We start from the raw sequence: 72089 nt of genomic DNA, 5'->3' as shown, positions 1-72089 counted from the left end.
TATTTTTTTCCCTTTATTCTGACCTGCCTTCAATTTGCCAATTTTTCTTCACTTATTTAATATGGTGGCAAATCTACACTTTGAGTTTTTAATTTTGATAATTGTATTTTTCAATTGTAGAATTTGTATTTTTTTCAGATCTGCCATACAGTATTTATCATTTCCTGTTCCAACTTGAAATATTCAGTCTTGTCTTTTATCTCCTCTAACACTTTAATCTTAGTTATTTAAAAATATAAACCTGGAAATTTCTATATATAGTCCTTTTGCTTTTTACTGTCTGTATATCTTCTTGTTCCCATGCACATATACACACAAACACGCATGCATACACACATATCACACATTAACAAAACCCAAAATAATTATGTGAAAAACCTTTCTTTCAATACTTTGAGAGCATATATATGGATAAACAAAATAAGCTAGTTATATTTAACTAGAAGAAACAGAAAGCTATCTTCAGAGATTCAGAATTTAATATACAACTTTTCAACAAGTATCAGTGTTTAATTTTAATAAAATATTAAGCAAAGGTTATGGTAGATGAAACAAACAAGATTAACTATTTCATGGTGAACTTGGAAAAGGACTTATAATTAAAGAGAGGCATAATTTGTTGAAGAATCCTGTTTTTTTCTTAAACTTTCCCTCCTAATATGTTTCTATCTCTTCATGGGACCCTGAAGTGAAATTTTTTTCTGTGATATAAAGACAGTGACCCTGAAAGTAAAACTACTCTGCTTTACGGTAGTTGTTATGTTGCCAGGTGTCAAGGTGGCCAACTGGGACAATGAGCCAAATTGAAAGTAATAATCAAAGTATTGTACAGGTTTTCCTTGACTTATGATGCGGTTACACCTTACCCATCATAATGTGAAAATATCATAAGTCAGTAACGCATTTAATATATCTAACCTACCAAACATCACAAATTAACCTAACCTACCTTAAACATGCTCAGAACACTTGCATTGGCCTATAGTTATACATAGTCCTCTAACATAAAACATCTTTTATAATAAACAATTGAATTACTCATGTAATATGCTGGATACTGCACTTAAAGAGAAAAACAGAGCGGTTATATGTGTATCACTTATTTACCCTTGTGATCATGTGGCTAAGTGGGAGCTGCCGCTGCCCAGCATCAGGAGAGAGGATCATATCACATTATTAGTAGTCCGGGATAGGAGCAAAATTAAAAATTCCAGTTATTCCTACTGAATGTTATCACTTTTGTACCATTGTAAAATTAAAAACTCATAAGTTGAACCAATGTAAGTCGGGGACTATCTGTACTGCAATAGTGCAGGTAAGAAGCAAAGAACAAGAAAAGTGGTAGCTCTCTAATTTCCATGTTTTCCCCACGGAATGATACCAGGCCAGGGTCAGTGAGATGACATGCAATGCAGATGGGAAAAACTGAGAACTGAGGAGAACTGAACAAAAGGTGCCTGTCCAAGATTATTTTCAAGCCTTGAAATCTAATTGAATTTTCCCTGCTCGTTTTCAGACTTGCCTGGGACTTGAGACCCCTTTTCCTTCTGTGTCTATCTTTTTGGAATGGCAATGTCTATCCTATAACTATCGCAACAGTGTATTTTATAAGTATATAACCTGATTTCTAATTTCACAAGTACATAGATAACAGTGAATTTTGTCCTTGGATGGACCACAGCTAGATTCTCACCCATAACTGATTTAGATGAGTTTGAGTTGATTATATTTAGATAAGGTTTGGGACTCTGAGTTGACACTGAAATGGATTAATAATCCTTTTAATGGTGTTGGGATGAGGAGACTTTATTTTGCACGAGGGAAAAACATTAATTGGAGGAGAACAGAGGGTGCACTGTTATGAGTTGAAATGTGTCCCCCCAAAAGAAATATTGAAGTCCTAAGATTAAAATACACTCATGTTTGAGCAGAAAGCCTTGCATAATAACTGTACAAAATGATTTTTGTTCTAAATTCAATATACCTGACTATCAGATACAATTAATGACAATAAGTTTGGTTTTTTTAAAGATTTTTTTTTTTTATTTATTTGAGACAGAGAGAATGAGAGAGAGAGAGAGAGCACATGAGAGGGGGGAGGGTCAGAGGGAGAAGCAGACTCTCTGCCGAGCAGGGAGCCTGATGTGGGACTCGATCCAGGGACTCCTGGATCATGACCTGAGCCGAAGGCAGTCGCTTAACCAACTGAGCCACCCAGGCGCCCAACAATAAGTTTGGTTTTTAATGTAAATCAAATTGCTATAGGTGCTTGTTCATTTCTATTCTGTTTATAAAATAGTCTCACTTCCAGAATAACCATTGATTATAATAATTTATTAAGATAATTAAATAACATAATTTATTAACATAGCTAATCAGTTTGATCACAAAAACAAAGATAAATTGGCTGAAATCTTAAAATCAGTATAACTAGGGTCATTTCACTCAAAACTTCTTAGGATGATTTTGGCACATGTCCCATCTGCCAAATTTATAATCCAGGCAAAAGGTAGGCATAAGAAAGAGCAAAAGCTTCAATGTCTATTTGATATTTACAAATACACTTTATGCAATAACTTCCTTCAAGTGGATATGGATGTATGTTTACTATTGTCTCTATATATTTTTAGATGGCCATTATGTTTTCTCAGCCAAATGGCAACTGCATTAACAACTAGAAAACAACAAGGTGAAATAAAACAACAACAATCAGCCTCCAATACAATCAGCTGTATTTACAACCTGGTGTATTTATTACTAAGCTTTTTATCTAGAGATAGAAGTGCCTATTTTATGAGAACTGTAATTAAATAGCTATAGATGGTACTGTTTATCATCCAGAAATTCCATCATCTTTATCATCCTGTATCAGTAGTGAAAAATAAAAGAACAAATAAAGCTTGGACAATTTTTTGAAGGATTACCTGCCATGACCTAAGGAATCCTTAACTTTCTCAGCTGTTAAAAAATTCACTGACTGGAGGGTGCCTGGGTGGCTCAGATGGTTAAGCGTCTGCCTTCGGCTCAGGTCATGATCCCAGGGTCCTGGGATCGAGTCCAGCATCGGGCTCCCTGATCCTTGGGAGCCTTCTTCTCCCTCTGCTTCTCTCTCTGTCTCTCTCCCTCTCTCTCCCTCTGTCTCTCATGAATAAATAAATAAAATCTTTAAAAAAAAATTCACTGACTGGAAATCAAAGGTTATCATCCTCTTAACTCTCACCTGGTAAGACTAGCAATTATACATCCAAGAACTTGCTGCCACATTTTAAAGGTTTATTGCTATATTCAAAAGTTTATAATGAACAGGTCTAAGCAGATTTACCAAAGGAAAACCTCAAAAACAGAATAAGGATGGTCTTACACATTGGAAAAAGGCCATATCAGGTTCTACTAACCCAGGTATTTATTTTTGAAAGTACAGATTCTTGAATTTACATTTTCAAACCCTCAATGCATCACAATCCCATGACCTGGATGTCTTTGATGCTTATAAATGTAAAACTGAGTGTCTTTGGGGATTATCTAGAAGCAGACAGCATCATAAATAATTCAACTTTTCCAAAAAGTTTCAACCAAATAACCAACTTTCATACTTCTGACTAAGATTCCCAGACACAGACTCTAAATACAAAAAGCCACTAATTTTTCCCTGTTTCTTCTCTCTTTTTTTTTTAAATTATAACTATCTTTAAGCCATTTGTTGTAGTTTAAAATTATACATTTTTAATTATCAGGGATGAAAAATTTAAGATTTTACCATTTATTTCTAATACTTTTTTAAAAAATAGCTAATCCCTGGTATTTGAACTAACTAAATAGATAACTAACTAACTAAATAACTAAACAGAAAGATATGAAAACTTGGAAACCTGGCCATTATAACTCTTGCCAAATTTGGAAATTCAGATGTAGGATTTTTTTTTTTTCTGACTAGGATTGAGAAGAGTCAGTGTTGCTAAAGGAAGCACTTTAAGTGCCCACTATTAATGATTCTTGTGTTCCTTAACATCATAATTCTATATTGTATCTTGTCCAGATCCCTAGGTACTTTTTTATAGCCACTATCTGATGAATGAATTCATAAGAAAGAACAATCACGTAGAAAACTGGTGATCTACTTGAAACTAAACATTTCCTGTGCTATGGGACTTCACCTGTTCTTCAAACTTGGAAATCTGGATAGAGGTTACAGTCTGGAATCTGATCCAGCATAAGAAAGTTTTCCTGAGTGAAATGCTGATAAAGAGGAATGACTATAAAAATCCCTAAAAGATTAAAAATGTTTTACTATCACCCTTGAAAAACATGCGTCCAACTATTCCTCCCCACTAAAATTGTCCTAAACTCAAGTTGGTCACCCAGTGGCTGATAAAATGCAACCACCATTACCATCCTGTTCTATAACTAATGTCACATGTTTCCACAAATACTGAGAATTTCTGTAGTGTACACTCTTGGAATAAAACTAAATTTTGACTGATCTTGTTCCATTTGTCATATAATATACCTAAGCACCTTGTTTCATTCCCTAACATTCATGTCAAATTTGGACTCCTTTAGCAACTTTTTAAAAATATTTTATTATTTATTTATTTATTTATTTATTTAGGTGGGGAAGAGGGCAGGGAGAGGGAAGGGGAAAGACTCTCAAGCAGATTCTGTACTGAGTGTGGAGCCTGAGGGGGGTCTCGATCTCACAACCCTGTGATCATGACCTGAGCCAAAATCAAGTCATTTAACCAACTAAGCCACCTAGGCACCCCTAGCAACATTTTAATATAAAGCTTGAAATAATGACTTAGCCTGTTTTTTCTCTTTCCACAATAGGTAATGAGCATTTGGATTGGTCACCAGAAAAAGAAAACAAAACAAAAAACAGAAACAGAAAAATGAACCAGAAACAAAAATGTGATTTGTATGGCAAGGCAAATGTTCCATTAAAAATTTTCCAAAGTAGATGTCCTAAAGATAAGCAAATCCAAATGATGCACTCTGTTATTTTTTCAATTTTAGGAAGAAAACCAATCATAAATCAAGAAAACATTGTGTGATTTGGGGTTTATCATAATAGGCCAGGGAATTGGGTTTGCTTTGTGTAGGGTTGCAAAACATGTATTAATTATTTATAGATCAAAACAAGGAAATAATGTAATGGTGGATGAAATTCTTATTGTGGATATGCTTAGGGCTAAATCTTAGGGAAAAAATACACCTGATCTTAGCCAAAAGGCTGAGAAGTGATTAAATCATAGAAAAAAAATAATAGTGATGTTAAATACTATAAATTTTTTCTTGGAAGCAATTGAAAACACTAAGCTTTTCTAAAGAGATAAAGCTTAATTAGTTATACAGATAAGTTTTGGGAAAAGTCAATAATGGATTAGAAATATTTTAGAAGAAGGGGGCGCCTGGGTGGCTCAGTTGGTTAAGCGTCTGCCTTCAGCTCAGGTCATGATCCCAGGGTCCTGGGATCGAGTCCCACATCAGGCTCCCTGCTACTTGGGAGCCTGCTTCTCCCTGTGCCTCTCTCTCTCTCTCTCCCTCTCGCTCATGAATAAATAAATAAAATCTTTAAAAAATTTAAAAAAAGAAAAAAAAAGAAATATTTTAGAAGAAGATAGTTTAGGGAAAGATGATCTATATATGCTCAGGATACTGTTTCATTGAACCGGCAGTTTCCTATACTCTAAATTTGAGACTGGAAAGATCACAAACAAAATATCCCACAATCATTGTTGAGAATGTTTCCTTCCTTTTGCAAAGGGGCTTACCCCTGTTGTTAAGGAACAATCATGATGCCTTTTATTTCTTTTTGTTGTCTGATTGCTGTGGCTAGGACTTCTAATACTATGTTGAATAGCAGTGGTGATAGTGGACATCCCTGCAGTGTTCCTTCTTTTTTTTTAAAGATTTAATTTATTTATTTGACAGAGAGAGACACAGCGAGAGCAGGAACACAAGCAGGGAGAGTGGGAGAGGGAGAAGCAGGCTTCCCGCTGAGCAGGGAGCCCGATGTGTGACTCGATCCCAGGACCATGGGATTATGACCTGAGCCGAAGGCAGATGCTTAATGATGGAGCCACCCAGGCACCCCCCTTCCATGTTCCTGACCTTAGTGGGGAAAGCTCTCAGTATTTGCCCATTGAGAATGATATTTGCTGTGGGATTTTCACAGATGGCTTTTATGATATTTAGGTATGTACCCTCTATCGGTATACTCTGAAGAGTTTTGATCAAGAAAAGATGCTGTACTTTGTCAAATGCTTTTTCCGCATCAATTGAGAGGATCATATGGCTCTTGTTCTTTCTTTTATTAATGTATTGTATCACATTGATAGATTTGCGGATGTTGAACCAAACTTGCAGCCCAGGAATAAATCCAAATTGGTCATGGTGAATAATCCTTTTAATGTACCGTTGAATCCTATTGGCTAGTATCTTGGTAAGAAGTTTTGCATCCATGTTCATCAAGGTTATTGGTCTGTAATTCTCCTTTTTGATAGGGTCTTTGGTTTTGGGATCAAAGTAATGGTGGCCTCATAAAACAAGTTTGAAGTTTTCCTTCCATTTCTATTTTTTGGAACAGTTTCAGAAGAATAGGTATTAATTCTTCTTTAAATGTTTGGTAGAATTCCCCTGGGAAGCCATCTAGCCTTGGGCTTTTGTTTGTTGGGAGATTTTTGATTACTGCTTCAATTTCCTTAGTGCTTATAGGTCTGTTCAGGTTTTCTATCTCTTCCTGGTTCAGTTTTGGTAGTTGATACATCTCTAGGAATGCATCCATTTCTTCCAGATTATCTAATTTGCTGGCATATAGTTGCTCATATTATGTTCATATCATTGAGATACCCGAATCGGCAAAGAAGAAATCAAACTCTCACTCTTTGAAGATGATATGATACTTTAGGTGGAAAACCCAAAAGACTCCACCCCAAAAATGCTAGAACTCATACAGGAATTCAGCAAAGTGGCAGGATATAAAATCAATGCACAGAAATCAGTGGCATTCCTATACACCAACAACAAGACAGAAGAAAGAGAAATTAAGGAGTCGATCCCATTTACAATTGCACCCAAAACCATAAGATACCTAGGAATAAATCTAACCAAAGAGGCAAAGAATCTGTACTCAGAAAACTGTAAAATATTCATGAAAGAAATTGAGGAAGACACAAAGAAATGGAAAAACGTTCCATGCTCAGGGATTGAAAGAACAAATATTGTGAAGCTGACAATGTTACCTAGAGCAATCTACACATTCAATGCAATCCCCATCAAAATAACATCAACTTTTTTCAAAGAAATGGAACAAATAATCCTAAAATTTGTATGGAACCAGGAAATACCCCAAATAGCCAGAGGAATGTTGAAAAAGAAAAGCAAAGCTAGCGGCAGCACAATTCCAGACTTCCAGCTCTATTACAAAGCTGTCATCATCAAGACAGTATGGTACTGGCACAAAAACAGACACATAGACCAATGGAACAGAATAGAGAGCCCAGAAACGCTCCCTCAACTCTATGGTCAACTACTCTTCAACAAAGCAGGAAAGAATGTCCAATGGAAAAAAAACAGTCTCTTCAACAAATGGTGTTGGGAAAATTGGACAGCCACATGCAGAAGAATGAAACTGGACCATTTCCTTACACCACACACAAAAATAGACTCAAAATGGTTGAAAGACCTAAATGTGAGACAGGAGTCCATCAAAATCCTAAAGGAGAACACAGGAAGCAACCTCTTTGACCTCAGCCACAGCAACTTCTTCCTAGAAATGTCTCCAAAGGCAAGGGAAGCAAGGGCAAAAATGAACTATTGGGATTTCATCAAGATAAAAAGCTTTTGCATAGCAAAACAAACAGTCAACAAAACCAAAAGATAACCGACAGAATGGGAGAAGATATTTGCAAATGACATATCAGATAAAGGGCTAGTATCCAAAATCTATAAAGAACTTATTAAACTCAACACCCAAAGAACAAATGATGGAATCAAGAAATGGGCGGAAGACATGAACAGACATTTTTCCAAAGAAGACATCCAAATGGCCAACAGACACATGAAAAAGTGCTCAACATCGCTCAGCATTTAATTTGGAAATCCAAATCAAAACCTCAATGAGATACCACCTCACACCAGTCAGAATGGCTAAAATTAACATGTCAGGAAACGACAGATATTGGCGGGGATGCGGAGGAAGGGGAACCCTCCTACACTGTTGGTGGGAATGCAAGCTAGTGCAACCACTCTGGAAAACAGTATGGAGGTTCCTCAAAAAGTTCAAAATAGAGCTACCCTATGACCCAGCAATTACACTATTGGGTATTTACCCCAAAGATACAAATGTAGGGATCTGAAGGGGTATGTGCACCCCAAAGTTTGTAGCAGCAGTGTCCACAATAGCCAAACTATGGAAAGAGCCAAGATGTCCATCGACAGATGAATGGATAAAGATGTGAGATATATACATATATATATATAAAACGGAATATAATGCAGCCATCAAAAAGAATGAAATCTTGCCATTTGCAATGACATGGATGGAACCGGAGGGAATTATGCTGACCGAAATAAGTCATTCAGAGAAAGACATGTATCATATGATCTCACTGATATGAGGCATTCTTAATCTCAGGAAACAAACTGAGGGTTGCTGGAGTGGTGGGGGGGTAGGAGGGATGGGGTGGCTGGGTGAGAGACATTGGGGAGGGTATGTGCTATGATGATCGCTGGGAATTGTGCAAGACTGTTGAATCACAGACCTGTACCTCAGAAACTAATAATACATTGTATGTTAAAAAAAAAAAAAAGGAAGATAGTAGGAAGGGAAAAGTGAAGGGGGGCATATCAGAGGGGGGAGATGAACCACGAGGGACTATGGAGTCTAAGAAACAAACTGAAGGTTCTAGAGGGGAGGGGGATGGGGGATGGGTTAGTCTGGTGATGGGTATTAAAGAGGGCACATACTGAATAGAGCACTGGCTGTTATACGCAAACAATGAATCATGGAACACTACATCAAAAACTAATGATGTATGGTGATTAACATAACATAATTACCAAAAAAAAAAGGAACAATGATGAAATCAAAGCCAATAGTTCGCATATTTCAGACAAGTATTTGTTGGAATTCTGGAGTATGGGGCAAATCCAGCCCCCATTCTCACACCTTACTGAGTTATAAAAAGAGTTGTTCAGAACAGATCAAGGAATCAAGTTTCATTTTGTGTGTGTGTGTGTGTGTGAAATTCTCCGCCACACATCCATTGTAATGTTGGAAAATCTATTCCCATTCCTCTCATTTCTGTTGCCACTTCTTCCCCTGAGAAAGTCACCTTGTTTAGTTGGCTTGTTTAAGTTGTCAGGACCTTGTACTCTCTGCTTCATTTATTCAGGTTTAATAACCTCAGTAGATGCCAATTTGGCCAGTATCTGTTACTTAGAGCTCTTTCATCTCCTCTTCCCTTTAAAACAGATCCTACTTGCTAATTCATTTTCCACCTATCATATATGATTTAAGATACTACATGGTTTACCTTGAAAAATAATCTGTTTTTTTTGTTAATGTACTAGCTTTTATGAAATACTTGGGCCTAAATTAAGCAATGCCTCTCAATCACATGTAAGTTACACAACTATCAACCTTAAATTTTATTTTTTGATTTTACTTACTAGCTTTGAGATCACAATCAGTGATAGGACAATTTATTTGAATTGGTTTCATCATTTATAAAGTGGGAATAACTTGATAACTTGATATGTATGTATGCCATATATATGTGTATATAGTTTAGGAAAAATGTGTAGTAGTGGATACTAAAGTAATGTTTGAATGGTTTACTATGTCTTTTTTTGTTTTTTTGTTTTTTGTTTTTTGCATATACAGTTGACCTTTGAACAACATAGGGGTTAGGGACACTGACCCCTGTACAGTCAAAAATCCATATATAACTTTTGACACCCCAAAAACTTAACGATAGCCTACTGTTGACCAGAAGCCTTAACAATAATATAAACATTCAATTAATACCTATTTTGTATCTCATATGTATTATATATTGTATTCCTACCAGTAAGTAAGCTAGAGAAAAGAAAATGTAATTAAGAAAAATGTAAGAGAAAATATATTTATAGTAGTCTATTGAAAAAATCCTCATATAAGTGGACATCCACTGTTCAAGCCCATTTTTGAGGGGTCAATTGTACCTATTATTCTCATTGTAATAAGCTTTTGCAAAAATATAGAAAAACACTGTGGTCTCGAAACAGAAAAATCCATGCGTTCAGTTTTAAGTTGGATCCATTATATCTTATATCTGGAATTATACAAATTAGCCATATTGAGAAAAATAATAACTGTATGAATATCCCCTCAAATTACTCTTTAAATATAAATGTAAACTTTCATTTGGGTTTTAAGGGATTTTTGTTAATTATGATTTGGCCTATCTTTATACACACATTTTTCATAGTATCACTTTTACACATACGTATTCACCATCTGTATTTTTCTTAGTTCCTAAAATATTTCTGACATATGTTTTCAAAGTCACTATCTTCATGACTACTTGGGGATTTAGGTGATGCTGCCTCTTTCTGCCTTTGAGTGCCCTTTTACACACAAAACTCCCACTGAAAATTTTAGTCTCAGTGCTCCATAAAAGTCCTATATAAATTTCATGCTAAAGTTGTTATTGTTATAGTTAAAGTTATAGCTAAAACACATGATGAAGACACTGCAAGTAATGAGATATTTATTTATACAATAAGTATCAGTACTTAAAAATAATAGTAAGGATAATAAAAATAAAATATTAACCTAGATCACATTTTAATAATGTTTCATACAGATAACAAAAGAACAAAATATATTGTTTAATGAATAATCATAATGTGAATACCTGTGTAAACACCACTCTAGTCAAGAAATAATAAAATATCACCAGCAACTCATAGTCCTCTCCCCTCATCTCATGATTTTTTTCAGTCACAAATTTAGATATTTCCCAGAAGTCACCACTATATTGACTTTTGTGATATTTATTATTTCACCTGTCTCTATGGTTTTCTCAACTATGTACACATCCGAAAAAACAAATAAGACATTATACGTTAAATAATAAAGATAGTAGGAAGGGAAAATGAAGGGGGGGAATCGGAGGGGGAGACAAACCATGAGAGTCTATGGACTCTGAGAAACAAACTGAGGGTTCTAGAGGGGAGGGGGGTGGGGGGATGGGTTAGCCTGGTGATGGGTATTAAAGAGGGCATGTACTGCATGGAGCACTGGGTGTTACGCACAAACAATGAATCATGGAACACTACATCAAAAACTAAGGATGCAATGTATGGTGATTAACATAACAATAAAATAAAATTTTAAAAAATAGTATAGTTTAATATTGTCTGTGATTAAACACTTTACATGTAGAATTCATGCTATAAGCAGTGTTTTTCTTTGTTCTTTTACATAACAACATGTTTTTTAACCTCTTCAAACTGTTTTATGTAACTGTAGGATCATTTTCATTAAAATATAGTCCTTGAATTTAATGATCTTGACATTTAGAATCAATCAATTCATTTATTCATTTTATTGACCATTTTTTCCCTCTACTATTGAGAATCCTGAGGTAATCATTCCTGTGCATGCATTATGCTACTTTTGAGTCTAAGTTTATTCTGAGGAGTGGAATAACTTTGTCTTAGGAAACACATATGTCCATCTTTCCTAAATAAAATCAAACTGTTCTGTATACATTTCCATCAATAGCGCATATATTTTAAACTATTTCCATTTCCTACTACTCTTGGATTAGTCAGTTTTTATTTATTTTTTAAAGATGTTATTTCGTTTTATTTATTTATTTGTTTGTTTGTTTATTTGTTTAATTTAATTTATTTATGAGAGAAAGCAGGAGGAGGAGTGGCGGGAAAGGGACAAGCAGGCTCCTTGCTCAGTTGGAGCCCAGTGCAGGGCTCCATCTCATGACCCTAATTTCATCCTGTCATGGTTGGAGAAGATACTTTGTATGAATCGTAACTTTGTAAATCTATTGAGTCCTATCTGTGGCCCAACAGATGATCTATCCTGGAAAATGTTCCTTGTGCACTTGAGAACAGTGTACATTCTGTTGTTTTGGGTAAACTGTCTTGTATATATCTTTTAGATGTACTTGTTCATTGTGTTATTCAATACTCTATTTTCTTACTTTCCTTCTGTCTGGTTGTTCTTTCCATTATAGAAGATGGAGTATTGAAACCTTCAACTTTTTTGTAGAACTGTCTATTGTTCCCTCTGATTCTGTCAATTTTTACTTCATATATTTTAATAATCTGTTATTAGGTATGTAAATATTTATAATTATATCTTCCTGCTATTGAACTTTTATTAATATATACTGTCCATCTCTGTGTCTTGTAACATTTTTTATTTAAAGGCTTTTATGCCTGATATCAGTATAAATACCCTTAGTGTCTTTTGATTATTTGCCCAGAATATATTTTTCTGCCCTTTCACTTTCAACCAGTTTATATCTTTGGATCTAAAGTGAGTCTCTTATAAATAGCATATAGTTGGATTTCTTTTTCCTTCATTCTGCCAACTCTGTCTTTTCATCGGAGAGTTTATTCCATTTATATTTAAGTAATTACTGATAAGAGGAACTTAATTCTTTCATTTTGTTATTTATTTTTTCTATGCGTCATAGTTGTCCCGCATTTTCTGCAATGCTGTCTTGTGTATAGCTAATTTTTAGTAGTGAAAGTTTCTAATTGCCTTCTTATCCTCATGCATATGTTCTATAGTTATGTAATTTGAGTTATCACAGGAATTGCATTTAATATCTTAAAGCTATAAAATTCTAATTTGAATTTATACCTTATTAATTTCAATTATATACAAACTCTGCTCCTTTACATCTCCTCTCCATTCTCTTTCACATACCTGTGTCACATTTTAGATCATTTTTCTTCTTCCTTTGGTATTAACCAGCCACTGACAACTGTTTCTCTTCTTATAAGATCATTGTGTGTAGTATAGAAATACAGCAATAATTTTCTTTCAATACACTAAATATATTATTCCAATCTTTTCTCTCTCTTTTGTTATAGAGAAGTTAGTGTAGAATGTAATTGATATTCCTGAAAGTTTTTTTTTTTTTTAATTTTTCTGTTTTAAGACATTTTTTCTGTCTGCCTTTGGATTTTCAGATCACTTGCACTCCGAAAATAACATTCATCTTACTGGAAAAGTCATTCAACAGTAAGCTGATAGTCAAGTTATTTGATGGAAAATCATACTTCTCACCATCTGCAGACAACTAGTATTGTTAAATGTTGGAACAACTTCTTTATAAGTTAACTTAAACAGATTTCTCCTTTACCTCTTCCTGTTTCTCAAACTAGAGCAGTTTGGTCACTGAATACAGCTCTTTTCAGAAAGAGATCATTCTCTTTCACCTAGAGATGAATGAATGGATTCTACCCCACCCATTTCATTCCTGGAGATGATGCATATTTCTTTCACCACCAGTAACCTTAGGCCAGCCTGGCTGATAGATTCTCTGTGTCCTTTTTTTTTTTTAACATTTCTAGAAAATTCTTAGTCATTGTCTCTTCTAATATTGTCTCTGCTTCCTGTCTTCTTTCCTACAACTCTCACTAACCTATATTAAAATTCCTCACTCTGTCCATATTTTCATTACTGTCATCCCATACTTTCCATTGTTTTAGATTTGATTGTCTAACTAAAAAATTTATTTTGACCTAACTTTCAATATTTCACATTCACTCTGCTGTCAAACTTATCCACTGAGTTTTATTTAATTTGGTCACTGATTTTTTTTTTACTTATACAAGTTTTATTTGAATATTTTTCAAATCATCTAATTCATATAATAATTTCTTATTCTCCGCAGATATGTTCAACCTTGCCTTTTTTTAAACATCACGCAAATTACATTTTTTATAGTTTTGTTTTGTTTTTTGTATTTTAAGTAGGCTCTACCCCCAACACGAGGCTTGAATTCACGACTTTGAGATCAAGAGTCACATACTCTACCGAATGAGCCATCCAGGCATCCCATGCAAATTACATTTTTTATAATATATATCTGATAATTCCAATATGTATAATGACTGTGTGGGTATAATCCCTCTACCTATTTCTTTCTGCTTTTTTTGTTTTTCTATTACTTGTGTGATTGGTTATTTATGACTTTATCACTAATCCTTAAAAAATTTGGGGGCTTCTAAGTAGCTGAGATGAATGTGTCTTCTCTAGAGAGATATTGTGTTTGCTTCTGCCAAGTTCCTGTAGTACTATGATTTAGACAAGTCCTCAACCAAATTCAATAGTTAAATTTCCTTGGTCCTCCCAGAGTGTGTCCTTAGGGTGTTAAGTCACATAGTGGTTCTTATTTGTCTTTAAGGTTCTGAGCCTGGGGCTGAGGTAGATTTAATTCTAGTTCAAGTTTTCCTTAAGAATTCAGCCCTTAATTTAGAGAATCTATATTTGAATCCACCACCTTAGAAAGCCTTATGCTTTTACTTCTATCTTTCTCGTCCTATCAGATCTTCAAAGGTGAGACGCCAATTTCTTTAGGGTTCACAGATGCTGTTAGGCTGCTTAAGACTGAGTTCATGCTTTTTCCTAGGTTTTTGCCTGATAATTTCTTATTTTTTATCATCTCTTTGAGGCAGTAAGATTGTAAAGGTATTTTCTCCAGCGTCTTTAGTTGTTTCCAAGGAAAACGTCAGTCTGGGGGCACCTGGGTGGCTCAGTCAGTTAAACCTCTGCCTTCAGCTCAGGTCATAATCTCAGGGTCCTGGGATCTAGTCCCGCATCTGGCTCCTTGCTCAGCGGGGAGCCTGCTTCTCCCTCTCCTACTCCCCCTGCTTGTGTTCCCTCTCTCTCTGTCTCTCTTTCTGTCAAATAAATAAATAAAAATCTTTAAAAGAATTTAATAAAAGGAAAGAGTAAATCTGGCTAACATTGAGTGAGTGACACTGTAAGAAAGCTTTGGTGGACGATGTTTTAATTTGGTTTTGTTTTCTTATTGGCTTTAGCCTATATTGATTAGACATTTGTCACATACCAGTTGTGAAAACTAAGTATCTGTTTTTAATCCTTGCAAAAACGCCAAAGAAAATTATCTATATGCAAGAAATGCATTCCATATGAAATATGGAAACATTATTTAGATTTCTCAGTTACCCATTTATCATAAGGAGATTATATATATGTGTGTGTGTGTGTGTGTGCATATATATAAAATACCAAATAGAGTGTACATTTTATGATAACTTCTTTCATTAGTCTGGGAAAAATGTTTGGAACCTTACCTATTAAAATATATGAAATAGGATATTCATATGTGACACTAATAAAGACAGTAAGAAATAGCAAAATACAATATGGAAGTCACACTATATGAAATGGAATCCCAGTTCCATTGTATAATTAACTATGGAGCTTCATTCAAGTTACATAACATTTGTACACCCATTTTGTCATCTATAAAGGACAATAATAATATATTATAATATAAAATGAAAATAATTGTTTCTATATAGATAAAGTGTTGATATGGTAGACAAACATATAAAAAGATCCTCACATATTGCACTCAATAATCTGGTAATTGATGTTGTCACAATTTCTATTTTATTATTTAAATAGGAAATGAGAATGAGTTGAGAGTCATATATTTTTACTTAATTTTTGTCCCAAACAATGTAAACATTTTGTTTAATAATGACTCTATGTGGGAGTAAAGGAAAAAAAAAAGGTCTTAACTGATTGCCACTGGTTCATTAGTACTAAAAAATCTGTAAAAATATCACTGATACTCATGCTGTGGTAATCAAACCAGCAAAGAATTCTAATTTACATAAACTAAGGTGAGGGACTTATATGAACAAGCAGAACAAATAGCTTCCATTGAAAAGGAACTAATGGAAAAATTTCCTAAAATATATGACTATCGAAAGAATGCAATTCAAACACTGAACTGCTTTGCAGAACTGTGAAAAATATGATTTAATTAAAAAACCAAACAAAACAAAACCCAAAGTAGATAATTAGAAAGAGAATGGCCACTCCTACGAAATGAATTAATGTCCAGAAGAACAAGAGGAAGAAATGATTTTCAAAAGAATTAAACAAATGAATAACAATAAAACCCACACAACCCTGAAGCATGAAATCAAAGAAATGGAAATCATGACAAAAACAAAAATTAATTGATGGCTAAATCCAAGAGATGTATTATGTGAATAAAAAGAATTTCACAAGACAAGTAGGTATAATTAGAGCAAAACTTTACAGAAAGACTTAAATCTGGTAACTGAACTGATTAAACAGGTCTGTGGAAAAACTAACAATGAAAAAGTAGAGACACAGGCATGTGTCCTTTGAAATTCCTAAATATACAGGTTAAAGTATAAAAGAAAAAGTATTTCCCACTTTTTTTAACCTTGGAAGAAAAGTGAATCAGCCTTTTTTAAAATTTTATTTTGAGATTTTATATATTTATTTGTCAGAGAGAGAGAGAGCACAAGCAGGGGGAGCAGCAAGCTCCCTGCTGAGCAAGGAGCCAGATGTGGAACTTGATCCCAGGACCCTGAGATCATGACCTGAGCCAAAGGCAGACCCTTAACTGACTGAGCCACCCAGGTGTCCCAGAGAGTCAGCATTTTTTACTCAGAATTCACACTGGTAACCATGGAAAAGAGAAATCAGTGGAATGATATTTAAAGATAAAAGTAAATGATTTTTAAGTTACTATTCATGTTAAATGATGAAATAAGGGGATGCCATATATATATATGTTAATAGTTAATATATATGTGTTCTATCATATATATGTATATATGATAGAACACACACACACACACACACACACACACACACACACACACATAGTATTCTCAACACAGAGAAACATAAGAGAACCTTTTTTTATTAACCTAAAGTGAAAGCTTAAAAACCATGATAACCTAAGCTAGGGTTTAAATACGGGTTAGAGTAGAAAAGTAAAAGAATTCTAGACTCCCTAGCCCAGAGACTGCCTTATAGAAAATGTCAAATGAGTTACAGCTATAAAAAAAGCAATCACAGAAAGTTTCTATGTGACAATAAAAGATATCATTTCATGGGTAAAGCAGGTGATTGGAGAATATATTGAAGGCAGAGGGAACTCTTGTTTTTTGTTTGTTTTTTTTTTTGTTTTGTTTTGTTTTGTTTTTACTTCATGAGCAGTGGTCTCTACTGCTCTATATTTGATGCCTGGCATTGACAATGTCTGACCTTTAATCTAATTTTCATTGGGATTCTAATTTAATATCAGTATTGAATTTGATGGCTTAAAATGCTAACATTTTAAGTCAAGAGTAACAAGATATGTATCAGGAGACAGTGGAGAGTCTGAATCCCAAAATTTAAGTTTCAGGTTGTTTTTGTGTGGATTCACAAATAGATCTTTGTAAGTCATAGTTTGCTAAATATTGCATTGACCAAACTCACACTGTATATTAATTGTAAGATGTATATTTTATGCATATACACACATATATATACATATATTTACATATGTTTTACATGTAATATATATATGACTTACATTATATATATATATAACTCTATTAACTATAAACATATATTTAATTATTGTAGCTTTAATTCCACGGTAAGAGTTTTGTTACTGTAAATTCAATTTTTTCAAGCTTGGAGGTTAGAAGAATCCTGATAGATACATATATATGTTTATTGTATGGATCCATGTCAAAATTATAGAACTAAGTTTCTGGTGTCCAGTAAGGATTGGTTAGGTAAATAAATGTCATCTTGAATAATATTCTATTCCTGTTGGATGCACCACTTTTCAGAAAGTAACGTGAGCAAACAAACATTACAGGGTAGGTACAATAAAGAGGAAAAAGGCAGAAAACAAAACTGACTTTTGTATGATTTAATTCAGAAATAGAGATTCAATAATAAATAATCAAACCAATATTTCTGAATAACTGCAATTCAGACACATTGCCACTAAAAATATCCCAGCCTCATCTTTGTATTCTCACATCCAGAATTAAGCTAAAGTTTCTTTTCCCCTGTGGCCACGTCAGAGAATGGCAGAGGAATCTTGTGACATGCTAAGGGTCTCTTGAAAAGTCAGGATTTTTAATTAATTGATTTAACTTATTCTGTAATTCTTTTGAGTCCATTTTGATTAGGGATGAATGCAAATAAATTGTAATGTAAAGAGGATCCAGCTTGTTAACTCCAAATAGATGTTTTGTATTATTGGGGGAAAGGTTGGAGGCGTAAATTAAAGGTAGGATTGAAAAATGTGCACTACATGACCTTGGAAGGTAATGCTAATCAATCATTGTGTTTGTTTCTATTGAACATAAAAGAAGACCCCAAATGATTCTCAGGATAGTGCTTTTCAAGACCTCTATCAATTGACACAAGATGACTGTGAGATTAAACCTATTCATCATCCTGATTATAGGTATTAATGGTTCCTTGATTTGGGACCATATTTAAAATCAATGCCACTCATTTTTATTAGTTTGCTTTGCTTTTAAATTTCAGAATCAATAAGAATTTTAAAGCAATGCAAATATTTATTTGTTTCATATAAAGCAAGTCTCAGTGCTTTTAAGTTGCATAGTCCTTTACCACAAATATGTTATTTCCCATTTCAACACGTCAGATTCCAAAAACTCAATAAAATTCATATTTAGAATGGGCTTTCTTAGGAAAGATCTTTAGACGCCTACTCTGTTCTATTGCTGTAGTACTTCCCAGCAATTCAATAAAAATAATTTATTCCTTTGTGTTCCCATAATGTACCTACATTGTCTTTATTGGACATTATTTGTATGTATGCTTGTATGTTCATGCATGTATGTATTTGCCCCTATTGACATATATCCAATCTTAAAGATGACACATTTGGGAAAAATATTCATAAATACTTTTTTATTTATATATCAAGTAACCCTATAAACATTATTTATATATCAAGTAAGTGACCTTATTAAGTGCCTTTATATTGAATTAATGGTATAGGAACTCTTGTAAGGAGTTTCTCTTGTTGACCTATGGTGTATTTAGATTATATTCGAAAAATCATCAACATTTCATACCTAATGGACCCAGACAATGAAGAATATTTCAAATAAAAGAAAGTCAAATTTAAACATTCAAACATTTTCTGGCAAAATGGCCCTGGAATCATGATGATTCAATTGAAAAGTTTATATTTTATTAAATTTCGACCCAAAACATTACTTAACAAAGAGTTACTTAGAGTTAATATTTAGAAGAAAATCTGAACAGTTTGGAAAGAACTATTATTGAAAAATACTTTTTGTGTCGGAGTTAAGAATTAAAGAAATTACAAGTTTATATATGTTAATTGTTATATAAAGATATTATCTTTCTTTCTTTCTTTCTTTCTTTCTTTCTTTCTTTCTTTCTTCCTTCTTTCTTTTTTTCTGTGGCTGTATATCTATGGTTTGGTTTCTGACAAATATTCACATTTTTAATCAGAAAGATGAATGTGCCTATGGAAATCTGACATTATATATTTTATCCTGTGTGTAATATATACACACATTAAAAGCAAAATTATTTTAAAGAGAATAAAGTCTTCATGATTGTTAACTTTTCCTATAAATATAAAACCTGTATGAAACCAATAAAATTGTATTACAAATATTATTATACACATCACTTACTCTTTTAGCAAAAGAATATATAGTTCTCTGGTTTCCAAATCAGTCTCATCCCACCTGACCCTACTACAAACTCAGTGCAACAGATCTAAGCATAAAGAGCTGAAACATTTGCATTGCTTTGGAAAGAATATATACCCACATGGGGACAGAATAAGTGAGGCTTTTATAGCTCCAAATATGTTTTCCTATTGAATTTGCACCTGCTTAAAGCTCAGCCAAATTATGGTACATAGGCCAGTTCTATTTTCCATTTTCTTTGTGAATTAAAAGTAAAATAAATGTACAATTGAGCTTAGACGGCAGATGGTCTGCAATAGGTATAAACATATTGTACCATATGTCTGAATGGCACTTTCAGAAAGTACTTGGCACTGCTAAAATACTTTATTTTCAATAGACATATGAATATATATACACTACTACAATTAAAGATAAAGTGACTGATTCACTCCTTACCATTTGGGAGAAGGATGGCTTGGGAATAGATTGTGTATTCCATCTGGAAAACAGCAGTTTCCTTTGTTGACCCCTGATGAGATAGAGAAAAGCAAAGGCAATATTTTGCTAAGTCTGTGGAGACTTTTTGTGTCTTTGATAGTCCACAAACAAGTACATGCAAGGGAAGTTCTCTCTGTTTTTGAGAGTGTCTCTGGGGTAGCTGGATATCCTGGGAAGAAAGTTCAATATATGTGAAGCTTTTCTTTTTCTCTTTCTGATTATCATCCTCTCTATCCACTTGCAGACACTTTTTTTATCTTCATTGCAAAATGGAAAAATAAGGACATTTTGAATGACAAAATCACTTCAGTTTAGTTAAACCATTTAACAGAGGGGAAAAACTAAAGTTCAGGAATATTATCTGCCTTGACTCAAAGGTCATTTTGTTTCAGCCAAGCTGATTCAGGTTTGAAATCCCATATTCAGAATGATACATACATTGTGCATGCATTTTTTTAAAGATACATAAAACACATATTACCTCTATATTAAGGAGGAGTGTTTTATTTTTCTTCTTTTAGATGATAAATAAATGCATAGATATGGATTTATTCCCTGTTATGTAATTTTCCCCTTGGTGACTTTAACCAAGAAGATGGCCTGAGATGTCACCTCTATGCAATCATCACTCGTCTATGAGCCAGACCTAAATCTCAGTTTTATACTCATGTAGGACTGTTCCATCAGCACGTCTCACTAAGCCAATATGAAAACAATGCATTTTAACTACCAGGGTTTTAGTATATGTGCTGCCGAAGCGAGCACTAACTACCAGGGTTTTCTGATGAGCCTTGTTTCAATCTAGGCCTCCACAGTATGGATTTTGGCTCTAATAAGTACACAAGTCATGAATAAAACTTCCGTCCTTTTTGTCACTTACCTCTTTCCAGTTACCCATTCAATTTCCAGATAGTTCCTTTGATATTATTGTAATGACTTTCTAATGTTCATTTCCTTGGCACTCATACAGTTCTAGTTTCTGGCATTGCTTTAAGCTTTTTACTTTACAATGTGGAGATAACTAATTAACTTCCTAAATGTTTAATAATAATTTTACATATTGTGTTTTTGCAGATTTAAATTTTGCCTCTGAATTCCATAAATAACAAAAGTAAATAAATATGATTTAAATTATAAAAAATAAAAGAGAATGTAAGTAATTGTTTATTGTATATTTCTTCAGGCATTTTCTTTTTCAGAAAGGAGAAAAAGTATTTATTTGACTAAGACGGACAAAGTTTTTACTTCCAGGGCTTGCCTTGCAGGTGGCTGCTGCTGAGCGAGCGGGGGTTTGGGGGGCTAGCAGGGCCCCCGGGGGGAGGTTCTGACTGCCGCGGGCGCCTGGAACTTTGGAGTCTCTTCCAGCGGCATTCGCTTGGCTCAGCCGGCTGGGATTGTCCGCAGGACCCTGATCCTCTTCCAGGTAATATTCTATCTTTTTTAAGTCTTCTGGGGTAAACCTCCATTTATTCTCAGCTGGTGGGGGTGGCATTTTGGGGCTGGATCGTTTCCGGGCAGAGCCAGGAGGAAGGGCCTGCTGTCAAGATGCTGGCAGGGAACCTGTAATCAGTCCTTCTGGGAATTTCTGAGCTAAGACTTTTAGACCTCCGGAAAGCATGAAGAGGTTCTCAAAGTCCCGCTCGCACATGGTGGTGGCCGCCTGGCTGGCCAGCCTCTCGTCATCGTCGTACAGAATGATGACCTTGCCGTGGGCATTTTTATATTCAAGAATGTCATTTGAATAAGGGTTCATCGTTCTAGACAGAGTTGAAATTGGGTAACTATAAGCTCCAATAATGGGGCACTGCTGGTAAGAATCTCTGTCTCGCACATCTAGTAGCAGGAAGGGGCAGGTGGGATAAGGTTTGTCTTCGGTGTTGGGCTCTGCTTTCTTCACTAGCCCTTTGTCTAGATCCAGTTCCCCAACACCACTGATGAAACTCTGCAGAGTGGAGCAATTGGAGTCCCCGGGTCCCGCGCTCGTTATGAACTGCATGGGGCTTGGCAACTGTTCCCCCGTGCTCCCCTTCCTGTTGGTCCTGGCACCGATTTCCCCATCGGGCTCTGAAGTCGTCGAAGAGCCATTGTCTTCTAGCCTTTGAATCTCTTCAGCTGTCACTTCCAGTGTTTGATCAGATAGGGAAGCAACTTGGATGACCAGCTGGGCAAAAGTTGTAACTTTTAGTCTCTTGAAAAGCTCATCCTTTTTGTATCTATAATCAGTATCCAGTCTTGACTTGATATGCTGATACCTTGGGTTTTGTGGTATTCTTTTGGTCAGATACTCAGGATTCCCAATGTGCCTCTGGACAGACATATTTGCTCCAACTGGCCATGCGGGGTTTCTAGCTTCACCCTCTTCAGGCATTTTTAAACTACTTTTTGAGGTAGATTCTGGTTCAAGATGACAACATAGGGGGATTCTAGGCTCACCTCCTCCCACTGACATAATGAATCTGCAGCTAAATATGGAACAACTTCCTCTGGGAAAACAAAGAAAGCTAAAAATGGTCGGAACGACTCTTACGCATTACGCCAATGAGAGAAGGTCCACAGCAAATCAAGTGAAATTTGGGACATAATCCTGCCATACACTCCATCCTCAACACAGCAACCCACAATCAGGAAGGAACTCTAAATCTGTAGCTTCTCTCTGAAAAGCAAAGGATTTGAACTCTACATCAGGCACCCTAATTTTGAAGACCTGCGCTTGAGAGATGAGCTCCCCAAACACCTAGTTTTGAAAACTAATGGGGCTGGAGTCCACACTACAGACTATAACAATTTGAGAAACTTCTTAAAGGGCTGCAAGCTCAGACTTACCTGCCAGGTTTCAGTGCCCAGATAGAAGATGGAGAGGCTCACAAATTTTATGTGAATGAGACTTACTAGTTAATCTTAAAGCACTGGCCTGAAGGGCAGGCGTCTAATTTAACACACATCTAGAGGCTGGTGGGTACCATTGTCATGCTCTCCCTTGCCTTGCTACAGCTTGCTGGTATTTCCCAGAAAGGAGACTATACAGTCATCTGGAGCCCCAACTTTAGCAATTGCTACCAAGGATTACTTCAGAACCTCCTGGCCCTTGTGACTAGAGGGGTTCATGGTTGTGATCCCAGAGGAGTATATGTATTTTCATACTTTAACAGCTGTTGTTTGAAGGTCTGGCTTCCAATCAGCCTAACTCTAGATGCTGAATCAAACCCTTCCTTTTGGAATACTGACAGGTCTTGGCACACCCTCAACTCCTAGGAACCATTAAAACTCAAATAGTCTGCTTGGACAATTACAAAGGTTTGCGAGACAGCCAGGAACTAGGGCAGATACAAAAGTTAATCTCCTACATGAGGCCACTCTTGTAAGTCTAGGAGAGGTGACTGTTTTGTATAATCTTTAAAAATACAGAGGGTCAAGCAAAACAAGGAAACAGAGGAATATATTCCAAACAAAATAATATGATTAAATTTTTAACTATTTCTTTTGGTAGAACTAAATCGAATCAGGCAATAAATATGTATTCTGTGATTACCTTAATTCAATTAAGACTATACCATAGAAATATTTACAGTATATTATGTTTGGGGTATTGGCAACACACTATTTTATGACAAGAATATTTGAGAGATATTAATACAGTTCTACTTTTCATTTCCATTGAATAAAAATACTTCATCAGTGGTGCTTCTGGCTATGCTTGGACAGCTATTGTCAGACCAACCTTCCCATAGATACAAAAACTATTAATTTTGGTAAACAAAAATGTATCTGAAGGCACTAAGCATAACCAAAAACACTTACATATTGATGAATGAAAATCAAATGGAAGAAAAGATGGCACTATGTAGAGTTCCTTCTTTAATAGATATTTTCTTGAAGCTCAACCCCAGTCTTCTCCAGCAGGTATAGTTCAAACTCTATTAGAAAAAATCAATTTAAGTGGTGCCTGGGTGACTTGGTTGAGCTGCCAACTCTTGATTTCGGCTCAGGGTCCTGGGATGGATCCTGGCGATGAGCCCTGAATGGAGTCCTTAGTTGGTCTCCATGCTCAGTGGGGAGTCTGCTTGAGATTCTTCCTCTCACTATCCCTCTGCCCCTCCCCTCCCCTCTCTCACAAATAAATAAATAACCCCTCCCCCAAAGAAAAGAAAGAAAAAAGAAAAATCAAGTTTAAACACTTGAAACAGAAGACAGTTTGTGCTACCAGAGTCATTGGAAATTGAGGGGGAAAATTCTGGAAATGGGTCAGAGAGGGAGATACCCAAATTTGTTTATAAAATTTCCAGAGTGTCTGGTTGCCCCCTCCATTGTGAATTACTGGGGACCACTCTAAGCACCACAGTAAGGCTAAAGGAAATAAACTGAGATTTGAGCTTCTGTCTCCACAAGGGAGACAAACTGTAGTTCAACCAAATTAAATGCTTGCTTAAAAAACAAAATCAATATTCGTAGAAGGACCTACAATAAAAACACTAGAAATACTAAAATAAAATATCCATCATTCATCATGTTCAGGATAAAAATACAAATTACTCAACAAATGAAAACATGGGAAAATATGATTGTCTAGCAAATAAGACAACCAATAAAGACTGATCTGAAATGACCTAGGTGGGGAATCACGGCAAAGAAATAAAAATTATAAGAAAAGAATCAAATTACAATTCTAGAATTGAAAAATATAATATCTAAAAGAAAAACAAATAATCTTTACTGGATGTACTTGCAAATGAATGGAAATAGCAGAATAGGATTCATTGAACTACATACACTAATGGAAATAATTCTTTCTGAAAAACGGAAAAAGATAGTATGAAAAACTAAAAACTGAATACAACCTTTTTAAAAAAAAATGAGGTAATATATTATGGACTGAACTGTGTCGCCCAAAATTAGTATTTGAAGCCCTAACAAATAGATCACTGGCAAGAACTTAAAAATGGATCCATTTTTATATAATGATAATTTGATTTTCCAGAAGATACAAATGCCATCAGTGGGGAAAAGAAAATCTTTAAATCACTGGAGCTTGAATACCTGGATATTCATAAAGAAAAATATGTACTTTGATCTTTAACTCACATATTACCTAAAATTAAATTTGAGATAAATCATATCAATTAACACAAATTTAAAGCTATAATTTTCTAGAAGGAAATGTAAGAAAATATTTCTTCAGTTTTGAAGAATCAAGGTTTCCTTGATAGATCCAGAAACAATAACCTTAAAAAATATATTGCAAATTAAAAAAAACTGTTTGTCAAAGAAAACATTAAGGAAATATAGGAGAAAGGCTTAGTCCTAGAGAAAATATTTGCAATACATAAATCTGGAAAAGGACTTGGACAGAGGATTTACAACAAACTTCTACAACTCAATGATATAAAAATGAACAAAAGATTAGAACAGATACTTCACAAAGGAAGACCAACATATGGCAAAATATACGGGGTAAGGGCAGAAGAACTATTTTTTTAGAAAGTGCTCAAGACATTATTCCTAGGGGCGCCTGGGTGGCTCAGTCGTTAAGCATCTGCCTTCGGCTCAGGTCATGATTCCAGGTCCTGGGATCAAGCCCCTCATTGGGCTCCCTGCTTGGCGGGAAGCCTGCTTCTGAACCCTCTCCCACTCCCACTGCTTGTATTCCCTCTCTCGCTGCATCTCTCTCTGTCAAATAAATAAATAAAATCTTTTTTTTTTTAAGACATTATTCCTAAAGGAAATGCAAACTAAAACAATGAAGTGTCACATCTTACTCACTAGACTGCTAAAATTAAAGATACTGGTGAAACCAAAGGTTTTTGAGAATGTAGAGCAAGTGTAAGGTTTATGTATTGTACATGGTACTTTTTTTTATATATTGTTGTACATGGTATTTTCATATGTGGATATAAAATGGTATACTAATATAAAAATAACTCAAAATTTCTTATAAAACTAAATATACATCTACTTTATTGCCCCTAAATTATACATGTAATTATTGACACATGTGAAATAAAAATCATGTCTCTAAAAAGATTTCTATAAGAATTCCACAGCCATTTTATTTATAATAATTCAATACTGGAGGAGATAAAGAGTGCACTTATCATTTTGAGCACTGAGTAATGTATAGAATTGTTGAATCACCATATTGTACACCTGAAACAAATTTAATGCTGTATGTTAACTATACTGGAATGGAAATTAAAAATATATAAAAAATTAAAAATAATAATAATAATTCAATACTGAAAGTAGCCCAAGTGCTCATCAGTATGAGAATGGATAAACAAACTGTGGTATATTCCTTCAGTGGAATAATATAAACAATAAAAACAAACTCCTGAAACATTTGACAACATGGATAAATCTTAAATTTTCATTTTACTGAATGAAAGTGGACTTACAAAAAAGATGTATGGTTCTATTCATGAAATGTTTGTCTTTGAGGGCATGAGGAAATGGACAGACTGGGAATGAACATGAAATAACCTTCAGAGGTGATGACTGTGTCTTATACTTGACAAGAATTTGGATTTACATAAATGTATGATTTAGTTAAAACTCACAGAACCCTTAAGATTTTTGCCTTTCATTGTTGGTAATTTGACTCCAAATGGAAAAAGGAAGTACTGAAAGTACCATAACCAATATTCAATCTAGTTGAAGATATCCATGCTGAGATATTTAGAAGACGGGGCTGTTTAATGCAACTAAATTTGAGAAGCACTTCAGATAATAACATGGATTAAGGAATAGATGGAGGGATAAAAATAGGTAGCATGTGATAAAGAAAACAATTTTTTAAGTACAATATGTAAAAGAAAAACTCTAAAATTCTAATAAAGTAAAATCTGAATACATTCCATTTCATGGATAAGGTGATCTTATATAAATCAACCAAAGATGGCCCGTATACATTGGCCCTCTAGTTTATTCATTTCTTCATAACAAGCCAAGAACTGTTAGCTCAGCAGCCCACCAATGCCCATTTCAAAGTTTTACACATCCAGTCATTTTAAAAACAGCCCAAATGAGCATACTTTTAGCCTTTTAGGGACTGTGTGCTTTGCATACCCCATGATAATATGTCCAACACCTACTGACCATTGAGAAGCTGGAAGCTTGTGTTAATAAGACCCCAAGCTACCACTGCCCTTTGGAACTCTGACCTAGAGACTCCATACTATGGTGCTGAGTGACATCACCTTAGACACCTAAGTCCTGTCTGCACTTATTGAATGTGGTTCCCTGGCCTAATATTCTGGACAGCCTCATTCTATGAGGAAAATCTTTTCTCATGTCACTTTGTCCAAGTTTAACTTGATGAAGCTTTTTGTGTGTTACTGCCTCTGGTGGTCATATATAATTTCCTTGGTCAGCCCCCAAATCCTATGAATCCCTTATACATTATTAATATTACAAAACAAAATACCTTTTTCTCCTAATCAATCCAAAAGTTAAAGCAATTATGATGGAATTTTGAACAGTAGTTTTATGTATCAGGACAAAATAATTCTTAATTCTGTTTAGAAAAAATATATTACATACAGTTAGGAAAACCTAGAAAATTTTGAATAATAGTGACTCCCACCTAATCAGATATAAAGTGGTACTGATGATTATGAGTTTAATATTAATGCAGGAATAAAGAAATATAGGTAATTATAATACAATAAGGAAACAGAAGGGATATAAAAGTAAAAGCAATTAGGTTTTGTCTAGGGACTTATTAAGTGAATGGGGTCACATGGGCAATTTAAATAAATACTATTAGGATAGTTAGATATACCTTTGGGAGGAAAACAACGTTTGGTCCCTACAAACAACTTCACTTAATGTCTTATTCTCTTAAGTCACTATAACAGAATGCCATAGACTAGGTGGTTTATGAACAATAGAACTTTCTCACTGTTGTGGAGGCTAGGTCCAACGTCAAGGAGCTAGGCATACTCAGTATTTGTTGAGGAACTATTTCTTTGTTCATAAATAACCTCCTCTTGTGGTGTCCTCATATGGTGGAAGGGGCAACCCAGATATCTGGAGTCTCTTTTATAGGGACACTGATCCTATTCATAAAGGTTCCATCTTCTTGATCTAATCACTGGCCAAAAGCCCTATCTCCTTATGTCACTACCTTGGGGGCTCGGATTATGTCATATAAATTTGGGGGGAGCACAAATATTTAGACCATAACACTTTACTAAATATAGAATGTGCTTTAAGACTATCGAAATGAGAAAGTAATTATGAATACAATTGCTCATATTTTATTATATTTGCATCTATTTATATCTATCCATCTGGTTTGGTTTGTTTCCTTCTTTTTTCAAACTTCTCATGTTCCTTTTTAAAATTGAGATCTTATGTGAAGTATGTATATGTGTATATATAGAATTATTTGGGAAGTTTGCCATTTTTTAAAAATTATATGCCAACTGAAATCATCTGGGAAATGATTTATAGCAAAATAACACATAAATCCATTTTCATTGATATAATTTGTATATACATACGTATGTAGTATGTGTTTGTTCATGGTACTTATGTTCATGTCCTTGTTATTTGTAACCTTGTCTTGATATTATTTTTCCTTTTTTATTAGCTATTATTTTATTTTTAAAAAATGCCAGTTATCACATTGCATATAATTATCTATAATAGAATTCCAAAAACATTTTTCTCTTTCAATAAGCTTACAAGGTGACACTTCCATAAAGGGTTTATAAATGTTTTAAAACATGAAAAATCAAAAAACTTTAGGATTCATTCTTATAACAGCAAAGGGCAAATGCCAGTACAAAAAAATTTTTGCTTCCATTAATGTCATAATATTAAATCATTATACTTCAATAAGCATAATTATATTATTGATAACATTAACTTTGAAGATCAGACAAATTGACCTCAATCTCTATCTGTGCTAGTGCTTTCTTAATAATTGGAATCAAAATTTTTAAGGGTTTGTTTTTGTTTTGTTTTGTGGAGTGAACTTTATGTCATCATATAAAGACATGACAGAAATTTTGTTCATCAAGTACTCAAAAGGTAGACTTCACGAAACATCTTGTTATTTGCCACCTAAAATTATTCCATGAGTGGATTTTATGCTTTTTAAATTCTCTTACAAAACCTTATTTTTATGCATTTGGAGAATAATTTAACAACCATCAATAAATGTATCATCTAGAGTCATTGGAAGGATGGAAAGTCAGTTGGAAAAGATCTTTTCAAATTGGAGTAATCTATCACTTTGTAAATCTGAATTTTGGTTGTTCTGTTCTGTGGGATAGATCGTGGTATTTCTGAAACTGCCATGGGCACAGAGCTTCTTTACATGACTGGCTCTGAGGTGCATCTTTTACAAGTTGGAGAAACAAAATGAGATATTATTCCCTTTTTGTAGTCACTATATGACACCTGAAACATTTCAGGTTTCTAATATTTTTCAGAAAATCACATGGGGTTCTCTGACTTCCAGACATATTCTATTTTTATTTATTTATTTATTTATTTATTTATTTATTTATTTATTTATTTAAGATTTTATTTATTTATTTGAGAGAGAGAGAATGAAAGATAGAGAGCATGAGAGGGAAGAGGGTCAGAGGGAGAAGCAGACTCCCTGTTGAGCAGGGAGCCCGATGTGGGACTCGATCCCAGGACTCCAGGATCATGACCTGAGCCGAAGGCAGTCGCTTAACCAACTGAGCAACCCAGGCACCCTTCCAGACATATTCTAAATCAATAACAACAATGACTGTGTTCCGTATAGTTTCCTTTGTGTCAAGGATAAGCTATTTACCTTCTTAGGCTTTCTTCCAGATTTTGTTCACTTCTTCAAAAATTTTTTATTATATTTGAAATTATCCTGGAATTTCTGAGTAGTGAACCTGAAAAACAGATTTCTGGGACGTAGTTTTTCCAAGGGCCTTTCCAGTCTATACTACCATTTGTTGGTACTATCATATGATGAAAGCAGCAGTATCTTTTAGTATGTTAAATTAAAATGGCCAGAAGACCTAACGAATCTTCAAATATCTCTGTGCACTCATATCTTGAGCTTAATGTTCTCATCTTCATTTCTCTCATGTATACATGACATTTCTAGTATATGTGCTGCCAAAGCGAGCACTACATATATATTTCTAAAGTATTTTTCAATTCCAACTAAAACTGCTAGTAAATCTATACCTGTGACAGATAAAGCAGGTCCACTTTCATTGTATATGGATTGCAGGAGTATTTTTTCCCTAAAATAATAGACCATTTCAATTTTTATTAAACGGAAGATTTTAGGGGCATCTGAGTGGCTCAATCAGTTAAGTGTCCGACTCGGTTTGGGCTTAGGTCATGATCTCAGGGTTGTGAGATTAAGGCCTGCCTAGGGTTCCACACTCAGCGGGTAGTCTGCTTGAGATTTTTTCCCTTTGCCCCTCCCCCCACTCATGTGTGCTCTCTCTCTCTCCCCCAAATTAAAGTAAATCAATAAATAAAATCTTAAAAAAATAAAAAAGGTTTTAGCATTCCTATATCAATCACTACAAGGGAGTGGATAATTATGATAGCATTCCTGTATCAATTACTATAAGGGAATGGATAATTCTTACAAGTTGTAGATCACTGTAAGAACACATCTGTTTTGATCTAAAAAATTTTTAGTAAAAAGCATTCAATGCATTTTCCTATTTCTGTAATTATTTTTGTCTTGTAAGTAAATCTTTATTCTAGGTTTTTGTAAACAAAGAGCATTTTTTTCCCCATCATTTATAAGTCTGCTCATGAAAGATGTGAGTGAAAACTTCTGGGTAGGAAATTTAATAACTCAACTCTCTCAACAAATGTCATAGAAAACCTAGCTTCTTTCAGACTCTGCTTGGCCAACCACAGTGTGTGCTGACCACATCTTCAGGTTGGCTTCTTATTCATATACAAGATGGCTGCGATCCACACCTGGGGTAAGGTGATAATTTATTCTTATTCAGCAAAACTGAGAGATTGAGTTTTTATAGAATTCCTTTAAGAACTAAAACACTCTATTTTCAGAAGTCCTCATTAGACTCTACTTGACTCATTGGTTGACTTTTTTTTAGGTGCACCTCTTAAAATAATTATAACAGTTTGATACCAATCAGGTTGTGTGTTTTAGATGTCAGGAGTAAACCAAAATTTTTTCTATAAATATCATCAAAAGTATTTATGGTAATGATGTTGGCTTCTCTTTCTAGCAAAGCAGACATGGAACAATTCCTTGTCTTGATTTCTTTAAACTCTAGCACTTTAGTCATTGCATAAAAACAATATCCCTTAATTTACTTTCAAAAATAATTCTGACACATTTTGACAGTGAAAAATCTTCCTTTTTCTAAAATATCTTGTTATAATACTATTCAGAAAGAGTCTAGAAGCAAGTGTTTACTTAGTTGTGCAAACTTCAAATGAAATAGGAACAGGTTTTTATCAAATTCTGTTTGAATCTGTGAGGAACTTGCATAGTTCAATGAGATATAAAGATAAAATGGGATTTATTCATAAATTTGAGATCAGTTAACTGCATGACCTTAAATTTTACTTGTTATCTAACCTTTGAAAGTCTATTCCTTTTTCTGGTATATTTGAAGTTTCGCTATAAATTTAGTTCTAGCTCTAAAATTAGATGATTTTCTAAACATATTCTGGCTATATCCCTGGCTTTGTATAGATACAGAAAATCACATTCCTTTTAGACATGCAAGACCACTATGAATTAGAGTACAGAGGTGTTTTTCATCCAAGGTATATTTTAGAAATATCTTCATTTGAAATATATATTATCTACTACACTAGAGCCTAGGAGACCCATACAAGGAAAAGTTCCAATTGCAAGAAGACATGCAAGATTTTTTTCAAACAGAAGTTAATCCACATGCAAATCCATAGCAAAAAATGAAAACAAAAACAACTAAAACCCAAGTACTATAGAAACACATAGACTATGAATTTTAAATTATCGAGAAATCACTCCTGATATCCATCATATGAGAATACTCTGCTTTTCATAAAGAATTGTACATGTATATTTTATTTTGCCCCTCTTAAATTCATGATTTATGTAAGGTAAATGTTGTTATTTTATATATTTTTAAATGTAAGAAATGATTTTCAGATTGATGAGGTGAAAATATAAATACCCTTCTCTAAATGTCTGATAAAGATACTAACTGTTTCACTTTTCACTCTGATTTATAATCTAATGATTTGTTCACTAGATGTGACTGGGTTTATTTATTGGCTTCTTTCTCTAATCATGTTGATGAAATCTGCAATGTTCTTAATTCAGTGATAGTGAATATGTAGATCTACCTGATCTGTTGTAAATAAACAATACAACTAACCCCTAAAGTAACTTTGATATTCATATGCAAAACATTCTGTTTACACAAACTACATATGGCTGAAAAAGCATTGAGTTTATTAAAAAATTCAGCAGAACTGACAATGAGTGAAGAAAGCCAGAGTTAATCATACTTTGATAAAACATTCAGTGTTATTAGTAGGTATTTTGAACAAAATGGGATTTGTGGTAGTTGAGTTTATCACAAAGTATTAAAAAGAGATGAAAATGCACAGTCCCCTTATAGAATTGGCCACCAAAGCATAAGTTCTTGAATGTCTGAACAAAATATTAATATCACCCAAGATTTGAGTGGGGAAGAAAAGGTAGAAATGATAATTTGTGGCTGAGAATTAAAAAGCAAAGTAAGCTACATCATAATGTGTCTTGAATAAAAGATCTACTTGTTAGTGGGTATGCAAAAGTAATAAATGGTTTCACTATATACCTAACCCAGATCCCCCAGCTGTTAACATCTCATTTGCTTTGTCAGGATCTATATGTCTCTATCTCTATCTGTTACTCTATCATTTATCTATACTTTTCGTTTCTTTTCTTTTTTTGCAGACATGATAATCTACTAGCCTGGATAAGTTAGTATCTATTACTTATAAACAAGGACATCTCATATATAATAAGTGTACAAACATTAAAATTAAGAATTAACATCAATACAATACTAGTGACAACCCTCAGACTCCTTTAAGTTTTGTCAGTTGTTCTAACTATGTCCTCCAAGGCAGAGGATCCAATGTCACCCTGCACATTACATTTACTTGTCAACTCTCTTCAGTCACATTCAATCTGGAACAGTTTTGTAGTCTTTTCATTATTTTCACAATCTTGACTTTATTTTTTAGTACTATAGGGAGTTATTTTATAAGATACTGCTTCAATATGAATTTGATCTTTCATCACAATTACAATCTATTTAGCTCTTTCAACAAGGATATCAGAGATGTGTGTGTATTCTTCTCATTCCATCATGTCAGGTGGTGCATGATAAAAATTTGCTCTATCATGGGTCCTGTTAATTTTGATCAATAAATCATAGTGGCATCTGGAGGTTTCCTCACTTTTTGCTTTTTAAATTACGAATATTTTATGAAGAGATGCTTTGTAGCCATCTAAAAATTTATCTTTTTCACGTTTTCACCCATTACTTTTTGCATCCATTGATATTTGTCTGTATCAGTTATTGTCAGGAGAGTTACCAAATGGTGATTTTCTAGTTCTTTTTCTGCATTTATTAAGTGCATTTAACTGTAAAGAAATGTTCTCTTCTCCATATTTATTTATTTATATTGGTATGGATTTATGAATTCTTATTTAAACCATGGGTAATAATCTGTTACTATATTTTTGTAGGCATGTGTTTGCTTTTTGTTACCACAGACTTGTCCAGTGGGAGCCACTTAAAATTAGATTTCTTAGCCTTTTAGCATGTTTCTTTTAGTCTTTGAGCATTTGCTTGTTTTCTGATCATAGCAAAATATTACAAGCTCATCTTATTCTTTTTTTTCCCCTAGGTTTTGGTTGGTCATTTCTCTCTCTTTTTTTTTTTAAGATTTTATTTATTTATTTGACAGAGAGAGAGACACAGCAAGAGAGGGAACACAAGCATGGGGAGTGGGGGAGGGAGAAGCAGGTTTCCCGCGGAGCAGGGATCCCAAGGCGGGGCTGGATCCCAGGACCCCAGGAACCTGGGACCACGACATGAGCCAAAGGCAGATGCCCAACAACTGAGCCACCCAGGTGCCCCAAGGTTGGTCATTTCTCAAAAAAAATGTGTATTCATTATGGTAGAGAAAGATATTTAGAAACATTTCTATGTAATGTAAGATCTGAGTACTAGGTTTTTCATTATTACAGGGGTGTCACTGCTTCTAGGCTTTCTCAGTGGATAGACCAAGAAATATATGGCTGGATATATATATATGCACAAACACACAGGTACACACATTTACACCCATGTTTCTTTCTTTATTTCTCTTTATGTACTAAAAACTGTTAATTCACACCAAGAACTCTTATTTTATCTCAACATCATACAGTTCATTTTGCCTTTGACATTTTCCCTCTTTATACCTTCTTTCTCTGACAGTGGGGAGACTCACTTCATTTTAGTTCAAAATCTAACTTTTTGCTTAATCCCTCTCTATTTCCCAATTTTGCCAGGGCTGGTTCTTCACACAGCCCTAAAAATCAGGCTGCCATTTATTTGATTGTCAGTAAAATTGCTGGGTCCTAAACATTATTGGACCATGATCTCACAGCTGTGAACCAGAAGGCCATCTCTAAAACATATTGTGGAATGGGAAGGATTATAAAGGCTTTTTGCTTACTCTATTTTAATTTTTTGTAGCTATTAATTTTTATATTATTGACCTTAACGTTTGCTTTATTTCATTGTGATGTGTGCTTTTATAGATGACAATCAGAAAATTTGCTAGCAAAGAAGGAAAGTGCCATCACTGACAAGACATAACATTTCCTATAGGAAGTTGGGATATGTTAATTTATTTATTGAAATAATATATGTGTATATAATAGATATATTTTATAAATAAAACATATATAGTTACATAAGTATACATATGTCTGAAAGTATATATTTCTGTATATTTTGTATACACATATGTATGCATATATTTTATATAGGAACATATAATACAGTATATGTTTGTGTATTTATATAGAGAGAGACATATACACTGTCTTCTAATTGCCCACATCTGTGCTAATGATGAAGCAAACAAAGGCAAGAGACATGTAGCCAAAATGAAATTTCCTTACAACTTGCAGCCCACTGATAAATACTTGAGACCTGCAGAGCATGACATTTCCTCAAGGAATTCATGACTGCCTTAATGTTGATGTTTTGCTAGAGACTAAAAACAACCTTATCTCGACAATAGACAGACCCCCAGGATCCTTAACTCCATGCAAAAATCCCTTTAGAGATTTTGGTTATCTCTACCCCTACTCCCAAACATAAAAGTATATAATCAGTCACTTCTCACAATCATAGGGCAGCTCTTTATCAAACTGCTAAGAGCAATCTACTTAGATTTCAATATAGATGCCATATTCGTAACTACTGTCCTATAATGTTTGAGTTTATGTACATATAAATGATATTTTTATAATATTTTGATAATGTTATTTATAATATTTATATTAGAGTATAGATAATGATATTTATATCTTAATGTGCCTAAATTAATTCTTGGGATTACTTTAAAACTGCATGTAAAACTACTTCACTATTCAAAATATATTTGATTTTTTATGTGTTTGATAAGAAAGGGACAAAATAAGAACAGAATTGCTGTCTACTATTGAGAGAAAGTAAAAAAAATAACGATTACAATAATGATGATAACAATGATCATTATAAAAGCTTTAACTAAACAGGCTCTCTATATAGTTGTTAATTGAATTGACCACGCTTATCTTGAGAAGAAATCTACTGAGAACTTTTGTGTAGGAACACATAAGAATAGCTTATTGCCTTCCTGATTGTTCATATCCTTTTTGAATAGGCCAAGAATTGTTACCAATATAGAACTCTGTTTTTGAAGATACTTTTAATCACCAATCACACATATAGTTTGTAAATTACCATGAAGTACAATTCTACACTATGTAAGAATTTAGTAAGACTCACTAAGTCAGGTCCTTAGTGTCAGCTAAAATACAATACTTTCAGATGAAATTACTTTTTAAGCCATAGTTGAGGATAGGCTAAGCAATTTTCTACAAACAATTATTATTGACTACTCTGATGGTAGCATGATGTTAAAAAGAAATTTATTACTTTATTTTAGGTTTCTGAATTTTTATAGTCTAACACCATGGCTATATCTGATTTCTATTTAGCTGGGAGATGAAGGGAATTGCATGTTTTCAGAGACCATTAAATAGGACTTTAGATTTTGTTGTTAATTCAGGCTTGACATATTGTAATATGTATACTATGAAAGGGAATTTATTTAGAATGTTTATTACACTTTGTTTTTAATTTGGAGGAATTATGTTTTTTCTACTAATAATATGATCTAATTATGTAGTTTCTCATGTTAATGAAGTGATTAATAAATGCCATAAAAGAACTAGACGTTATGGTTTATTATGCTCATAGATTTTTGAAATTTGATGTTTGAAGATTAAACAGTGATCTGAAAATTTGTAACAGTTTATATAAATTATATTTTATAAAATATAACTATGTAATACAGTTATTACAAGGTATGTAATAAAATATAGTAGTACCTGGCAATAATACTAATAAATCTGTAGATGAGTACCATTTGTTGCTTGTTAATAATGTGCTAGGCCCTGTTCTAGCCCAATTTATAAGTATTTCACTCATTTTGCAGAAAAGAATCTCAAGCACACAGTTGGTAAATAACCTGTCTAAGGTTATTTAACTAGATACAGTGGGGCTGTGATTAAAAAACAATGTGTTAACAGGAATAAATATTATTCAATATACAGTTGTTTAGCACTTAGTAAATAAAGGTATATTTTTATATAATATAATTATTGCTCAGGATAATGTTTATGTTTTTGTTCTAGGCGGAAATTACATTCCTAAATTTCTTTGTTCCACTTACAAGGACTTATTCTGATTAAGTATATCTATTAGTTACCTATTGCTCTTGTGAAATATTACCACAGACTATGGCTTAAAATAATGCAAATTTATTTTTATTTTCTTTCATATTTACCTGACAGACCTGGAGGACAAAAATCTTAAATGGTTTTTATTGCACTATACCTCTAGCGCTATGTTCTTTTGATAGGCTCTAGGAGAGACTGTTCCCTTGCTTTTTCTGGCTTCTAGAGACTCCCTCCCTCACTTGGCTCATGGCCCTTTCCTCCATCTTCAAGTTAGCAATTATATAATCTGGACCTCTGCTCCCATTGCCCCATCCACTTCTCTGACTCTGACCCTCCTGCTTGCATTTTAATAGGACCCTATGATTACACTGAGCTCACCTAATTATCTAGGATAATCTCCCCATTATTATTAATTTACATGCAAAGGCCCTTACAACAGAGGAAGACAACAAGTATTGCAATTATTATTATTATTATTGCAATGTATTGACTCAAAATAAAAAAAATATAAATATCAATGATGGAATTGGTATACTTTCTAAATGTTCAAAGATTACAAAGATATTTTTGGAAAACATAATTCAAACAAATTATAAAAATGTATTTTTTTCTAAAAGAATCACAGAAAATAACTTTGTTCTCTTAGAAATTTTGGTTGTTCTTCTAGGACTTAAAAATACATTTTTCCTATGAGGGAAATTAGAAGTTTCAAGAATCACCACCACATAAGCCGAACTTCCCAAAGAACGGAATGGCTTCCTGACCAATGTTTCAGGGAAGAATGGGAGGAGAGGTGATTGTTGAAGGATTATTTAGTGTGAAAATCCTAAAAGAAGCCCTGTACCTTATTTTATGTGTCCATCCCCATTCAGCGAGGTAAGATGGCTAAAGATTTTTACTACTTCTGCTATTAAGCATATGTCTATTGAGGAGATGGGTACATAGAGCTAATTCACATGCATAAAGCCCTATAATATAAACTGATTTCAGGGAAGAATCACTTAGATAAGATTATCCTATATCTCCAAGTTATTACATTTCTCACTATAGACAATTAAACATCAGTTCTGGCTTATAGATCAATTATTCTTGAGGTTGTTGGTACGAGATCATGCATAAATGATATAGTCATTCTCCATGTGTTTTGAAATTCAAGTCTTTTAAGTCTAAAACTCTGAAAGCCAGATTTTAAAATTTGTGAAATCATGATGGTAACACTTTGAATGTTAGCTAGGAGATGATTTCTCCTGACATCATCTTTATTTTACAAGGTATCTTTTATCAAATATATATAACTTTTACTTTAAACATCATAACAAGTGGCAAAATATTGTTTATATTAATTCTAGGTGATTTCTTGTTGTTCAAAGTTCAGGCCATTAGAAGGTAATGCTCAAAGAATTTAGGAAGAAGAATGAAGGAGATAGAATTGTTTCAATTTTCTCTTTTTTTGATTATTTGAGTTCTTTATACTTATTTCTTTTTATTAGTAATAAAACTTTCTATAATCTCTTAACATCGCAAGTAGCTTTACAGTTAGTCTCATGCTAGACTATAAATTCCACGGCAGAGGCATTATATCTGACTTTTGCTCACCATAGTGTATCTACATTGTTCTAACTGGATAGTAGCTGCTCCATTAGTATATGCTGAATAAAAATATATATTAAATGATATATATAATCAATATTAAATGCTCATTTATTATTTGCTAATTCATATATGAATCATTCACTATTCATTGATTCATTCGAGTACACACATACATCTACATACACACATGTATGAATAAAAATGATTAAAAGGGAGTGTTTTCCATTGTAGATTTCTCAGGAGAAAGATATCTTTTGGAACAGATAGATACTGCATTTGAAAATTTTGACCAATCCCTATTTTCTTCATCATTTAAAATCTACCTAAATCTTCACTTTAAAGTTATATATATAAATTTAAGTCATTTAATTGATTTTGGGGTATTTTGCATTACATATAAATGTAAGGTAATTTTGTCAGTTTGAGGGTCTTTGGTGCACTGCCAGTAGCATTAGCCTTCAGAGATTAGTAGCATTTATGTTTTGCACTTAGCAAAATGAGAAATGGATTTCTTTTTAAGCTTATATTATATGTCCTTAAACTAAAAGCCTTCAAATTGTGTTTAGGTATCTACATTAGTGAGTGTGGTCTATAGCTTATTTCTCAGAATTCTGACACTTTTTATGTAATTTATTTGACAACAAAGATTTTGACTTTATGATCAATCATATATTGATCTTTGGGGTTTACCTCAGGTGAAAATAAGAACAAATGGTTCAATACAAAGTAACAAAGGCATATTAAAGTTTTCTTAGTTTTGCACATGGATCAAAAATAGTTTTTGTTTGTTTTTTGAGAGAGAGCGAGGGCAAGCAAAGTGGAGTTGGGCAAAGAGAGAGAGAGAGACAATCCCAGGCAAGCTCCACACCCAGCACGGAATCCCATGAGGGGCTTGATCTCATGACCCTGAGATCATGCCCTGAGCTGAAATTAAGAGTCTGAAGCTTAACTGACTGAGCTACCCAGGCACCCCTATCAAAAATAGTTCAACAAGATGTCATATAAAGAACATTTGCATTGACACGGTTTCTATTCCCTTCTTATCTATTGAACTTCATATCTGTTTTTGTCTTTGGTTCCTGGATGTGCTCTACATTCCAATTCAAAATTTTACTGGAATTTGGATATTTTAATTCCTATAGTAAAGTCTGATGCCATACAGAACACTGCCTCTAAGTTTTCAATAATGTTGAATGCTGATAGTATTCGGATACAGCAGATACTAGAAAGCCAATAAACTCCATTTATTATATTGTCTTCAGGGATAGTATTATCACAAAGTAATGTAATATAATAAACTCTTAAGATCTGTTCATTTTATATGTTTGTTTTTAAAGTGCAATCACCAGTTTAGCATAAAATTTTTCAATGCCAGTAACATTAATTTTAATATTTTCATGGGTAAAATAAAAATAATTATAAATAATGATTCATGTAGGTTATGAAGGAAATTCTAAATTAATGTTATTAAAATAAATTATTTTAAAGATTTCTATAATTTGAAGTTTGATGTAAAGATATTTGTCATGTACTTCTATAGTAATGTTGACATTCAAATATTTTATTTTTCACTTAATAGAAACTATTAAAGTACATATTTATATGTTAAATCACACTTAATGAACAGATATTTTTTAAGATTTTATTTATTTATTTGAGAGAGAGAGAGAGAGAGGAGAGAGCACAAGCATGGGGAAAGGCAAAGTGAGATGCGGGGCTCCGTCCCAGGACCCTGGGATCATGACTTGAGCCAAAGGCAGACACCTAACTGCTTAGCCACCCAGGAGCCCCTTAATGAACAGATTTTATAGAATCCAAGAATGTTAGAGAAATTAATTATCTTTGTAATATAGAGTAATATATTGCATTCCAGATTTGCACATCAGACTATATAATATTCACAAAGTAATGCAAAATGCAACTGACAAAATGTACTATAGAGGTATATTTTACATTAATATTTATGAGAAATCACTTATAGTATTTTACTCCCATCTGAACCTAATGAAATTTAAAGCATGGATGTATTGACAGTAAGTGTTATTATCAACATTTAGAGAGATAACTAGTTATTGTTATGGTAATGCTAAAATGCATACAAATATAGGCAACTTGAAAAAAATAGTAAAATATTAAGGAAACAAAAACTCCAAAGAATTACAGAAACCCCAAAGTACTTAAAGAGGTTATTATTTTGAAAAAAATTTAGAATACTTGAGAGAGTCATTGAAAGAAGACAAAAGAATTCTCAACAACTACTTGATCACGAGTCAATAAAGCACCAGGAAATCTGGCTTTATTGGATGCTGTTTCCCACTAATAAAAGCAATTTGTAGGCTGGGAATGAGTTGTGGTGCTTTGGCTGCCTAAACAAATTGCAGAGGCAATAATCTGAGGCCCACATTTGAAGGTATTGGCACTTTTTCTGAAGTTAAGTGCAGTGAAGCCTATTACATTTGTGTCTTATTAACCAGCTTTAAATAGGGCTATGAAGCACTTTGTTCTCACTTTACAGGAAGCCCTAGAGACATTCTTTTGCTGCTAAAAGATTTGTCTTTGCCACATTGTTTGGTAAATTTCCATTTACTACAATGAATGAAATAAGGGGGATTTGAAGTGTGTTTAAAAGGAAAGAAAACAATTGTGTAGTGCTTTATTTCCCTAATCGGACAATGAGAAATGACTCAAAACATAAATGTTACACATCTATTTGCCCCTGGGGACGTGGGGATTTAGAATGGACAGTTGGGATTACAAATAAAAACTGCAAGCCAAATGCAGTTTTTATGATTATGAATTTGCTTCTAATTTGGTAGACAAAAGTTAAAATATGAAAAGTGCCATATCACTGTAACGATGGTCTATAATACGATATAGAAATATATTTAAAATTTTGCAGTTTTGAAGAAAATATTTGATTCCTTTGAATAAAGATTGAAAGCACTAGTTTTATTGCCCCCCCAAACATAAACAATACATTGGAAGAGTTCACATTGATTACTAAGAAAACTAAAGAAATTACAAGTATAATTAACTGAAGTTTGGATAGCATCATTTTATCAGTTGTTTTAAGCTTCATGGGATACTAATAAAGTGTTAAAGCCAGCCAAGTAAGTTTTCTTTTCTACAGGGGCACATTAATGTATGCAAGAAATTGGTGAATTTTCAGAACAAAATTTTAGGCAGGAACTTCAAATTCAACAACGTCTTGAATACAACCCAGAACAAATTATTCACTTTTTTTGAGTCTCAGAAATTTTTATGGATTAAGTAGCCATCATCCTTGTGTTAGAGAACTTCTAGGAGGGTTGAAACATAGAGTATTACATTATATAACATGTATCTCCAGAGAAGATATTTGGTGATGTCCTATTCTCTCTCTCTTCACTATGATGCACCTTGACTCATGATATTTCCAGAGCATGCTTTATTCACCTTTCTATCCTTAACATTAACAAATAAATTTTCATTAATTATGCCCTGAATGAATCAGTGAGTAAAAGCATTGAATGACTGAATGATTAAAATTAAAGTCTCTTTGATCTTTCTATTAGAATATGAAAGACTTTAGAAATAATTGGTGTAGTATTATTACATTTATGTTTGCTCCCATTAGTGTTTGAACAACAATAATAAAAATCGAGCTGGGGTCAGGTATTACAAATTACATTTTGTGTTAAACACGTTTATATTTCTATAGGCGTTCCATAATGCTTACAAAAACAAAGAAACAAAATAAAATATAACAAACAAACAAAAAGACATCCATTTTTTGCTATTTCTATGTTCCAAAAAATGAAAACCACTGACTTAGCCAATCCTCGTCATTTAGTAGCTGAAGCCATTAGGGTCAAGAGACATTAAATCCCTTTGATTTTTTTCACACAGGTAATTAAAAGCAGAGCCAGGAACTTGTCCCCAGCCTTCTGCAATCTAATCTGGTGCATTATCCTTCAGAGTGCTCTGCATCCCTATTTGGGCCATTCTTCTCAGTGAAAGCAAATACAAAGATGAAGAATGAATGGGACTAGGCCGGTTGATTGTCAGAATTTCAGTGAATAACCCAGGGGTTCAAAGCTTTTAGAATAGTTCTGGTGAACATTCTCTGAAAGTTAATGACATGTTGTTTGTTCCCTTATAAATTATTGAAATGCCAGCATACAATAGTCAAGAGCTTAGTCACAAAAGCATAGTTACAATAAAGCAACACAATTATAACTAAGAGCTTAGTGTGACCAGTTTAAAAAGCAATACATAGCAAAAGTGGCAATATTGAGTTTTTATTTTTAAATTTCTAGGTATTATTAAAGGGGAAAAGAAACAATTTCAGAAAAAGATGGGAAAGAAAATAAGTGTAACTTCGTAAGTAAAAAGACTATTTCAAGGATCAAATGGTAAAAACAGAAACAAAGAATTTTGATAGTACTTGCATTATTTGCTTCAGCACAAAAAGCTAAATAAAAAGTTATTTATATCTTCAAATAATTTACTATTCAGGGGTGAGAATAAATGCATGATAATGTTTAACATACTGTCAGAGATTATTTTATGTTTGGTAATGATCGAAGTGTTTTGTAAATATTATAACTTTTAATCCTTACAATAGCCTAATGAACTGTTATTATTATCTTCATTTTTACATGAGGAATCTGACAATTAGTCTAAATAAATTGTCCAGTGTCATGGGTAATTATTGACTTGATAAGGTTCAAAGTGGTCAGTCTGACTTCAGAGAATTACAGCCTAAATCTTACTGTCTATTGCCTCTTAAACTCAGTTAAGATATAAAGCCGACATGATAGAAACTACAGTATAGTAGTCTCCCTTATCCATGGGGGATATATTCCAAGGTCCCCAATGGATGCCTGAAACCATAGACAGTATCAACCCTTCTGTATACTCTATTTTTTCGTATACATACATATGTATGATAAAGTTTAATTCATAACTTAAGTACATAAGATATTAACAATGATATCAATGATTATCAGTGATAACTGATAATAAAATAGAAGTTATGTGAATGAGGTCTTTCTCTCTCAAAAATAACTTACTGTACTACACTCTTCCTTCTTATCATGATGTTGTGAAATGATAAAAGGCCTATGTGATGAGATAAAGTAAGGAAATGACATCGGCGTTGATTGTGACATAGCATTAAGCTACTATTGCTCTTCTGACCACATGTCAGAAGGAGGATCATCTGCTCCCTGACCATGGTTGACCATGGGTAACTGAGACCGTGGGTAACTGAAAACAAGGAAATTAATATTACAGATAAGGGGGTGACTACTGTAAACAAATAGAAATAAAATAGTAAAGGAACACAGGAAAATGTCAAGTATTTTCAACTGGGAATAGTGAAAGCTTAACTAAATTAGTGGCACATAAAATTAGCTTAGGAAATCCACAGACAGAAAAGAGAAAAAGAAAAAAAATGACTATACCAACATGAACACAACAAAGTAATTATTCATAAACTGTCTCAATCCAAATTGTAGCCACAAAAAAAATCTTGCTACAGATTCTTTTCTAAACTTAACATTTGAATTTTTTACCTGCTAATTCTTGTCTAGTACCTACAAGATTTCATATAACTACCTAATCATTTACTTATATACTCAGCCCAAATATGGAAGATTTATAGTATGTTCCAAATTCTATTTCTAAGTGAATAGGAAACAGAACTCAAGATGTAGTCCTTTGCCAATATGGAGTATGGGTACTGTGTGGAATGCAGAAAAAATAAAATTTTATCTGCAATTTATCTATTATTTGGTAGATGTAAGCCCAAGAATTAAGAAGAATCAAACCAAGTCTACTAAGTTTTGGGAAATATTTCTATAAAAAAAATGCTGAAAGAGTACTGGAAGATAACTAGGAGTAAAAGAATAAATGAAAACAACAAAAATAACATTCTAGGTGATGTGAACAAATATGATTATGGAAGGGAGAAAGAACATGCACCATTTTCTAAATCATATGAAATATCACTCAAAACATTCTACAATCTACTTGTTTGTGGGACAGAGCTTTTACAGAATATAGGATCAAGTTCTACCACTAACTGGGTCTTTTACCTGCTAATTCTTCTTATCTACAATCTGTAATAAGACATGAGCTCTACAAGAAACATCAACATAGCCAGAAAGGGCTACCACATTCTAATTTGAAAATATTTAAGAACTTGAAAAGCCATACAAATGAGGCACTAAAACGAACCACACCAGGAACTGAAATGAATGGCAATATGTAAATGTAAATTCATCATATAACTATGCTAAAACATATACTCTGTTAAACAAAGAGGAACAAAATCAAAAGTGATATGCTTGTATATCAGGGAAAGAATAACTCTTGGGACACCATGTTTGCCATGATAGCCAAGGTAGTCTTGCCATCTGATTAAATGTTGCAAATTGCATATGGAATGTGGCTTACAAGTAGAAATTAAAAAAAAAAAAATCCCAATGAAAAGTGAAGTGATGTGAAAAATGCTTTGCTAAGATCTTAGTGTTGCCACTTCTCACAAAGTTTTCTTCAATTCACATGGCAAGGGAAAGTTACTCACTTTTCCATACTCCCTTATTGCTCTGTACAGGTGACAATTACAACCGTTAGTAAATTTTATCACAAATTCCATGTTTATTCTTTTCCTTATTCACTAGGCTTTTAACTATTTCAGTAAATGATGCATTAATTTATTAACTAATAATTGGCAAAATGGAACAAAAATATTTTTGGAACTCATATATTTTGTGCTTTTATATCTTATACATCATTCTCTTGGGAATGACTCATTTAGAAGAGGAACACTAACTCAAACATAATGTATAAAATATTTTAGGTAAATCATTTATAAATATTAAAAAGAAATTTGAAGGAAAGAAATAGTCTAGTGAAACTTCATCTCTGGAATCCAGTCTTTTTGGTATTTTATTTTCAAATTAAGTAGTAGGCATTTGCATTTACTTTTTCATATGAACTAAAGTATAACTAAGATGGGGCACCTGGGTGGCTCAGTCAATTAAGCATCCGACTTGATTTCAGCTCAGGTCGTGATCTCAGGGTCGTGAGATCGAGCTCCACATCAGGCTCTGTGCTGGGCATGGAGCCTATTTAAGATTCTCTCTCTCTCTCTCTCTCTCTCTCCCCCTTTGCCCCACCCCCCACGTATGCATGCTTGCTCCCTCTCTCTCTAAAAAAAATAAATTTTAACTAAGATAATATATAACACATAACCAGAGTATTAATTTAGTATATTTTTAAATTGTATGTGAATATGTATTTTGTTGTGATTATTTTAATTTTCTTGATATTACATCATATTCCAATAAAATGACGTAAGGTGACACATGCTAGTATATATTATCAACCTACATATATATCAAGACCTTTTTTTCATAACAAAGAAGTACTGAGGCCTTTCCATTGAAAGTCTCAAGGTCCTAGAAAAATAATGAAATTGACTGCCAAAACTTTGTTATTATATAGCATATATTCTAGTTCAGAATAATGACTGTCGATAATTAAGCTCTTGTCATGCAGTTTCAAATCTACTCCTTTATATTCCACTTACAATGCCTGGACTAGGACTCCTCAAACCACATTTTTTTCTTTGTCAGCTGACTTCTTTTACTTTTTGCCAAATAACTGCATTATAGAATGTAGGAAGGGAAAGAGATAGATGTACTTTTTTCTTCCTCTTGATTGATATTACTGTGGTGCCCTGCATCATTGGCTCTTCATCTTTGAAGCAATATTTAGTTCTGTTTTCCAGCTTCCTTTAGCACTCAAAACCAATCTTGTAATGCTTTCTCAGAACTACCATCACTAGCCAGGCACTGATTCCTGCTCAGAGCCTGGTTCTGCAAGGTCTCTGCTTACTATTCCTGAGGTACCAGCAGGAGCCAGGAAGCACCAATTCCTAGAGGTCTGACCTAGGTTGATAGGGACTCTTCTGTTAAGTGTTTCATCTTGAATAATCCAATATTATCTCATTTTTACTTGGGTGCTTTCATTTTGCTTTTCAAGATATCCCAAAACTATGTAAACAATATCCTGTCCAATATTCTTGTAATGATAATTACAAGATCTGTGAGGTAGAATGTTTGATTTTGAATGTATAAAAGAGCATGTGTAAAAAAAAATTACAAGCTTACAGCTCAGAGAGCTTCTATGGCAGACTAAAATGAATTAACTAATCATCTCTTATAGCTATAGGACAGAACTCATGGACAATCAGACCCAAAATATAGTTATATAGTTTCTAGAATTGCAGCATGTGATGAATTCATAGATTTATTCAGTCTCTTAGGTGAAACATTGATTTTTAAAGAGTGGGATCCTAAGATTATAGACATATAGATAGAATGAGATGAAGCTGAGAATATTAAATCACCAAATCTCTCTGAACCTTTTTGCTAGCGGAAGGATGTCTGATCTAAGGAGACCTATGTTCTCCAATATCTTAAGAACACAAGTTTTGCCTTCCTTGAAGGGCTTCCTTTATTAATCTTGCTTTCCTTTATCAATCTCATCCAGGGAAGAGGACTTGCAAAGGGGTACTACCTGTCTAAACACATCTCAACATCTCATTATATCTTCTAGTACAATAAATACAGTAATATATCAGGGAGCTAAGTGCATTATCTTACTCAGAGTAGATAGGTCATTCTGCAAAATAATTCTAACACTTTATTTTATATCATAAAACACATGAGGATATGTTTTGGAATTCTAATAGTGGTAGAACATGAGGAATGGAATAGAACTGTGTAGTAAGCCAAATTTATGTAAGTAGATTTATCATATATGAATTTAAGATGCTAGTTGGCACAGAAATATTGACTGTAAGATTTTACTTGATTGTTTCACTGAGACTTGGACTTATGGTGACCTGTATTTAATGATGTTGGGAGGCCAGTACTCTCCTGGTAACATACAGGAAAAAATGATTCAAAGCCTTAAGGTAGTCAGGAATTTTGTAGTGCATTTCTCATACGTTATATCTTCCCATTCACTCACTCTATTCTCCACTGGCATTCTCCTCACCAAGCCATTGAGAGCTACATTTGTGAGGAGATTGCCAGCATACTGGAAATCTCTGTGGTAGCTGTCCTCTGAAGGCTGGGTATGGTGGTGGGAGATGCTGTTCTTAAAATGGCATTCTGGAATGCAATAGCACCAGAGATTGTACCTCAGAATTATGAGGTTAAATGGCAACACTTAGTGGCAAGATGCAAAGTGTATGTAATTTTTCTAATGAGCAGTAAAGACAAATTGATAAATATCCATGACAGTGAAAGGTAATACCACATCTCTGTAGGGATTAAAATGATTATTATCACTATCAAATATGTGAACATTCTGGATTACTGATTCCTAAGACATCTCAATTTAACTCACTTGTTTGACCTATGCAGAGGCAGATGGATCTCAGAAAAATATTGTGATTTTCAGTTACTTTTTTATATGTATGTTTACTAGAGGAAATCTATACAAGTATTGATCAAGGAAATGCTTTATTATTTTTCTCAATATATAAGGTCCACCAGAGACTAATTGTTATTGTCTGGCAGGTACAAAAGTACACCTTTAAAGTCTTTTTAAAGGACTATATCAATTTTCCTGCCTTTGCCATAACCTAGTCTGAAGACATCTTGATAGTATTGACAAACCACAGAACAATTTACAGTTTACCTATATTGATGAGACTTCGCTTATTAAATGTAATGTGCAGGAAGTAGCAATGGTCGTAAAGTGCTTGGTAAGAAGAGTGTGAACCAGAGGTTGGAGTCTAACCCCACAAAAATAAAGGGTCTTTCTATCTCACTAAATGTTCTGGGTATCCAGCAGTTTAGAACATGTAAACATAACCCATCCAATAGCACTTTGCATCATTTCCTTCAAAACTATGTGTTACACATATTTTGTGTAACAACAAAAACTGTCAATGTTGATTGAGTGAGGTCAAGAGAAAGAGAAAGCTCTTTAGGAAGTCCAGTCGGCTATAAAAGCTACAGTGCCATACGAACTTTCTGCACAGCAGTTCCACTGGCATGTAAAATGTCTGTGGCAAAAAGGTATGGTCTATGAAATATTTGGCAAGACACAATAGAACGGAGAGGACTCTTTGGAATGTTTTGAAGAAACAACCTTGCCCGCTCCTGCATATAACATTTTATTTCCTTATGTGAAATACTTTCAGGCTTGCTACTAAGGCCCCTATAAATTGAAAATGGTCACAAGACATCACCTGACAATTTGGATTGCTTTTTTTCTGACCTACCAAATCATAAGGTACAGCATGCACAGAAGCCATCAGTCATCCCATGTAAATGATGCATATGAGACCAGGTTCCAGCAGTAAATAAGGCACAGGGAAGCTGAATGAGCAGGTGACTCAGATTCCTTTATTACCTTCTATCAAAACATGACCACTCCTCCTCTTATGTCCTCTTTCAGAGATCCTTATGACAAATTGACTGAATAATAAGTATCTTAAGACATTTTTTCCAGATAATGTATTCAAACATAAGGAGACTACTGCAGTAAAAGAGCCTTGATCAAAAGTGTGTCCTTGAAAGATAATGATGAACAGAAATCATCTCAGTGGGCAGAATATCGATATACAATATATTTTGTATTTACTTTGGATGGAGAAATAGACATATAGATCTATTTTAATTTATGGGCAATAGTGAATGATTTGGCTATATGATCATAAAATTGGAAAATTAATAAAAAAACAAAATTAGAAAATTGGTGACAGTGGGTTCAGAGGGAAGTATCAATAGATTTATTGAAATGAGAAGAAAATGAAAATATCTGTCTACCATTGAATGCTTACCTGAAAAAAAGATTTATCTAATTCAGAGACTTTCAATAATCACCTGGACAACATGACCTCTCTTTTGGATATCAGTGAGCCTCTTTCTCCAGCCACCTTGATTCTTGATCAGTGGGCTTATTTACCAACTGGCCATGGTAGAAAAGATGGAAGCTCTGCATGGGCTAAACAATGTAATTTCTTTGCTAAGACTCATTTTGCTATCTTCAATGCTGAGTGCCTAACTTTCTGACATGGGAATCATTCACAAGGATGATTTCACTGGATCCATCTCATGGTGGGGGCAGTAATTTTTTCTCACTGGTATAGAAAGATATTTATGGATTTGTCTTTCCTGCACATAATGTCCTTATTAATATGGACTTCTTACTTCTAAACAAGGGATTGTTTTTTGCAGCAACCAAATGTCAGAATTGGTATACACCATAGAATTCACAGGTTTTTCCACATACTTTATTATCCTAAGAACCTGCCTTGATAGAAAGAGAAATGAACTACTGCAGTCTAGTTATAGTACCAATTGATAGATAATACCATGAAAGTTCATGGTTTTTATCTCACCGAATGTGATCTATGCTTTAAGATAAATATCAAAATATGGGCTATATTTTTCCATTGCCATAAAATATAGATCCTGGAATCAAAGAGTAAAATGAAGGTAGTAGATCAATTTATCATTATTTTAGTTTTCCATTACAGTGATAACAAATTGTCACAAACTCATTCACTTAAAACAGCACAAATTTATTGTCTACAAATTTTGCTAATCAGAAGTCTGATGGGTTTGGCTGGTTTCTTGGCTTAGCATCTAATGAGACAAATCAAAATGTCAGCAGTTGCAATCTTTTCTAGAGGCTCTGGAGTCAAATCTAATTCCAAGCACATGTAGACTTTTTTTTTTTGTCAGAATTCAGTTCCATCTGGTTGTAGGACTAGGGTGTCCATTTCCTTGCTGGCTGTTGGCCAGCATTTCTTCTCTTCTACAAGTCATCCACATACCCTGTCTCATGGTACTCATCTTCCATCTCAAAACCAGAAATGGTACCTTGTATTTTCATTCCTCCAATCTCTCTGACTTCCCTTTCTGCTTCATTTCCCCTCTGCCATGTCCTCCTTCCTGCTTTCTCCTTAGCTGCATCTCTATGAATGACACTTAGGCATTTATTTTCCGTTTTCAGTGGCTCATAGGAATACATTGAGTCCACCTGGATAATCTAAGATAACGCCATCTTGAAGTCAGCTGATTAGTAACATTAATTCCATCACCAAAGTCCCTTCACAGAAGTACCTAGTTTAATGTTTGTTGAAAACTTGGGGATGAGCATCTTGGTAGGGACAAAAATTTTAGAATTCTGCCTGCCAAACTATTACACCGACTGATTTATTTAGAAAGCTTTTCCTGTACCAAAAGTGTTAGTTCTGCTTTTTCCACCTGAGGACAGAAAAATGGTCCATTGAATTTGAGGTTGAAATCACTGCTTGGCCAATTTGATACCTCATTCTACTGACAGACAAAGAACAAAACAGTTATGGGATGATGTGATTGATTATATGTATGAGGTAAGTGTGTTGTTGATACACTTTGGGAATAAAGATAAGTGTACTTAGAACCTATAGATTTATCTGGGATGTCACTTAGTGCTTCTTTTTTTTTTAGATTTATTTATTTGAGAGAGAAAGAGAGAGTGAGTAGGGGGAGGGGCAGGAGAGGGGGAGAGAGAAAGAGAGAGAGAGAGAAGCAGACTCCCCGCCAAGCATGGGTGGAGCCTGAAGCAGGGCTCGATCTCACCACCCTGAGATCATGACCTGAGCTGAAATCAAGAGTTGGACACTTAACCAACTGAACTACCTAGGCACCCCTGGGGTGTCACTTAGTACTTCTGTATCTAATAGTAAACATGGAAAACTACAGCAATCGATAAACCAGACAACTAAAATATTAGACCTTTCAGAAATGAAATTTGGAGTCACCCCATAATGTAAATAGCTCCAACCTGCTTAGAATAATGAATCAGTAGTTGAAAAGGAATTTGAAAATATCAACTATGGACTTATATCTAGAGGAAAAAATGATTGTAGCAGGTATGCATATTCCCTTCTCTACTTGATATACACACACAGGTGGATAAAATATCAAATGTCTTTGTTTCTGCCTCCTACTTTTATTTTATCATTGTATAAAGGGGAAGTTGTCTGCTAGTGGTTAACTTTACATGTGGCCTTTAGATTAGAACATATTCATGTGGGGGCTGTAACACCAATAGTAGACTAATTAAAATAAACCAGAGATGAATGATATGATATTTGCTGAGGATTAAATGAAACTTCACACCTTGTACTCTTTTTTGGATAGAGGGTAATAATTTCTCTGCTTGCATGAAACATAATTGCGTCTTGTTAGGCAAAAGGATAAAATTACAATCATTATTGTATGGAAGTTCATTACAAGTGTATATGTGGATGCAATGTACCAAGGGGATGAGATATGTTGATTATTAAATAATAATCTTTCCACTGCCATGTAAAGTTTTCTCTCCAGCTCCTTCAACACTAGCCAATTTGAATCTTGTGCTGAGCAGTCTAAGCCCCATTTCCATGGATCCCATTTCTCCAATTTCTTAAAGCACTGCCAACAACCAGTGTCTTCTCAGAAGTTCTCTCTGCCTCTTCCATTTTTCTTTTTCTGTCAGCTGTTGGGGTAGTAAGTTGATGCCTGTAGTTGCAATGTCTATATTACTTCAGTGCTGTTTTCCCCCACCAGTTCTCTAATACCTGTGAAAATAATTCCTCATATTGAATTCTTTGCTGACATACCTAGTATGGCTTACTGAAAGTTTTTCTGAAAGTACTCCTTCTGAAAGGAGGAAAAAAAGATAAACATGTAAAACAATATAAACATAAAAGAGTAAGGTTGGAGAAAATGAAAGATGGAGAGAAAGTTAGAGACAGAGATAGAGACAAACAGAGAAAAGAAATCAGAAAGAAATCAGAACAAAAGAAAGACTCCAGGAGTGGGGCACTAGAGTAAAAATGTAACAAATGAAAAAAATTGAGTAATAAGAGATGGAGGAAAAGAACCTTCCACAAAGAGGGAGCAGTAAGTGTAAACCAATCTAAGCAAGAATGCAATTGCCATTAAAAAAAACTGTGGGGCACTTATATGGAGAAAAATGAATAATGTAAAAAATGTAGAAGATAAAGATTAAAAAATGAAAAGGAAACATTAGATTATGCCTTGGAGGCTATCATAAGAAGTGTTTTTTATATCCATATTGACTTTATTTTTAAATTTCTTTTTATTTGAATATAGTTGACACATCATGTTACATTACTTTCAGATTTACAAGATAGTGAGTCAACTTCTCTGTACATTAAGCTATGTTCACCACAAGTGTAGGTACCATCTGTCAGTATACAAGGCCATTATAATACCATTGACTATATTCCCTTAGCTATGCCTTTTATTTCTGTCAATTATTCATTCCATAACTCGAAGCCCGCACCTCCAACTCCCCTTCACCTATTTTGCCCATCCTCTGAGCCCTCTTCCTTCTCATAACCATCAGGTTGTTCTCTGTATCTATAGGTCTGATCATAATTGTTTTTTAATCTAAGATAAATCGGTGAGAGGGTACACCCACACACATATACATGAAGAAAAATGGTTCTAAATTAAAAAAAATAAGAGTCTATTTTGTCCTAAATTTAATAAAATTATATAGACAATATAGACAATTGAGCTTATTTATTATGATTATCAGTTACTCTGACATTCCAATCCTATTTTCTGTATCTGTCAACTATTTAATTTATTATCACCTCAGTCTAACAAAAGTAAAATATGTATTAAGGAAACAAATCATTTTTTTTTAAGACAGGGAATACTTTATTCAAACCCATCAGAGAAATGGACAGCTTGGGTCTGTAACAAAGCATTGTGTTTTAAAGCATAGGTCAGTAACTGTATGTGAGTATACACTGCTACATACAAATTAACTGATCAGAGCACAACTTTTCAATGTTCAAAACAGAATAAGCTTCCCTGTAAAAGCAGCACCTTTGTGACATTTTTTAGTTTAGTATTCCTCTCCTTCTTCTTCACCCTCTCCTTCAACAGAATCCACACCAACCTCCTCATAATCCTTCTCCAGGGCAGCCATGTCCTCACGGGCCTCAGAAAACTCTCCTTCCTCCATGCCCTCCCCCACATACCAGTGAACAAAGGCACGCTTGGCATACATCAGGTCGAACTTGTGGTCCAGGCGAGCCCAGGCCTCAGCGATGGCTGTGGTGTTGCTCAGCATGCACACGGCCCGCTGCACCTTGGCCAGGTCTCCACCGGGCACCACAGTGGGAGGCTGGTAATTAATGCCCACTTTGAAGCCAGTGGGGCACCAGTCCACAAACTGGATGGTACGCTTGGTCTTGATGGTGACAATGGCAGCATTGACATCTTTGGGAACCACGTCGCCACGGTACAACAGGCAGCAGGCCATGTATTTACCGTGCCGAGGGTCACATTTCACCATCTGGTTGGCCAGCTCAAAGCATGCGTTGGTGATCTCTGCTACAGAAAGCTGTTCGTGGTAGGCTTTCTCAGCAGAGATGACGGGGGCGTAGGTGGCCAGAGGGAAGTGGATGCGGGGATAGGGCACCAGGTTAGTCTGGAATTCTGTCAGATCGACATTCAGGGCTCCATCAAATCGGAGGGAAGCAGTGATGGAGGACACAATTTGACCTATCAACCTATTTAGATTAGTGTAGGTTGGGCGTTCAATATCGAGGTCTCTACGACAGATGTCATAGATGGCCTCATTCTCTACCATGAAGGCACAATCAGAGTGCTCCAGGGTGGTGTGGGTAGTGAGGATGGAGTTGTAGGGCTCAACTACAGCTGTGGAAACCTGGGGGGCTGGGTAAATGGAGAACTCCAGCTTGGACTTCTTGCCATAATCGACAGAGAGACGTTCCATCAGCAGGGAGGTGAACCCGGAACCAGTTCCCCCTCCAAAGCTGTGGAAAACCAAGAAGCCCTGAAGACCTGTGCACTGGTCAGCCAGCTTCCGAATGCGGTCCAAGACGAGGTCAATGATCTCCTTGCCGATGGTGTAGTGCCCTCGGGCGTAGTTGTTGGCAGCATCCTCTTTGCCGGTGATGAGCTGCTCAGGGTGGAAGAGCTGCCGGTAAGTGCCGGTGCGAACTTCATCAATGACCGTGGGTTCCAGGTCTACAAACACGGCCCTGGGCACATGCTTGCCGGCGCCCGTCTCACTGAAGAAGGTGTTGAAGGAGTCATCTCCTCCCCCGATGGTCTTGTCACTTGGCATCTGGCCATCGGGCTGGATGCCATGTTCCAGGCAATAGAGCTCCCAGCAGGCATTGCCGATCTGGACACCAGCCTGGCCCACGTGGATGGAGATGCACTCACGCATGGTTGCTGCTTTGCGTCTGCCGAGCAGATGGCGGAGAGGAAGAGGAGAGCAGGAAACAAATCATTTTCTAAGTACATTTTTTAACCTAGATTGGGGAGCAAAATAGATGCTCAATAATTTTTTGTTGAATTTAATTTCAATTTTTAGGATTTAAATTCATACCTAGCATTTTTAAATGCATTTTAATTCTAAATAGGAAGGTAAATATGATTACTATGTATTCAATAGGGACCTGCATTACAGTAAATTAAAGTACTAATATAACTCAAATCTCAGGTTTCCTGCTGTCTAGATCAGACCTCTGGCCAAAAATCAGAAGCAAGAGAATACAATCTACTTTCTTATGACAGAAATACTTGAACGATAATATCTGTTCCAGTAGGTGACACACATAGCCTTAGTGTGATACTGATAAATGTTAGGATGATTTTACTGTCAGCTTAGTAAAGACATATCATTTCAGCATGGAGCACAACACAGTGTAATACATGCGGCAAAACTGAATTGGTATGAGGATTTGAGCAATGGGAGAGTTGTTATGGAAATGCTTGATTCGCCATTCAAAGTTCTGAGCCTAAATACTGTTGAAATCCAGATGGCTGATTTAAAGCTTACCACAAAGGAGAACTGTAGAATGTCCCCAAAGTACTGGAACATAATTGAAGTATCATCTGATTTTTCATCTGCAAGGTAAGCAGTGCTTCACGGTATCCTTTTTATTTTTATGTAACAAGAGGAAAATGCATTTCTTACTGGGACCAGAAGGCTCAGTTTTGAGATAGAACTTTTAAAGCAATAACACTCAGATTGAGAAATAGTTTTCCAGACAAGACAACAAGAACAAAATATAATAGAAAAGAAGATTGGAGACCTCTAGCAAAATAAATAAGCTTCTTCCACTGTGCAGAGAACCTGTTCAGTGAAGTTTAATTCTCCGGTGTGTGCTAATATGTATAATTTTTATAGCATATATGACATACATGCTTCATTGTATCAGGGCAAATGTTGCATTTTTGAGTGAAAAATTGAAAACATTATAGATTAATTCTTTATTTAATGAGATCAACAGCAACAGAGAAGGAAACAAAGAAATTAACTGAGAGAAGACAAAAGTTTTTTACCTGTTTTAACAGCTATTGATAGGTATTATTTTCTAGGGGAACCTAACAGGTAAAAATAATTGGAACTGTACTGGAAGATTTGTTCTTACAAATAAGAAAATGGATGCCATTTTAATTACATATATTTACTTTTTTATATGAAAGTCACAGAAATAATCACTATTACACTGGATATGTCATGTTGTTCTAATACAGTACATTAAGACAATTATAAATCTTAATTGATACCTGAGATAATTATATTTAACTCATCCATCAGATTATTTTAAGGTTGACAGGAATAGAGAATATGCTACCAATCTATATCCTTTAAAAGTAACTTACTTGGGAAATCATGAAAGGTGTCTTTGCCAGATAGGAGACATATAAAATTTTTTACATGTACCACACCATAGTATAAATTGATTCAAATTCCTTATCACATGAGTTTCTGGTACCATTGAAATAATAACAATTGTGTTTTTTATACCATTTTACAATTTACAGTGTGCCCAATTCTATTTAATTTAATGTTCTTAACATGTTTTGAGCACTCACATTATGTTTTGTGTTATTTTAGGTATAAAGATATAAAGATAAATCAATAATCTTCAAGTTGCTCATGTTCCAGTGAGTCAGAAATCTAAAAATATAATTATGATACAAATGAGAATTTAAATAATAAAGGTCTTTTAAAAAGTGCCTCAGAAGCATAGGAAGACAGTTCTGTCTGATTATAGAACATAAGGTTTTTGTTTTTTAATTTGACATACCACATGGCCTATTAAAGAAGTTGTAAACTAGAAACTAGTTTGTTATACATTAACTGGTAAAAAAAACAAATGAAGTTCCAGCTACTGGATAATTCAATTATGTAGAATTTATATATATTTGTGTGTTTATGTTTTTCAGGAAATCCATAGTTGCAATATTTTTACATGATTATATTCATTCATGTTCTCATTTGCTTCTAAACCTGAAGTGACTCATTCTTAGAAGTTTTTTAGAACTACTGGTGGTAGTCTCTCTTATTCTGGGTCTCATCAGAAGAAATAGATGACACTAATTATTTTAACAGGGAGATTCATCGGAAGGATTTGGTTATATGGATAGTAGACAACTACAAAAAATACAAGTGAAAACCAAAGTAACAGAGATATGAATTATATATAGGGATCAGTCCTAAACCTAGTGCTGGAGAAAGAAAGAGGATCGGCTGCCACTCTCAGACCCCGGAAGCTTGGAGAAGAGGGGCCGACAGAGCTGAGGACCACACCTCTGAGGAAGACGTCCCGGCTGGTGTTGCTATTGAAGTGAAAGTGCCATGAACCCAATTCTGGAAAGGTGAGAACAAGCTGAAAAAGACACCAGTGACTTTTAGTAGGGTAAGTTCACATTGGGACAATGTTGTCAGGAACAGCAGTAAAAGAAAAAAGCATTAAGTGCCTACTTCCATATTTTGCTTGCCAGTTTCCTTATAACACATGCTATATTGACAGAACAAAACCTAAAAGAAAATCAGGGGGCCATGAAGAAATGTAGTTAGCAGAATTATAGTCCTACCATAAGATAGTAAAGAAGGTTGGATTTTGATTCAAAGAGAGACAAATTTAATAACTCATTGAATTCTTTAAATATTTATTCACTAAATATTTATATAATAACTATTTTAACAATACAAGGACAAGAAGTATATTGAAAGAGCATTTCATCTTCTTTAAATATACATATTTATTCTTACTATTGATCTCTATAATTTTCTGTGGTTAGAATTGCCCAGATAAAAGAGAGCTGTTGCTTTCTGGACTGAAAATGTTCCTGCCATGAACTAATTCATATCCTATTTACAGTCATAGATATTTTATCATTTTTTACCCTAATTTTCCTGAATTAACTGTACTGCCATTTGCCAAAACTTTTCTCCTAAAGTAAGACCTAAGAAAAATCGGGTAAGTGTATTTAGCACATATATTCACTCTTTATATAAGGCGTATTAGAAAGAGTAACTTTAAAAGACTTAAAAAAAAAGAAAAGGAAAAGGAAAGAAAAATGAGGTAGATAGAATAGCTTCCCTGGAGCAACTTGATCTAATAGGTATGACAGGAATAGATTAGTGGTTTGAGACTATACCAAGCCTTTAAAAATTGCTGTAATATTATTATAGTAGTGAGTTTCCAAGTTCTTAAAAATAGGAAAGATAAGTTAAGGAGAAGGGTCCCAGTCTGGGAGATATTTATCTTTTACTATGAATAAGATTTAGTCTTAATGTAGGATATATAACATTCAATAGAAGTATACAGGAAGCTGATTCCTTTTAGAAAATGATCTAGAAAGATGTCCCTACCTGTGATCATAAATTTAAGTGATCAAGATATCAAATTAAGGACGTACAGATAAAATATAATAGATTAGCATACTGAGCCTATTGGACATATGAACATAATTGTCAACTTGAGTACATAAGACCACAGTTTATTGGAGATTGATTTCTCAGAGACTAATTCAAGTAGGGTACAGAGGGGATGATTTGTCAAACTTAGAAGTTTCCTGTCTCCAGATAATCTCAGTTTTAAATATATTTTTGATATATTTTGATAATTAAAAAGAAGTATTCTGATAATATGTAAAATTTAAGATTACCACCATGCACTCCTTGCTAGGGAGGCCATCATTATCAAGGATAGATTCCATGTCTCCTTTCTTAAAAAGAACAAGGAGGGAGAAATTTACAAAAAGAGATTTTTTTTTTTTTTACCTGTCACATGGACCTCCCTATCAATTAGTAAATATGCTTGGAATTTTTGTGATTTCCACTACCTCCAAAAGAAGAACATTATTGGCAATATGAAGTATTCTCCTTCTGTAATGGTTATAAGTGTCCTCTTAGCTGGGCCATGATGCCCAGATATTTGGTCAAACATTATTCTGGATATTTCTGAACACATGTTTTTGAATGAGATTTACATTTAATTTCATGGAATTTCAGTAAAACAGATTGCCTTCCATAATGTACGTGGGCCTCATTCAATCAACTGAAGTTCTTAGTAGAACAATCAACTCACTCCTCAGCAAAAGGGAATTCTGCCAGTAGTCTGCTTTCAGATTTAATCTGTAACACCGACTCTTCCTGATTCTCCAGCATACCGCTTCTCGACTTGCACTGCAATTCTTTCCAAAGCCCCCAGGGTGCCAACTTTATGCATCAGATCTTGAACTTATCAAGCCTCCACAACTGTGTGAGCCGATTTCTTAAACACACACACACACACACACACACACACACACACACACACACACACACAGACACCTGCAGACCTCTTATTTGTTCTGTTTCTTTGGAGAACGCTAACTAATAACATCTAATGAATGATCCCATTATTTGTCTAATTTGCCAAGAGTAGGGGAATTTTTAGTCTTTTTCTTTTCTCCTTTTTTCATAACACAGCCAATTAAAATCATGTTTTTTTTCCCTTTATCTCTCTGAAAATCAATGCAAATAATTCAATCCTTTATCTCCCCTCTGTTTTTATACATACTTTCTCACACTTCTAAATCTTGGTACGTGCCTACCCCTTACCTAGAATGCCCTTCACGAATTTAATGTCCTAGTTCACTGCTATTTATTCTTCAAACATCAATTCAGATATGACGTTCTTGGAAAAGCATCTCCTGATTATCACAAAGAGTAAGTGATGCTGCTGTTTTACCAATCCCCTTATTTGTCCCCTATTACTTGTCTGATCAGTTGTCTGTGTCTCAACTTTTCTGTAGATTGTTGAATGGCTGCAATTTTGTCATGCATCTCTGGATTAACAGGTTTAACCCAGTGTCTGTAACATTTCAGGCACTCATTCAAAGATTGCTTAATGATTGCATAGAAAGAAACAGGGGACAGTTCACGGAAGAATTGTTGAATACAAAGATAAATGAGAAAGACCATGTAAGTAATTTGGATATTATTTGAATTGATCTCTGTGCAATCTCGAGTTGCATAGAAGTTAACAGTTTGTTAATATGAGTCCTGCAGATTCCCAGTTCCAACACTGCAGATTGAAATTCCAGTGTTTCAATTTCCCTCTATTGTAAACTGGGGTAATAATATGAAACTTAGGATTTACGAGAGACTTAGCCTTAAAAATATAAAATTCTACAGCGCTTACCCAACGGCTAACATTATAAATGGTAAAAAAAAAAAAAAAGATTAAGCAAAAGGCATTCAATTTAAGTATTATTATAAAAGTCTTATTTTCCTTTAGTACATTTTACTGTAAATATGATATAAAATTGAATCCTGATGAATCTAGACATCTTATTACTTTAGTTATACACCCTTTCTCCCATCCCATCCCTGTCTCCATCTTTCTAGACTTTGCTATCCTGGAAACATTATTTCTCTACTGCATCATGGTGTTTCTGCATTTATGCATTTACCAACAATTTCCACTAAAGGGAACACTCTCCTTATTTCAATTTTCTCTTGACTAACTTGATTTCCTTGGGAATGTCTTCCCTAAATTCTAAAGCAGTCAATATACTTCTACTTTATTATAAATAATTATTTAAAGATAGTGATTCTTGCTAGAGTTAAGCTTTGTGAGGGGAAGGTTGTACATTTTTTTAACATGGAAACATAGCATTTCACACTCTTTATAATATATAGTATATATTAAATGAATATTTTTAAACAAATTCATAAATGTTTCACTCATCTGAACAATGATTTCTTGAGTAGAGATATCAGAGTTTGAGGAATGTTAAAAATGAGGTATTCTTTTCCCTCTTTTTATGAGTGGAAAGCAATATAAACAAGATATTTTATATGTTTTAGAACTGAAATATCTTCATTCTTCAGATTTAAAAATGCATACAGAGGAACATAATTTGCTCAATGTTATTTGGAAATATTTTAATCTTGCCATTAATAATGTCTTAGGGGGAAAATATTACTAGTCTACTGCATTAATATACCTACCCAAAGAATTTAGTTTAAAAATGAAAAAAAATTCTTATGATATAATAAGAGAAATGGGTTCCTTTTTACTATTATAAAAGAGGCATCTGCCTCTTCATCACATATCTAGGTTCATCCAAGAGATAACCATCATTACTTCACTCCCTGACTGCTTTTCCAAATGTCCTAACATCTTCCATTGTATTTTAGCAGTATATTCATCCAATAATTCCATGCAGTTTTCATGTCAGATACCAGCTCACTGACATCTTCAAATCATGTGTCTGTATTTATCCACTCAAATGTATGTGCAAATCAGTACCTCAATAATTGAGAAAACATTTAAAGCATTCCCATCATTTATCATATTAAGATACTTTAAAAAGTTTTTATACATTTTTCTTTCAAAGACTTTATTTATTTATTTGAGAGAGAGAGCATGAGCAGGGGAGAGGGAGCCTGACACAGGGCTCAATTCCAGGACCCTGGGATCATGACCTGAGCTGAAGGCAAATGCTTAACTGGCTGAGCCACCCAGGTGCCCCAACTTTTTACCCTTTTTAATGACTTATTCTAGTGAAATTTCATGTACATCAGAGAAAAAATGTTTTTACTAAATGATATAAAATATTAACACAATACTAAGCTATAGTTTTATGTAGCAGGTAATCCACTGCTGAATATATATATATATGAATATGATTTGAATGTCCTATACTAGCATAAGAATTTAAAACAATAGATCTAAATGCTTCACCCTTCATAGGTCTAAATATCATCAATCTTTTGTTCCTTTTACTTTCAGTTATTTAAAATAATACTGATATCTTTAAAAAATGGTAGTTCAAGAAATATGAAATGAAAGTTTGTGACAATACTACTAAATTGGAACTTTAAAGCATTAATTTATATTTTATGAGATGTACCCTAAATTTCATATGTATAAGCATCTTATGCAAAAGAGGATATATAGATGTACATACAAATAGCAGTGCGTGTGTGTGTGTGTGTGTGTGTGTGTGTGTGTGTGTACTCCAAACATACCTAGGAATAAATGAACATTTGCAGAGGTAAAAATGAGTAAGATTAAAGGAGAGAAAAAAAATATCATGGCAGATGTATGCTGAAGTCCTTTGAGTCATGTCAAGAAATGGGACATTAAAAAAATATAATCACATGACTTCAACTATCAAGCCATCTGGCTGAATTCTAAATGAAGAATAACAGAAACTCTTACAAGTATTTTAAAACAATTTATTCAAAATGTCAAATACTGAAGGATATAAGATAAGCTGTTATTGAGAAACAAATTGAGGGTTCTAGAGGTGAGGCGGGTGGGGGGATGGATTAGCCTGGTGACGGGTATTAAAGAGGGCACGTACTGAATGGAGCACTGGGTGTTATACACAAACAATGAATCATGGAACACTACATCAAAAACTAATGATGTAATGTATGGTGACTAACATAACATTAAAAAAACATAAAAAAAGTTAAGTTGTTATCTGCAACTGAAGTGGTATTCATGTGACTGATGGGTACATCTAGGAATATGTACCATTTTTAGTGCATTGGTTATAATTTTATTCATTTCCTTCATATTCAGGCAATGGCTTAAAACATAAGTGAGTGCAAAAGCATTTTCTTATAGAATACTGGCAAGGATGGAGAGAAACAGGAACCCTCTTGCACTGTTGGTGGGAATGCTAACTGGTGCAGCCCACTCTGGAGAATAGTATGTAGGTTCTTCAAAATGTTAAAAATAGAACTACCCTATGATTCAGCAATGGTACCACTAGGTATTTACCCAAAGGATACAAAAATACAGATTTGAAGGGATACATGCACAGTGATGTGTATAGCAGCATTATCAACAATAGCCAAAATAAGGAGAGAGCCCAAAAGTCTAGCAACTGATGAAAGGAAAAAAAGATGTGGCATATACATACAATGGAATATTATTCAGCCACCAAAAAGAAGGAAATCCTGCCATTTGTAATGATATGGATAGAACTAGAGGGTATTATGCTAAGTGAGGTAAGTGTCAGAGAAAGACAAATACCATATGATCTCACTCATATGTGGATTTTAAGAAAGAAAACATGACCAAATGGAAGGGGGAAAAGAAAAGAGGAGAGAGGGAAACAAACCCTGAAAGACTCTTAAACACAGAGAACAAACTGAGGGTTGATGGAGAGAGGCAGGTGGGGAATGGGCTAGATGGGTGATGCGTATTAAGGAGAGCACTTGATATGGTGAGCACTGGGTGTTGTATCTAAGTGATTTATCACTGACTTCTACTCCAGAAACCAATATTGCACTGTATGTTAACTACCAAAAATTTAAATAAAAAATAAAAAGAAAAAAAAACAATTTGTTAAATATAGTGGAGCAGAAAACCAGAATGAACTTGGGTCCAGGATCACTTCATATCTTGACCTGCCAACCTCAGACTTCTTTTATGAGATAAAGTCCTATTCATTAATCTAATGTTAGATTTTCACAGTTTCACAGTTTTTATAGTTGAAAGCACTCTTAATTGATATCATGTCTTTCTATTAAGAGAAGTCATATCATGAAATATACCTGTTCTTCAGATTTTAATTTTATTCATAGGATCCAAAATAAAGGCAGTAAATGCTTGTGAATGAGCAAAATTGCCCTATTTTTTAAATTTCTCTTTCAAGGAATGTATAGAATTGCATATACTTGGTTTTTACAAGCTATCACTGTTAATAGTGCTATGGTGAGTTGTGTCAAAGCTTCTGATATAATTTTAGATAGATTGATCAATTGGTTGATTGATTAAATTTATTTATTAAAAAAAAAGAAATTACATAAAAGAAGGAAATCCTGACATTTGTGAAACAGGGATGGACCTTGAGGCCATTATGCTAAGTGAAATATGTCAGACAGAGACTAATACATGGAATCTAAAAATATTGAACTCTTAGAAACAGATTTGTAGAATGGCAGTTGCCAGAGGTTAGGGGGTGGAGAAAATGTGAAGATGTTGGGGAAAGGGGACAGATTTTCAGTTACAAGATGAATAAATTCCATGGATCCAAAATGGTGACTATTATTAACAACACTATTGTATATTTGAAAGTTTCTATGAAAGTGGAGCTTTTAATATGTTCACATAAAAACAACAACAATAAAATGCTTACTATGTGAAATCAAGGATATATTAACTAACCCTGTTGTGGTAAACATTTCACAATAGATATGCATGTAAAATAAATAAATGAATTAATGTTTCAAAAATAAATTTCAGAACCTAATACCTTTTTAATATAGAAACATTATAATTGTAATAGATAGAAACTCATCCCATGATCTTTTAGGGAAATTAATAATGATAATAAGCATCATCATTATCATCATCATCATCATCATAACCTCTACCATCAGCTTTCTCAGCCTTGACATTCTTTGCACTTTGGCCTGAATAATGCTTTTTAGGGGAGAGGGTGACTAGTTATTTTGGGCATTGTAAGATATTTACTTGCATCTCTGCCCTTTACCTTCTAGATAGTAGTAACCCCCCTAACCACTGTGACAACCAAAAATGTTTCCAAATATTTCCAAAAGACACCTGGGCCGCAAAATCAACCCTGGCAAAAAATAAACAAACAACAGCAGCAAAAAAAACCACTATTCTACAGTAAGCTCCCCAGACACATTTGAATTTGTGCATCAGCATTATCAGTGCTTGACATTACAAAATCTTAAACCAATTTCGATAACTTTGGTACCAATATCGCATCTACTACTTTTTCTGAATCAGTTCTTCAAATGTTTGAGGAAGAATATTTGCCACCATCTTTAAAACTATTGTTTTCTACGCTAAATATCAAGTGTTTGCTTATCTTTAAGTTTATTATTATTATTACATCAGAAGTTGAAAAAATTAACTATCCCAATGTATTTTAAATATCTAAATTGATTTGAAATCAAATAGTTTATTGGAGAATCTTATTCCCCAGAAAACTATGTTTTTGTACCACAATATAATATGTCTATATATTAAAATCCTTTATAATTTAAACTGACTTAATTAGAACCTAGTGTATTCATACATTTTGCATATGGGCATTTCCTATTAGTTTGTGCCATATTTGATTGGAAGAGTTAATAGAGTCCTAAAGGTAATTACACAAAAGTTACCACAACAAAACGACATGGAAAAATTACAATATTTTCATTTCCACATAGTGATATACACCATCAATGATGGGGCACCTTCTATGTTACAAATCACAAAGGATTCAAAAGTGTTGTTAATCACCAATTTTGAAGGTAGATATTTAAACAAAGATTTATCTCTGCTAAATGATAGTATGCATAAATGTTATGACAGCAAATGGAATGTCCACTCATCTCTGCCTGAGTGAGTCAGGAAAGGAGATGGAGATTTGAATGGATGAGTAGGACATCAATATCAAATTATTAGTAACCCATTCATTTATCCACATTAAACTAAGCCTTGTTACCTAATAACATAATTAATAGTTTCCTGAATTAATGCAATATGCCAATAGGCACTGCACCAAAGAAGAGCAAGTAATCTGAACTCAGTTGCAGATTCCCCAATATCAAAATATCTAAATTGATAAAAACAGTTAATGATGAAGATGCAATAGAAAGTCTCTTTACCAAACTTTCGCCACTTTCCATTGCCTCTGAAAACATGTTGACTGATTTTTATACAAAGGTGAAATGGTAGTGGACATTTCCCTTAGAAAGTCTGAACACCTCTCTGCCCTGCCTTTCCTCCCAGCTGATCAGAGTACTTAAGGTGAGGTGATTGTGTTTTCCCCTGTTTGTGTGATGTTTGTTTTTACAATCATGTAAATTTGTTAATTTTCTCATAACCTAGTTACATATCCTCATGAAAGACAAATAATTTCATCTAAAAATCTTTGGAAAAACACAATAAATAGGAAATGCTAAAGTATCTTGGTAGGTGTGGGTGGGTGAGGCAACTGATACTGGTAAAGGGTGAAAGTCTAACAGGATTCTAGGTTCAGGTTGCTTTAAAATTGATTCATCTATAAAATGGAATATTATTCAGCCATAAAAAGAAAGAAATCTTGTTATTTGCAACAAAAAAGATGGAGCTAGAGAGTATAATGCTAAGTGAAAAAAGTCATAGAAAAAACAGATACCATATGATTTCACTCATATGTGAAATTTAAGAAACAAACAGGCAAAGGGAAAAAAAAATAAGACAGCAAGACAAAAAGAAACACACTCTCAATTATAGGGAACAGACTGATAGTTACCAGAGGAAAGGCAGGTGAAAGGATGGATTAATTAAGTGATGGGAATTGAGGAGTACACTTGTGAGGAGCACTAAGTATTGTATGGAAGTGTTGAATCACTATATTGTACACCTGAAATTTAATATAACACTGTATGATAACTAACTGGAATTAAAATAAAAACATAAAAATGGAAATGGGAAAATTTTAAAAATAAAAGTATATATGTATGATCTTTTAAATATAAATACTATTAAGAGTAAATGATCCATTTATTACAACTTTAAAGATGTCTTTCCTTATATAGTGTACATCTTAGTCTTCTGGAACAATAATACCCAAGAGCTGTTGCCAGTGTGTTAAATTGTCATTTGTATGTAGCTAAATGAGAAAGCTAATGACAGCATAATAAACTCTTTATGTACTTAAGTTATTATAATTTAGAAGGCTCTTATTCTGAGATAAGACTCTCCTCTGTAGTGATAAATTTATATAGTAGACTATAGAGTAGATTTATTTGAGATGTAGTTCTTTGTTTTGCTTCATTTAATACTTCTGCTTCATAAAATGTAAAAATATTGGAATTCATGTATTAGGGTTAATTTTTTCAGTTTTAGTTTTTCCATTATATGTAACTGAAAGATATAGGGAAAACTCACTTGGAACATATGTTGTTTATCTTTTAATATTGATTTTTAAAATATGATTGAAATTAAAACTAATTCTTTTTTTTTTTAAAGATTTATTTATTTGAGAGAGTGAGAATGAGAGAGAATGCATGAGAGGGGAGAGGGTCAGAGGGAGAAGCAGGCTCCCCGCCGAGCAGGGAGCCCAATGCGGGACTCGATCCCGGGACTCCAGGATCATGACCTGAGCCGAAAGCAGTCGCTTAACCAACTGAGCCACCCAGGCGCCCAAAACTAATTCTTATCAAGCAAGATAATCAATGACATAAAGATACACCAAATAGTTTAAGACACAATATACTGATAAGATTTTCTTATTTATTGTTTGCAAAGTTTGGTGCCATTACCTGCCATTTTGACACAGACTAGCAGTATAAAAAGAGAGTTTACTTTTTCATATTTCTCATTCCTTTGTGCATATCTGTGATGTGCATGTGTTGACTTTGATGCTTTGAAAAGAAGTTGTATACAATTTTTTTCTCTATAATAAGGAACGATATTCTGTTGAAGGGAGCTACTTAAAGTTAATGAATTAATAATTGCCTAGGGGATATTAGATCCTAAAAATCATTTTCGAATGTAGGCTATATATGGAGTAAGGTAAAAGACAAGAGAAACTAAACACAAATAGAAATTTCATATCTTTTTTATAGCTCTTCTTCCTATTAAGAGAGAGAAACTATGCCTGGTATGTTCCATGCAACCAGTCAGCTAGGTGACTGGCATGTATTATTAACCGTCAATCTCAAAAAGACCAAGATAAATTGATATTATTAATCCATATTTAACAGCTAGGGAATTTGAAATCTCAAGAGGATAACTTTCCCCATTGTAATGTAGCCAGGAAATGAAAAAGAAAAGATTCCAAGACTACAAAGTCTCAAAAAGAATGCTCCTTAAAGTCACTATTCTTTATGTTTGTTTGCATCAGTTTCCTATTTCAAAAACATTTTAGAAACATCTGAATCTGAAAACATATAGACATGATATTTTGACATTTCTCTATCCTTATTAATATATTGTGTCTATTTATTATTTTTAACAAATTATAAATGCTTCTACCCTTGCTGTTACTACGTCTACTTCCATCGCTTAAAATACAAAAGGCAATGAATTCATAAAACGTTTGCTCACACTATGATTCATAAATAATGAATATGGTTGCATTTGGTCTGAGAACACCTCATTATTTTTTTTTTTTTAAGATTTTATTTATTTGACGGAGAGAGACACAGCGAGAGAGGGAACACAAGCAGGGGGAGTGGGAGAGGGAGAAGCAGGCTTCCTGCTTGAGCAGGGAGCCTGAGGCGGGGCTCAATTCCAGGACCCTGGGATCATGACCCGAGCGGAAGGCGGAAGCTTAATGACTGAGACACCCAGGCGCCCCAAGAACACCTCATTATTTACTTCGTGACTCATTCTACATTTCAAAATTTAGAGAAACCAACACTCTCTTAATCAGTGCTAATATTGCGTGTAGGAGCATCCCTTGGATTTTTCAGCTCCACACTCTTTCTATTTATTTCTTTCTATTTTTTACTTCTGGCTCATTCTACATTTCAGAATTTAGAAAAACCAACATTCTCATAATCAGTGCTAATATTGCATCTCAGAGCATCCCTTGGATTTTTCAGCTCCACATTCTTTCTGTTTATTTCTCTTTTTTTTAATTTCTCAATTTCATGGCCAAGATAATATTCCAGTTCTTTTTCTTCTTGTCCATTGATCAGTCATCAGGGTGTCATCAGGGGGTTTAACAGCAATGACTTAATATTGTAATTGACATTTACAAGCTCTAGCTTGATCTCTATTATTTACTAATTGCGATATTGGGAAGGATATTTAAAACTATAAAGCAGTCAATTTCCTCCTCTGTAAATGGGGACAATAAAGTCATTTCATGAGGCTGTTGTGTGAGGATTAAACTAGAACATATATTAAAGGATTATCTGTGGCACATTATGTTTGATATATATTTTAGTAATATTAAATGGTTATTGTATTGTGGCACTCAGTGCTTAGTATGTAATATTAAGTCTGTTGAAACCTATGGTAATTTATACAACATGTCTTTGTAATAACTATAAGGCACTATATCTGCCAGAGTTTATGCAAACAGCCACCCAAGGTAGTAGCACTTACATGGATTATAATATGAATCGCACTCCCTGAAGTAGTATAATGCTTTGGTTCCTGAACCTAGTCAATTTGCAACAGAATAATGCCCCAAACACCCCAGCTCAGGATCATATCTTGTCTCCAAGTTATTCATAGTTAAAGTGACAGATACCAAAGCTATTTTCTTCAACTTTATTCTTCTGAATAGTTTAATTCAGAAGCTATTTTCTCTTTTTTTCTTACCAAAATAATCTAGATATAGTTAAGGTATGTCCAGAAAAGATGGGACCCTTCCTAGGCCCAGAGCATAAATGATGCTTGAACTAAGTAATGTTGGCAATCTTCTTCCCCTTGGCCAGTAATTAGGTCAGTTCTGGCCAATGATATATTAGGGGTGTGAAGCTGGATGGCCCTATGGAAAAGAATTTCCACTGTGACTAAAACAATGTGTAGAGACACTTCCCTTCACTTCTTTGGATGCAGTCATGTATACAAGGGTGGACTGCAGGTGAGGTTGTAATTTTAACCATGATATAACAAGCCTATGGATAAAAGAAGAGATTCTGGGACTGGCAAAGGGAAATGTGTGAAACTCAAGAGATCTTGAATGAAAATATTAAGAATTAGTGGCATCTACTTCCCATTTTCTTGTTATGTGCAATTTTGGCTGGAAATCCTATTAACTGTAGGTAAAAATATTCTGATACATTTAATTAATATGACTGTTTTATCTTTGTTTTTCTTTTATGCCATAAGATTTCACAACGCAAGTTTAAACTCTCATTTTTTTTCTATTCTGCCACAATTCTGCTTAGAAGCAACATATTCTCCCCTTATCTTCTCTTTCATTTTTTTACTATTACACGTTTTCAATGTGAAAAACAAATAACTTTTTAAACAATTATACACATTTTTATCTCTACTTTACCCCTAGTTTATTTCCTTGCATATGACATGATGATAGTATATATCTTGGAGATTATTGTGGAGACTGTTCAACATAATCTCAAACATATTTTAAGCCTTTAATAAATTGTCTTCTAGTTTTCTAGTTGGTGAAAAATAGATCAGTGAATCATGGAACACTACATCAAAAACTAATGATGTAATGTATGGTGATTAACCTAACATAATAAAATAAAATAAATAGATCAGCTTGAAATGATTTTTAAAAATTTTATATACTCAAGCTAATCTTGACTAAAGAGCTTTCCCAAAATATAAGCACTTAGAAGTAAACAGATCTTTTATATATCATTTGACAAATGCTAACATAATCTGACATATCTATAGTAAAATGTACAGTATTTATATGGTTCAATCATTTGAAGGTAGACAAATTCAAAGACAACAGATATTTGCAAGTTCTGCCTACACTGTGATATAAATAATTTAAATTACATATCCATAGTAATAAAAATTTTATAATGCTTCCTCAGTTGCAGACAAATTTCATTGTTTGTCAGAAAATAACAAATGTAACCCAGTGTCTCCAGACAAATGAGGCATTTTACTCTGGTCTTCACCTTGGGGGTATATTGGCTGATAAAATTTTCTCACTTAACAATTGATATATCTTTCTCTTTCTCTGACTTTATTTGTATAAGAATGAACAAAATTTATGAGTTTTTCTTCTAGTAGAAAAATAATACTCTTTAAAGAAAAAAGATTTTCAATATTGGCAACATAGTGATGTACTGGGAAAGCAATTCAAGTGGCTATATGAAGCTTGTTTCCTATTCCAGCCATTCTTTATTTTCCCCACCCACAAGATGTAGGGAAGAATAAATGAGAGGGGGTATGGCATTTATAGAGTGTCTACTATGAGGCAGGCATTTTACTTGGTGTTCATAGTTCATCTTATTGTAAGCCTCATTCATCCACACAGTTGAATGAGCTGATATTATTTCACTTTTACATGTTGGGTTTGAGGTTCAGGGAGGCATACAGAATGATGACATGAACATGTAGCACACTTTATTAAATATAATATTTGGCAATATGAAAATTCCTTCTCCTTTCTTATTTCAATCTCCTGATACTAATACTTTCATATTTCTACTTTTTCACAGCTATCTCATAAAATTTATAATATAGAGGTATACCTCCAGAGATATTGCAGGTTCAGTTCCAGACAAGTGCAATAAAGTGAATGTTACAATAAAGTGAGTCAAATGAGTTTTTTGGTTTCCCAGGGTTAGCAGGCATGAAAACAACATCAATCTCATTGTATAACTCCATCAAGTCTCTTAGGTGATCAGGTGAATTGTCAATGAGTAGTACTATTTTAAAATGATTCTTTTTTCCTGAGCCATAGGTCTTAAGAGTGGGCTTAAGAGATTCAGTAAGCCATGCTGTAAACAGATGTGTTGCCATCAAGGCTTTTTGGTTCATTTTACAGAGCACAGGCAGAGTATATTTAGCATAATTCTTAAGTGTCCTAGGATTTTTGAATGTTCAATGAGCACTGGTCTCAACTGAAAGTCACCAGCTGCACTGGCCCCTAACAAGAAAGTCAACCAGTCCTTTGAATTTTTGAAGCCAGACATTGACTTCTTGTCACAAGCTATGAAAGAAGTCCTCGAAGACATAATCTTCTAATAAAAGGCTATTTTGTCTACACTGAAAATCTCTTGTTTAATGTAACCACTTTCAATAATTATCTTAGCTAGATCTTCTGGATAACTTGCTGCAGCTTCTACATTAGCACTTGCTCCTTCATGTTGCACTTTTATGGCATAGAGATGGCTTCTTTCCTTAAACTTCATGAACCAATGTCTCCTGGCTTCACACTTTCCTTCTACAGCTTCCTCACCTCTCACAAACTCCATAGCATTGAAGAGAGTTATGTCCTTGCTT

The 72089-nt window shown here is 34.1% G+C and overlaps 1 protein-coding gene and 1 pseudogene across 1 annotated transcript; both read right to left on the bottom strand.

Moving 5' to 3' along the window:
- Positions 1-21491: 21491 nt before the first annotated feature.
- LOC112826710 (centrosomal protein of 41 kDa-like) lies at positions 21492-22600 on the bottom strand (annotated as a pseudogene).
- A 30944-nt stretch (positions 22601-53544) lies between these two features.
- LOC112826733 (tubulin alpha-1A chain-like) lies at positions 53545-55150 on the bottom strand. The gene has a single exon (XM_025874986.2). It carries the CDS (start codon positions 55106-55108, stop codon positions 53753-53755), a length of 1356 nt encoding a protein of 451 aa, XP_025730771.1. The 5' UTR covers positions 55109-55150; the 3' UTR covers positions 53545-53752.
- Positions 55151-72089: the final 16939 nt, after the last annotated feature.

This window comes from Callorhinus ursinus, unplaced genomic scaffold (genome assembly GCF_003265705.2).
Source record: "Callorhinus ursinus isolate GAN/ISIS: 27379988/994484 unplaced genomic scaffold, GSC_fseal_2.0 scaffold7, whole genome shotgun sequence".
Taxonomy (NCBI): Eukaryota; Metazoa; Chordata; class Mammalia; order Carnivora; family Otariidae; genus Callorhinus; species Callorhinus ursinus.
This window is presented reverse-complemented; position numbering and strand designations above follow the sequence as displayed.

Bases quoted from the DNA above. Each gene is read 5' to 3' on its own strand.
- LOC112826733 (XM_025874986.2), bottom strand. From the start codon at position 55,108: ATGCGTGAGTGCATCTCCATCCACGTGGGCCAGGCTGGTGTCCAGATC.